General features: G+C 39.3%; 1 protein-coding gene and 1 long non-coding RNA gene across 2 annotated transcripts; both read right to left on the reverse strand.

Annotated features, from left to right (window-relative positions):
* Positions 1-7,465: 7,465 nt before the first annotated feature.
* Positions 7,466-48,526, reverse strand: LOC127432437 (ubiquitin-associated and SH3 domain-containing protein B-like). The gene is made up of 14 exons (XM_051683517.1): positions 47,923-48,526; positions 27,222-27,275; positions 19,457-19,643; positions 18,911-19,109; positions 18,585-18,754; positions 13,711-13,919; positions 13,157-13,301; positions 12,950-13,067; positions 12,677-12,799; positions 12,364-12,456; positions 12,030-12,174; positions 11,635-11,741; positions 10,585-10,694; positions 7,466-10,446 (listed from the first exon to the last, which is right to left on the reverse strand). Exons 1-14 carry the CDS (start codon positions 48,048-48,050, stop codon positions 10,309-10,311), a joined length of 1,926 nt encoding a protein of 641 aa, XP_051539477.1. The 5' UTR covers positions 48,051-48,526; the 3' UTR covers positions 7,466-10,308.
* An 8,888-nt stretch (positions 48,527-57,414) lies between these two features.
* Positions 57,415-59,830, reverse strand: LOC127432508 (uncharacterized). Its single transcript, XR_007895755.1, has 3 exons — positions 59,359-59,830; positions 58,997-59,175; positions 57,415-58,919 (listed from the first exon to the last, which is right to left on the reverse strand). It is a non-coding gene; the product is annotated as an uncharacterized LOC127432508 (long non-coding RNA).
* Between the last annotated feature and the right edge of the window lie 12,259 nt (positions 59,831-72,089).

Below are 72,089 nucleotides of genomic sequence, written 5' to 3' on the forward strand. Positions count from 1 at the left end.
AAATGAAACGTCCTTTTTTCAGGACACTGTGTTTTAAAGATAATTTTGTAAAAATCCAAATAACTTTACTGATCTTTATTGTAAAGGGTTTAAACAATGTTTTCCATGCTTGTTCAATGAACCATAAACAATTAATGAACATGCACCTGTGGAACGGTCATTAAGACACTTAACAGCTAACAGACGCTAGGCAATTAAGGTCACAGTTATAAAAAATTAGAACATTAAAGAGACCTTTCTACTGACTCTAAAATACACCAAAAGAAAGATGCCCAGGGTCCCTGCTCATCTGCGTGAACGTGCCTTAGGCAGAGCAATAAATTGCAATGTCCGTACTGTGAGACGCCAAAGACAGCACTACAGGGAGACAGGAAGGACAGCTGATCATCCTCGTAGTGGCCGACCACATGTAACAACACCTGCACAGGATGGGTACATCCGAATATCACACCTGTGGGACAGGTACAGGATGGCAACAACAACTTCCCGAGTTACACCAGGAATGCACAATCCCTCCATCAGTGCTCAGACTGTCCGCAATAGCCTGAGAGAGGCTGGACTGAGGGCTTGTAGGCCTGTTGTAAGCCAGGTCCTTACCAGACATCACCGGCAACAACATTGCCTATGGGCACAAACCCAACTTCACTGGACCAGACAGGACTGGCAAAAAGTGCTCTTCACTGACGAGTCGCGGTTTTGTCTCACCAGGGGTGATGGTCGGACTCGCGTTTATTGTTGAAGGAATGAGCATTACACCGAGGCCTGTACTCTGGAGCGGGATCGATTTGGAGGTGGAGGGTCCGTCATGGTCTGGGGTGGAGTGTCACAGCATCATCGGACTGAGCTTGTTGTCACTGCAGGCAATCTCAATGCTGTGCGTTACAGGGAAGACATCCTCCTCCCTCATATGGTACGCTTCCTGAAGGCTCATCCTGACATGACCCTCCAGCATGACAATGCCACCGGCCAAACTGCTCGTTCTATGCATGATTTCCTGCAAGACAGGAATGTCAGTGTTCTGCCATGGCCAGCGAAGAGCCTGGATCTCAATCCCATTGAGCATGTCTGGGACCTGTTGGAACGGAGGGTGAGGGCTAGGGCCATTCCCCCCAGAAATGTCCGGGAACTTGCAAGTGCCCTGGTGGAAGAGTGGTGTAACATCTCACAGCAAGAACTGGCAAATCTGGTGCAGTCTATGAGGAGGAGATGCACTGCAGTACTTAATGCAGCTGGTGGCCACACCAGATACTGACTGTTAATTTTGATTTTGACCCCCCCTTTGTTCAGGGACACATTATTCCATTTCTGTTAGTCACATGTCTGTGAAACTTGTTCAGTTTATGTCTTAGTTGTTGAATCTTTTTATGTTCCTACAAATATTTACACGTTAAGTTTGCTGAAAATAAAAGCAGTTGAAAGTGAGAGGACGTTTCTTTTTTTGCTGAGTTTAAATATAATGCTGCTGAAAATAGCTTCCACAGAAGCACAGGCAAAAGAAAAAGGAAAATAGTACCATGGTGGTCTGAAGAGTGTACTAAGGCAATCATGCATTTAAAACACTAAGGAAAAATCTTAGTTTAGAAAATGTATTGGAATATCAGAAATTAAAGCAAGTTGTCGCAAAACAATTAAAACAGGTAAAAGATAATATTGAAGAAAATTTTGTTCAACCATTGGGAAAGAGACCAGTATAAGCAAAGTATGGAACATGCTAAAGAGAAGGGGTGGTAAAGGAAAGTATACACCTATACCAGTAATGACAGAAAATGGATCTGTATATGCAAATGATAAGGACAATGCTAATTTAATTGGAAAGACATTTGCTGAAGTATACACACTGAATAAGGACAGTGAATATAGTAATAAAAGAGAAGAAATATTAAAAAGCTATCCAGATGTTATTATGCCAAGGAAAACATCCGAGGACACATTAGGTGTTGATTTTAGTTTGGATGAACTAAACCTGGCAATTAATGGATGCAAAAATACAGCACCAGGAGAAGACAAAATATACTATATCACATATGCCAACAGAAACACTTACAAATGTAGTAACAGTGTATTTTGATATTGAAAAGGTGTATGACACAGTGTGGAAAGAAGGATTAATAATCAAACTGCAGAAAATGGGGATAAAAGGGAGGATGTTTAATTGGATATTGCAGTTTTTAACTAATAGATCATTCAGGGTAAAGGTGGGCCACGCAGTGTCAGAAACATAATAAAGAGTGTGGAGTACCACAGGTAAGTGTGATTAGTCCAATATTATTTAACATTATGATAAATTAAATTTTTGATGAAATAGGATTAGGAATTGGAGCTGCTTTATATGCTGAAGATGGCACTTTATGGAAAAGAGGAAGAAATGTAGAACACATAACATTAGTGTAGAAGAAGTTCGTATTTGGGTCAAAAGGAGGAAGCGATTCGGCGATTCCAACTCAGGAATGTCACTTTTTATAAACAGAAAATAAACACATTCGCTTAAAGCGCAAAGTTGAAGCTTCAATTCAAACACACAAACAGCTTCTCAGCCAGCCTCTCTCTGCCTTTCGGTGGACTGGGCCATCTTTTATCTACACTGACACTCACTGTGAACAGGGAAATGGTAATTATTCAAAATTCATCTCAGGTGGATGTCCTTACCACTCTCCCACTCCCCAGACAGGCGTTTGACAACGCCCTCACCTCCACATACCCCCACCGCCTGACTCAGGCCAGGGGAACCGTCCGGACTGCCCACAACCCCCCAAACCCCCTTCTGGAGAGGAAGTCCGTGACAGCCATCTGTGCCCCGGTCTGTGGACCACCTCGAACTTAAATGGCTGGAGTGCCAGATACCAATGGGTGATCTGGGTATTGGCATCCTTCATTCGGTGGAGCCATTGGAGCGGGGTGTGGTCCAAACAGAGGGTGAATGCTCATCCCAACAAATAGTAGCGGAGAGTGAGAACGATCCACTTGATGGCCAGACACTCCTTCTCTATGGTTCTGTACTTCGTCTCTCTCATAGAGAGCTTCTGACTAATGTACAGCACTGTGCACTCCTCCCCCTCCACCACTCAGGACAGAACAGCACCCAGCCCCTTGTCCGATGCGTCCATCTGTAAAACAAAAGGGAGAGAGAAATCAGGGGAATGCAGAAGCAGCCTGTCACAAAGTGCAGCTTTTACCTGCATGAAAGCTTGTTGGCACGGCTCCATTCACTGGACCGGGTCTGGTGCTCCCTTTTTAGTGAGATCAGTCAGCAAGCTGGTGATGGTTGAATAGTTAGACACAAATCTACGATAATAGCCAGCCAGCCCCAGGAACTGTCTCACCTCCTTTTTGGTCTTAGGTCTCAGGCAGGCTGCAATTGCTGTGGTCTTATCAATTTGGGGCCGCACCTGCCCATGACCAAAGTGGAAGCCCAGATGCAATACTTTCACCTGTCCAATTGCACACTTCTTAGGGTTTGCTGTGAGTCCCGCCCATCTCAACGACTTCAGGACAGCCCTTAGATGCTGCAGGTGCCGCTACCAATAATAAATATAAATAATGATGTCATCCAGATAGGAAGCATGTAAGCAGTCTGTGGTCTGAGGATTCTGTCCACGAGCCGCTGAAACATAGCCGGAGCCCCGAACAAACCGAAAGGAAGGGTGACAAATTGGTGTAAGCCAAACAGTGTGGAAAATGCAGTTTTTTTCATGGGACATGGGAGTTAAGGGGATCTGCCAATATCCCTTTGTCAAATCCTGTGTCGAATAAAAGCGAGCCGTGCCAAACCAATCAAGCAGTTCATCAATCCGAGGCATTGGGTACGCATCAAATTTAGACACCGCATTGACTTTTCTATAATCCACACAGAACCAGACCGAGCTGTCACTCTCCAGAACCAGCACCACCGAGCTGGCCCAGTCACTGTGGGATTCTTCTGTTACTCCCATATCTAGAATGGCCTTTAATTCTTCCTGAACCACTTTTTTTGTGTTCGGGTAATTGGTAGGGACGACTGCATACCACTACCCCTGGGGTCAATTCAATATGGTGCTCTATGAGATTCGTATGACCGGGAAGAGGTGAGAACATGTCGGAGAACTCTCTTTGCAACCTGGCAACCTCTGTGACTTGTGATGGTGAGAGGTGGTCTCCACAAGTGACTGGGGTGACTCGATCGGTGGCTTTTAAGTTCACCTCCGGTCCAAGCTCCTCCCTCTCCGGAACCACCATCGCCAAAGTCACGGGGACCGCCTCTCTCCATGGTTTTAGGAGATTGAGGTGGTAAATCTGATGTGCTTCACCTCTATCCATTCGTCTAACCTCATAATTGATTACCCCAACTCGCCGTGTGACCTACTTGGCGAGTAATTTAGAGCTCAATGTGGGGAGTAATACAAGGACTTTATCTCCCAGTATAAATTCCCATAGCTGAGTACCCCTTTTATACAGGTATGGAGGTTTGATTACAACCTGAATCCACCAAGGCTTGATATGTATCCCCCCTTAATACTCACAGGTATCCGGTATGCTCCTGCTCGATCGGTGGTGGCCTGTGGCGCGTCGGGGACCCGGACTAATGTCCTCACCTTCCTCATGGGGCATCGGTCCTGGAAATGTCCAGGTTCCCCCCAGCTCCAGCAGACCGGACCAGACTTCAAGCCCACACCCACACCCGTGGCAGCGGATTCACCAGCCTGTGGGGGAGAGCAGAGAGGGTTAGGGTTGACCACAGGACCGGGGGACTGGTTTTGGGGTAGGAATTCCCCATTACCGGGGAGCAGGAACAAGACGAAGGGAAGGAGAGGGGGAGGAGAGAGAGAGAAGGGGAAAGAGAGAGAGAGAGAGGGGAAAAGGACTCGCTGGCCCTTGAATCTGCCGCCATATGGTCCTCAGCCAGCTGGACCGCTGGGTGGTGGCACTGGACCCACTCTGCCTTTCCTATTGGTAGCCAGGTGATGAACTGTTCCAGTACCTTCGGCTTGTGTCACAGAGCTGTTGGGCAAATACAAACGGGCAGCCATGCTCGCCAAGCCTCAGTGAGTGGAAGTGTTGCTGATGTTGTTCTGGGCTGCGTCCAACCCATTGCAGGATGGCTTTCCTCAAGTCCTTGTACACCAGGAGGTTGGCCGCAGGAAGTTTTTGAGCACGAGTTGGGCTTCCTTGGACAACAGCAGCAGTAGGCAGACCGCGCACTGGGTGCTCGGCCACTTCCATGCTTCGGCCGTTTGCTCGAAGAGCTCGATAAAAGCCTCCAGATCATCCTGCAGTCCCATCTTGGGCAGTGTGACGTGAGGCATGGCCATGGGTGGGTCCGAGGTCGTGTCTGAAGACCCCTCCTTGTGTACAAAGCTCCGTAGCACCTGCTGGTCCTCTGCCTGAGTCTGGAACAGCGCCTGGAACTGCTGCTGCTCCTGTTCCAAGCGTAGCTCAAGCACAGCCTGATGTTGGGCTTGGTAGATATCTGGGAGGGTCTCGGCCAGCGGCAAGGACTCCATAATGGCATTTTCTTCCTCCTAATCCTGCGTTTCAGCAGGGGATACTACATACACACCGACATAGAGGGAACTCACATGGTGAGGTTTAGGCATGGGAACTGAACATGCAGCAGCCTGAGCCCACCATTGTTGGAAACCAAAACAAACATAAGAAGAAAGGTAGAAAGATCACCCATGTTGGTTGAAAAAAAAAAAAAAAACAGTATGTGGCGGTATGTGCCTAAGGTGTGGAATACGCCAAAACCCCAAAGAATAAGAAGATTGTACTTTGTTGTGTATTGATTGTGTAACGTTGTTCTTGTTTGTAGTAATCCATCTTAGTCAAGTCTAGTCATGTCAATTTAAGTCTCTTTGTTCTAGTTTGTGTTGGTTATTCACTTTGTAAATACTGCACTTGGTTTCTCACATCATCATCGTCTTCGTTCGTCCCTGTCTTCAGCCTGTCTCTACATTACAGAATACACAACCACCAGAATGTACAGTAACCCAGCAATAGGTCACTGGAGTCGTCCCATTGAAGACTATGTAGTTGATTTTTGTGGACTATGTGAGCATGTGGCTTTCAATGATGTCGCTCTCAAGGACTGTTTTCATGCTGGCTTAAATGACCCTCTATGCTCCATGATGCTTGCAGGCAAAATTCAATGGACTCTGGCTTAGTTCATGGACTATTCCCTGGTGCTGAGTGGTCTTTCACTGTGGGAGTGGCTGATGAGGAACTCAGCACTCCCACAATGGCTTCCACATCAAGAGTCACCTGCCACGGTCCACATGCCAGCATCCATGGTCCACGAGCCAACACCCATGCCTGCCACGGTCCATGAGCCAGCATTCACCCCTGCCACGGTCCACGAGCCTGTGTCCACACCTGCCACGGTTCACGAGCCAGTGTCCACGCCTGCCACGGTCCACGAGCCAGCATTCACGCCTGCCACGGTCCACGAGCCAGCATTCACGCCTGCCACGGTCCACGAGCCAGCGTCCACGCCTGCCACGGTCCACGAGCCAGCGTCCACACCTGCCACGGTCCACGAGCCAGCGTCCACGCCTGCCATGGTCCACGAGCCAGCGTCCACGCCTGCCACGGTCCACGAGCCAGCATCCAAGACTGCCACGGTCCACGAGCCAGCGTCCAAGACTGCCACGGTCCACGAGCCAGCGTCCACATCTGCCATGGTCCACGAGCCAGCGTCCACGCCTGCCACGGTACACAAGCTAGCGTCTACGCCTGCCATGGTCCACCTGAAACATCATCCGTCCCAGAGCCAATGCCTGAAGCCTTGTCTGTACCAGAGCCAGCCGCCTTGACCTCACTGTCTAAGTCCCCAGCCGCCTTGACCTCCGAGCCTCCAGCAGCTCCGCCCCTGAGCCTCTCTTCATTACAGGTCCATACAATGCAAGTGAATGGTGGCCAGAAATTTTAAGCTCCAAAAAGCACATAGAGGTAGGCTAGGCAGCATAAAAGCAATCCATATGACTCCAGTGGTTAAATCCTTATTTTCAGAAAAGATATGATAGATGTGGCTGAGAAACATATCAATATTTTAGTCCTTTTTAACTATAAATCTCCGCCTTATACAAGACTCCCTTCAAAGATCGAGTATGCACTTTGTTGGAAAAAGAGAGCATAAGAGGTGCAAACTGTTTAAAATGCAAAAAGTAAGACAAGGCTAAAGTCCTCACCAAACAGATTTATAAGCTTTTGATTTGCCTAATCAATTAAATAAATACTAAAACAGTACTTCATAAATATTTCAGCAATAAATATTAATATTACAGTAATTATATTACAATCACAAATCAGAAAACTTAGGGTAAATGCTTCTTTGGCTTCTTTTGTTGGAGCAAAATGGAACCTGCACTGAGGGTCAAGTTACCACTGCAGTCAAAATATATATAGCACATATTAGATGATATGCAGTATATGTAACATGATCACTGCAATGTAAAACATGAAAAGAAAAAAAAATGGAAAAAAAACTCGAATGTAGGATAACAAAAGATTTATTTGCAAACATGCTTTACAAACATTAAGCATTAAGTCTTAAAATAAATGTCAACAACCATATTTAAAAGGGTCATTTTTCATGGTGGAATGTCACATATGCTTTTGGAATCTTTTATGAGTGTGCATTAAACTCAAACACAAATTCAAACAGTTTGAGCACTGAACTATAGCTTATGTTTGTGCAGTCATTTCATATACAAACTTTTACTATGAAAAGGTGAAATTGGGGTGATTTTTATGCTGGTAAAATGGCTCAAAACTGAACTTCAATAGCCTTAATTCAGATAACCTGAATAAAAGTAGAAATTAATATTAAAACTAAAAAGGGCAGATTTCAGGGATGACTGAAAAAAAAATAGTAAAAATGCAATGTGTAATTGCAACTCTGTTTTTTTCCTTAATTAATTCATGAATTAATTGCCTCAGTAATTGATTATTAAAGCTTCCAAGTGTTTATAAACTTACACAAACTCATCAGGAAAAAGACAAACCCTTATTGCCAAAACTGAGCATGTTTTAAGAACATTTCTAAGAGCATCAGAAAACAATGATTCATTCGGTTTTTCAAAAAAAAACAAAAAAAAAAAAAGGATCAATGAAGCTCTTTGGCTAAGATTAGAGGTTACCTGACACTTCCTTTTCAAATAGTCAGAAGAAACTAGAGGTTTTATACAATATTTCTTATTTTTACTGGGTAAAACACTGTCTGGTTCAACATTTGTCAAGCTGTATTTGTTCAGTACTCTGTGGTAATACACACTAATACGCCTGATGTGGTTGTGTGATGGGGCAGTTTTGGAAGAACAATAATCTATTCACGGTAGACATGGTGTATGGTAGACAAGGGTAATTTCATTTTTGTAGGAAAGTTGCATTTTCATCTTCTGGCACATGAATAAACACTCAACCATGCCTGCACACAAACACAATCAATGGGAAGCTTAACTTTAATTATGGCTAGTTTAGAATCTTCATAAATCTTCATTAAGTCATCTGTGTTGAGATAAATGTCTTGTTTAAATTCGTGAGTAGGAAGCATTTAGATGCTACAACGGAAGGTTATGTAACTTGTGCTGGAAAACTTACTGAAGTGAGATTTGTTTTAGACTCCTTGGACTCTGAAATGTTTTAATTGTTTCAAGAGTCTTCCCCTGACAGAGATCCTTTAAGCAAGACATACAATAAAATAAAATACAAAATCAACTGCAACTTCATTCATCTGTCACAAACATATCATGACAGATCTGACCTTGTTCCCCCATACTTGGCACAATTGGTCCAGCCTAATGTCCATATTTATGACAGCATAACCTTATAAACTTTATAAGTAAATGCACTAGATCAACACAGTTCGGAAAAAAAAAAATCTCATAAACCTCTTCTGTTTATGCAGTGTATTGCGCACCTCATTGTCATCATTACATGGCAAACCATAGGTGGGCAAAATGATTATGAAGATCAGGCAATACAGATGGCATTTAACAGTAATAGATATGCTTATGTAAGTGCTTAGAGTGGTGAGAAACACTGCATTATATAGTGGTTTATATGGCTATTTGCTATGGCTTGATTTCTCTATTTTAATAACAGGAAATAATAAAAAAGAAACCTGAAGCACCAACATAATATCTTTACAACTATCTTATGAATACATAAATAAATGCACGTCAATTGGCGAAACACGTCAATTGGTTTTACTATGCAACTTATTATATACAGACATGTTATGCATTAATGTACAATTCTTTACATTGTTGAAGCATTCCTGTTTAGTTAGATTTTCAAGTGCTCAGAAAGTAAAGTTTGCCTTACTTGCCTGCAGCAGTACATTCCTTTTTAACAGCTGCACATAACATTATTCAAGCTGCTGTTTGTAAAATAATTCTTAAGAATTTCTAATCATTTGTGGCAATGTCTTTGAAAGTTTGATGATGCCTTACAGGTCTTATCATCTTCCATTTTGCAAAAGCAACCCTACATGCAAAACCTGTCTCCAAATAAGCCCGAACTAACAGTCCTCCCAAAGTATCCTATAGTTGCAAAGTTTTTAACAGTAGCAGCATGATAGCAAGGCACAGGACAAATGTGCTGTCCTCCAAATCCTTTTCTAAACTAATTTAAAGCTGCTTTGTCTGGGTCTGTCTGATTGCCAGATTATTCTCTTGTGCTTTCAGGAGGTTGGTGTTTGGGCTTGAACCAGGTCTGAGGAGATCTTATTTTTGGCGCAAGAGGTTGTGCATGTCTACTTTGTTCACAGTGTAAAAGAGAGAAGTCATGTTCCCCAACAGAGTCTAGTTAAATGGAGTTTACAAAGAGTGCAGAGACCCAACCATGTCCAGCGGCATTCATCTTGGATGTCTTGGATGATGACTTGTCAACTTCGACGCAACTTTGCACACAATTTCCTCCTCAGTGAGTTTATCACCGTGCATGACATCCTGTGTATGACATGTTCTGTGGCTGAAGCGCTCAGATTTTGGTTATGTTTTGGGTGCATTTGGAAGCAAGTGTTAAGCTCAACTCTGAAATAACCTGCTGGAGCATTAAGCTTTGATTTTTCATCCTTGACCATGTATGTAGGCCAGCAAACGGTGTTTGAGCACATTATGGGAGCGTATCACAAATATTACAGCTCTTATATATTAAGACATAGTCTAAGTGTGCTGAGGTGTACTGCAGCAGTGCGAGAACTTGGCTATGAAAGCAAGAGCTTTATATAGTGCTATGGTGCAGGTCTGTGATGATGTGAAAGAGATGTGTGACTGTTAGCATGTCATTGTTGCCTTTGGAGGAAGAGCAATGAAAGTAAAGTTGCAGTGCCTATCAGTCCTGCAGCAGCGCTTCCCTCCAGTTAAAGCTGTGATTGGGTCCATGGGTGAGTGGCAGGATTGGCGGGTCCACAAGTTGCCACACACCTGTCTCACCCATCTCCTCACAGGCACAAAAGCCCAAGTAAGGTATCTGCAAGGGACACAGGCAGAAATGGAGACAGAGAGATGAAGAGAGGGACAAAGAAAGGAAGGGGAGAAAAGAGGGATGATGCATGTCCAAAACAATTCATAGAGACAAAATATTTGGGAAATGCACAAGAGAACTGACCTTTCTGACCACTTGTACAAAGTCTTTAGAGTTCTGTGGAGTGAGTCCCTGTATCTGCCTTGTACATGCCTCCAGAGAGGAAGCATGGGCCACAATCAGCACTGTATTTCCTGTTTGAAGGGCACCACAACAAGGTAAGCTTGAAACTTGCAAAACCCCCTTTATGCAAGTACACATAAACAAGTATCAAAAATTAAATTTTTATTTAAATATATTTTTTATATTTATTATTTATTGGGAATTTATTTTTATTTTCAATTAATTGATTTTCTGGGCCATTTTTACCTTTATGAGAGTATTTCCACAATTTTTGACCAATTAAATTGAATGTTTTCCATGACTTTTCTAATCTTTTGTGATTTCTGGACATTTTTAAAAATAGTTTTGATTCAGATTTGCAAATGAATCACTCAGACTGATTTTTGAACCATTTCAACCAATAAACTGAGAATAACCTACACAAAGAAAGATTTGCTCACAGATCAGACATCATTATGGCTTGCGAGCAAGTTGTACTCTACAAAAACTCTACCCAAGAGCAATATTTCAATGATGAAATATTTTAAAACTGAGCGTAACTAGAATATATATATATATATATATATATATATATATATATATATATATATATATATATATATATATATATTTGCTATCAAAATTTCCATGACTTTTATCCAAGATTTAGTTACTTCCCATGACTTTTACAGGCCTGTAAAACACAATTTTAACTGATACTTCTAGGCTTTCCAGGACTGTGGGAACCCTGATATTTTATGTGTTGTCCATTTAGGTCAAATATTTCAATTGAATCAGTTAACTGAAATCCTCACTATGGTGTCGAAACCTGTAACTAGATAAAACTAAAATAAAATATTGTGAAATGTCAAATATCTAATAAAAAATAAAAAAATTAAAAAAAGGAATTCACTACAGTGGCATTATTCGCATCTGGGGCATTTAAGTCAATTTTGATTGCATTTTTGCCTAGAGCTCTGGTTAATTTCTGACTCTGACACAAACACAATTATACACAAGCTCATGACCTACCCAAATTATTGCACTCTGACAGTATTTCACGTGTCACTTGGAAGCTGCGGCTGATGTATGTTTCATAGGACTCTGACACGGCCAGTTTACTGATGGGTATATGAGGTCTGGATTGGAACAAGACAACTTAGAGGAATTGATTTATTTACTGTAACTAAATAGTGCTGGGAGACATAAAACTTTCATACTATCAGACCTATTCATTTTTGCAATTTCAGAATCCATTTGCCGTGAGAAATAACAAATAATGCAATCCATAAACAACATTACAATAAAAAAGTGAAGCAAAAAAAAAACAAAACAAAAAAAAGAACATAATTTCAATAAAATATATTTAGGGAGCACAATAATTTCATGTAAACTGTATGTTCTCTATGTATCCTGTATATATACACCTGTACGTTGTATCCACACTGAGGTTAGCAGCTGCTAAGTCTGCATGGGGGATCCAGGCAGGTAACGAGGTTCCAGATACCCATTTAGTCCACTCAAACAGACCAGGCTCAACTCGAATCTTAGTCTTCATATCCTGTTGAAGACCTGAAAGACATCGTCCATAATAGTGAATGAGGCATATGTGAAAAAATTGTTTTAGGGTGGAAACTGGCATGGATCCTGTGAAACGATACTGATCACAATCCTTGCCTCATAATACATTCATATCAGCAAAACTTGTGATTCATGAAGGAACCCAAGATAGATGAAGGAGAGATGGTGGTGTTCTTATACCTCTGAGGATATTATAGGCTGTTTGCACGCAGCGCAGAGATGGAGAGCAATACACAAAGTCTATCACTGTATGACTCTCCAGCAGGGCCTCCCCTATAAAACAATTACACACAAACACAAATTAAAACTGATGCCTTGCACAAAAAGCAAATTAAAGGTGAATTTAAAGGTAATTTTGTCTGGTGCTGCTTGTGGCAAAGAAATGACATCCTTCATCTTTAATTGCATTAGTAGAGGTTTAACATATGTAAAATAGAAAGGAATTCATGTAATCTTGTTATTAATGGGTATTTAACAGTGACGAGGGACTGACCAACTAAACGAGCTTGCGTGGATCCAAACACAGTGATAGGGCAGTCCTTATCATAGTCCCTGTACCCCCCAGTCCTCGCTGGGAGACTTGGCGGCATATTGAGGTTAGACCGCACATACCGACCTGCTCAGGACGCAGCAAGCACATACACACGAAAGTTAACACATCCCTAAACTACATGTTAATTTTCAGTTACAAAGATTAAAAACTTTTAGAAATGGAGGTCTATAGAAAACAGAAGAACAAGCAAATCAAAAAGATTTGAACTCAGACCTTTGGGATCAAAGCACTGAGTGATCCAGTGTTTCCCAAAAACTACATCCATTCTCTCACCATGGCGACAAACAAACAAAGTTCTCTTAGGCAATCGAGACTGATTGGGTCGTAGCATCTAAAACAAATGTTTGAATAAGACATTATCCGTTTAAAAAGCTTTTAGACTATGTTAAATCAACAATACAGTCCTCCTCAAGCTTTTACCTGCATAGGCTGGCATATGACACTAAGACTGGTTGGATCCATTGGAATGGAGTCATCACGACCATCAAAGTGAGCATCAAGAAAAAATCCACCCATTGCACCCCTGCTATTGGAAGGGGGCATTCCATTTAGGAAAGAGAAAGACCTGAAAAAAGTTACATGAAATGTAGTAATAGAATGTAGAGAGCTAATAAAGAGGTAAACTTGGCAGTTATTGTCTCAATGGGATAGTTCACCTAAAAATTTTAAATCTGTCAGCATTAACTCTCTCTTATGTTAATCCAAACCAGTTTTAGTTTCATTCCTTCATGTTACACAAAAGATGTTAGTCACCACTGATTTATCATTACATGTTTTTTCCATCCAATGAAAGTGAATTGTGATTGGCTGTCAGTACTTCCTAACATCACCTTTTGTGTTCCTTGGGAAAAAGTCATACAGGTTTGGAACAACATGTTGGCAGAATCTTCATATTTTCATACTATACCTTTAAATTGTTGCATGATGTTACGATAGTATTGGTATCATGAAATACCTCTCGTGATCCAACTTACCCATGAAAGACCCAAGTGTCGCACTCATCTGCCCGATTGACGTAATTTTCTGGCAGTAGTCCAGATAACCCTGTACTCATAGAGGTCCCATAGACCCAGCCCTCACTGGCAGTGGCCTGTTCTATGGACGACATGAAGATGAAATCAGCAGGCACCAGCTCCAGTTCATCATCATTCTGAGGCACATAAGGGTACATCACCCGCAGAGTCTGAAAACAGAGATAGAGAGAGATAAAACAAAGGCCCCTGGGTCAAAAGATCAATATACAATAACTTTGATTTACTTCACTAATATAGTTTCAGCATCACAAAAAAAAAGAATGTGATAGTGGAGATTTATAGTAAAAAAAGGAATCATATCCCTTCTGAAGACATAGATTTAACCACTGGAGTCATGTGGATTACTTTTATGCTTCATTTATTTGCTTTTTGAGCTTCAAAGTTTTGGAACCCATTGACTTGCATTGTGAGGACCAACAGAGCTGAGGAATTCTTTTTAAAACCTTCATTTGTGTTCTGCAGAAGAAAGAAAGTCATACACATCTGGGATGGCATGAAGGTGAGTAAATGATGAGAGAATTTTCATTTTTGGGTGAACTATGCCTTTAACACAAACACTAATAACATCCACAAAATGTTTGTCAAATTTAGGAATAATTAAGGAACTGCTGAAATAATACAGGTGCAGCCGCAGTAGTAGGGATTTTCACTCACAACAGTCTCTAGAGTGTATAGAGAATGGTGCGAAAAACAAAAAACATTCAGCGAGCGGCAGTTCTGTGGCCGAAAATGGCTTGTTAATGACACAGGTCGGAGGAGAATTGCCAGTCTGGTCCAAGCTGACAGGGACGTGACAGTGACCCAAATAACCACAAGTTACAACAGTGCTTTGCAGAAAAGCATTTCTGAACATACAATACATCCAACACTGAGGTGGATGGGCTACAACAGCAGAAGACCCCTCCGGGTACCACTACTGTCAGCTTAGAACAGGAAACTGAGGCTACAGTGGGCACAGGCTCACCAAAACTGGACAGTAGATGATTGGAAAAATGTCAACTGGTCTGATGACTCTCAATTTCTGCTGAGGTACACAGATGCAGTGTTGGGGGTAATGCGATAAAAGTAACGTGTGTTACGTAAGCAGATTACTTTTTCGAGTAATGAGTAAAGTAACGCTTTGCTTTTGTACACCTCTCCTTTCCCCGTATTGCGATAATTCATAAGTAAAAGTGTGCAAACTTCGAGGAGGGGCAAGATGGGCGTTGTAGTTCTAAAGAGTGGGAGGCTTACTAGAGATGTTCAATGAAGTTATAGTATGTGTGAGCATGATGGGCATTGTAGTGTGCTCTTGATGGGTATTGTAGTTCTAGAGAGTATGAGCCATACTTATCAGTGATGGGCAGAGCACAACAAGTCTTCTTTTAGCCCACCCTGAGATTTATGTTTTAAAAATGGCAAAATATTGCTGGTAAAGGAATGTAAGTCTGAACGCTTCAGTGGAATCCCGTTGTACTCATCATTTGCAGCGGTGGATTTTTTTGTGCACTGGAGCTTAAATGAGCAGCCATCATAAACTTTGTCATTGTCATGACAGTCACAGCAAGAGTTAAGAAATGTGTTCTCATAAGGCAGAATTTTGTCAAAAATGTAACATTCTGGTAAGTGCTACTTTGATTCTCGTGATTGATTCATGTAGGCTGCATTTAAAAGTGTGTAAACACACATTTTTGTGGTATAATATAGCACAGACATAAGCCAGAGAAGACTTCCTGTGGCCACGGCATGATTATATTTATACAGATACATACAATGTGGAATGATCACTGACTGTTTGTGCATCCGAATTTCTTTGTTTTAAAGCTGCCCATAACTACTTCTCTAGGATCAGTTTGCATCCGAACTGCTCTGTGTTAAAGCATTTAACATTCAACATTCGGTTGAGTGAAATGCGATTGATTCATGTGTTAATACATACTGCATTAAAAAAAAGTCAGTAAGCGCGTTTAGGCAGAGGGATTATAAGACTAGTCTTCTGATGGCTATGGCATGATAAACAGGGTGAAATACTCGCTCAATTCACTGATTTATGCAGCTGAACTGCTCCTTGATATAGCTCCACGTAACTAGGAGAATGGGATGAGAAAAGCTGACTCTGGATCAGCAGCTGCGAGCAAGGTACTACATGGTTTGTGTACACAGACAAAATATCTTAATTTCTTAAAATATTCTACATTTTTGTTCTATAATAAACAAGTCATTTGATTTGTGAAACAAAGTTTTGAAGACATTTTGGTAGCATTAAAAATGATTCCATTCAAGTTGTATCAACATGTGCATTTGCAGTTGTATGCGATCAACCAGTGGCGTCTGTACGCACCGTGGATCAGCTCAAAACAAGCGTGCACTGAGATGAAGTGAAAAATATTCATTTATTCATCAGACTTATTCCTTGAACATGTTAGGTTGGCATTCTCCACTGAATTTTATTCTGACTTCTGAAAAACATCTCAAGTTGACTCTAGCATTGTCGATGGGCACAGCATATGATGATATATATGATGCAGGTTCGAGTGTTGGACTTTGCTGCTTTAGGTAAGGTAGTGGTTATTCTTCATTATTCATGTTGGCTGCCATGTCGATGGAAAAACAAATCATACATATTCCAGTTATTGAGTCTTTATTATAAATATGGCGAGAAGACCTACTGATTGTAGACTGTCAAAATATCTGTTTGTTTAGTATGTTATTTTGACATGAGTATTGTACAGTAGCTAGCATGAACTGTAATGTCTCTACATATCTCTTGTATTTGTATTGAATGCACAGCAGAAGAGAGATTGGCGGTGTGAAAAAAGTAACGCAAAAGTAACGTAACGCTTTACTTTCCATAAAAAGTAACTTTTTAATTAATTTAGTTACGTTTAAAAGTAACGTTACCCAACACTGCACAGATAGTAGGCCCACTGCAGTATCAGTTTTCTGTTCTTGGCTGACAGAAGTGGAACCTGACGTGGTCTTGCTGCTGTTGTAGCCCATCTGCCTCAGTGATTCATGTTTTTTATGTTCGGATATGCTTTTCTGCATAGCACCGTTGTAACGTGTGGTTATTTGGGTTACTGTCACCTTCCTGTCAGCTTGGACCAGTCTGGCCATTCTCCTCTGACCTGTGTCATTAACGAGCTGTTTTCACCCACAGAACTGCCACTCGCTGGATTTTTTTTTTTTTTTGTTTTTTTTTGCACCATTCTTTATACACTCCAGAGACTGTTGTGCATGAAAATCCCAGGAGATCAGCAGTTATAGAAATACTCAAACCAGCCCGTCTGGCACCAACAACCATGCCATGTTCGAAATCACTGAGATCTAATTTTTTCCCCATTCCGATGGTTGATGTTAATATTAACTGAAGCTCCTGACCCGTATCTGAATGATTTTATGCACTGCACTGCTACAACACGATTGGCTGATTAGATAATCGCATAAATAAGTAGGTGTACAGGTGTTCCTTATAAAGTGGTCAGTGAGTGTGTATTTATATACAGTATATATACATATATATTGATCTAGGCTGTCCACAGATTCTTCCTGTACAGGTTTTGTTGATGTCAAATGAAAAACCTAGGACTAGCTCACAAAAGTAGGTATTTTCAAATAATCTCAAATATTTAACGAACGACTTGATTGACACCAATGGTTCTTAAAGCAAAGTTGTTCAGAATGAGGAGATCTATCATATGATAAGAATAACATGTGTCTGTGTGAAACACTGCAAAATATCCAACCTTTTATATGCTTGTAAAAAGCAATAGCGCATCCTGTCGTTTACACAGACCTCTAGGTCCAAGAGACAAATAGGACCACCACGTTTTGTTCCAATCTGCCTTTTTTAACCTTGTCTAATAGCTGCTGCCTTGATGGCACCCTGGACAAAGACAATGCATGCAAAATTTCAAGTTGATCATGGTTTCATAGTTAGAGCTATTTTTATGTTTGTAACTTTTATAGGCCACCAACAGGCAGAAGCATGCAATTTCTTTCATATATCCTCAAATTGACCCCATACATAAGTGTCCCAAATTTGGTGAAAATGTCTTATTCCATTCAAGAAATATAAACATTTAAAGGGATAGTTAACCCAAAAATGAAAATTCTCTCATCATTTACTCAACCTCATGCCATCTCAGATGTGTATGACTTTCTTCTGCAGAACACAAACGATTTTTAGAAGAAAATCTCAGCTCTGTAGATCCATACAATGCAAGTGAATGGTGATCAGACCTTTGTAGCTCCAAAAATCGCATAAAGGAAACATAAAAATAATCCATATGACTCCAGTGGTTACATTGATATCTTCAGAAGCAATATAATAGGTGTGGGTGAGAAACAGAACAGAACACGGAGGCATTTACAAAGCATGTATGAGGGATCCGTGATCCAAAGCACTAAGGACATTTGAAGTGTTCTTTTTCACATACAAGATGAAATTCTTGTGATGCGCCCTGAAACCAATCAAGAAACTACTGGGACGTGACTGTTTTAGTGTCATTTCTGACAATGCAAGAAACATAAACCTGTTAAACTATGGCTCCAGTCTGCTGTACGCAATTGAAAAGACAAACTGCAACTGAATCTCAGAAAAAAAATATAGACAATGTAATCAGAGATTTATTAATGTGGCTCGTTGGTACTTTTTTTATTTTGCATAGTTGACAATATCTGTTTATTCCAAAGTAATAGGCTTTAAAATTACTACAAGTTTTATTGAGTGTGGAAAAATTATACCCTTGCGCCTCTGTGAATAATTGCTTAAAAAACATTATAACCTTTAAGAAGTTATCAAGAGAAACTGATAATGACATTAATTAGACTACCTCATGATTGGCAAATCGGATGTCCCGTGACAAGAGTACAGCTTGCCAATCACAGCCCAGGGTTATGTCTACGCCTTTGGCAAGTTTCTCTAATGATGCTAGATGATTGGATTGGAAGTGGTAGGCCAGAGTTACATGAAGCTGTTTCTTATGGGGCTCCACATGTACATCTGGAGGGAGAGAAAGAGGGAGGAATGGGAAGGCAGAGGGGAAGAAAGGAACAATAAGGTAAAAAACAAAGTACCATTAGTTAAAAAAGGTGTTCACTGCTCATGTCATCATAATTTATAGCTAGGCAAAACAACAGACAACCTCTCACCACACACCTGCTTTGGAAGCCGCCTCAGTTGCAAAGTCTGTGGCAAAGCTCTTGATCACCTCAGCCACCTTCTCTTCAACAAAGAGGCCAATGAAGTTAGAGGATGAGTAGAACTCCAGGGGTAGGGGGGAAGGAAAACGACCTTTCCACTGGCTTACCACTGTCTGCAGAGCTTCACAGAGGGCATCTACCTTACTGTCTGCACACTAAAATGAGAGAGAAAGAGATACAGTCCTACGGTGAGACTGCCAGGAACACAGAACTTACAGATCAGAGGGCCTGAGACAGTTAGGTCAACACACTGTACAGTATACAGCATGATGACCCATATCTGTCCCTAAAACAGTTTGTAGAGAAACAACTAGCTAACCTAACAATAAGCCCAGAATAGAAATTCAGATCATCCTACAACCTCTGAAATACCCACAAGAATGTTTTATCTGTAAAAAAAAAAATTGTGTTATTTAATACAACAATACTATTTAAAATACTATTAAATCATGCTAATAAAGATGACACATATACAGCTGGTAGTGTTGATAAATGCTCTGACCATGAAGAACTGGCAGAGGGTTATGTGAGGGAAGATGTTGTGGGCTTTGTTCTTGCCACAGGTGATGCGACTCTGTTGCCAGAAGTTGGAGAGCTGGTTCAGGAGTGGGCCGCTGGGTTTCAGGTACAGCACATACTCCCTTGGTAGAGGATCATCCAGGAATGGGTCATCTACATGAGAGAACAACCTGCAGAAAATGGATATCCATTTCATGTTTGATATATTTTGCCAAGATATAATGAATATATGAGGTAATCACTACAACTTATTGTTTGGGTTGGAAATTAATTACAATTGATTGAATTTCGTTCAATAAAATTACATCAAATCTTAGAACCTGTTCTTTTTAAGGAAATAACATATGAATGACACTATACAGAGAAGAGTATGTTGACACCCAAACACCATATCCATATGTGCTTGTTGAGCATTTAATTTCAAAAGGACTGCCATTAATATGGAGTTTATCCTCACTAACAGCCTTCTCTCTTCTGGGAAGGCTTTCCACACGCTTTTGTAACATGGCTGCAGGCTTTTGCCCCCCATTCAGACACAAAAGCATCAGTGAGGTCATACACTTGTTGGGGCCTGGATTGTAGTTGGCACTCAAATTCACCCCTAAGGTGCTTAGTGGGGTTAGAATCTGGGCCTTGTGCAGGTGAGCAGAGGCGTCATGCCCATTCAGACTAATTGGGTACATGCCCCCTTAGATTTTTGAGCATAGAGGGTTTTTAATGGATTTTTTCAACTTCCAAAAATGTATTTGTACCTTCGATAATTAAATTAAATAACTGCATGTAAAAAAATAAAAAATAAATAAAAAGTCTGTGGCAGAAATCTTTTTTCACATGTCTAAATTCTGTCAGTCCAAGTCCAATCGAGTCACATATGTTCCGCTACACACAGCGTACAGTGGCTGCTTTGGAGACCGCACTCACGGGAAAATCGAGCAGCACTAAGAGAAAGCGTGGCGTTATGGTAATAAAATTGAATTAATTGCATCAGCTTCAGTGCAGTTAATTTTTGCCAACTATGTATGATCTCAATGCAATAAGAAAGCATAATGTAATAACTGCACATTATGTACTAATTTAAATTATATAAATGTTCATAATATAATAATTTTTTCAAAACGTAATAAAACTTTGAGTGCATAATGTAATAAAGTTTTTTGCATAATGTAATAGATTTATTATGGGAAATTTAATACATTATAAACTCACTGTAGCAACTCATAATGTAATCAAAGTACATACAGTAATGTCATATCAGCACACAATGTACAGTATAAAAGAAACAATGTTTATAAAATACTAATTTTCTCTCAACAATGACATTAGGAGCACAAAACAATGATATATGATACATTATGAGTTGCTACAAATGGTCAATCAGGTTTTTATAGTTTAATATAGATTATTATGTCTATGTTTTTGTTTAATCTGTCACTGTTCATTTACTTTGGTGCTGACATGCATTTGACAGGTTTTGCACCGTTTTTACACTCTCTTGTCTTCAAGTTTAAAGAAAGCAGCAGCTTATAGGGCTCTTTTTTCGTGAGCGTGCAAAGCACAGCGTTACACGCAACCAAATCAAATCAAATCAAATCAAATCAAATAAAATCACTTTATTGTCACACAGCCATATACACAAGTGCAATGGTGTGTGAAATTCTTGGGTGCAGGTCCGATCAACATAGCAGTCGTGACAGTGATGAGACATATACCAATTTTCAATAACATCAAATTAACACAACGCAATTTAAACATCTGTTATACATAATTAAACTCGACTTAAAACATCATTTTAACACAACACAATTTAAACATCTGTTATACATAATTACACTCAACTTAAAACATCAAATTAACACAACACAATTTAAACATCTGTTATACATAATTACACAACTTAAAACATCAAATTAACACAACACAATTTAAACATCTGTTATACATAATTACACTCAACAATATACAAATAATAACATACACTGTACAGTATACAATATGCTGTTTTTTTTTGTTTTTTTTTGTTTTGTTTTTTACTATATAGATACTATATAGATACACATTATTCAATAAAAATTAAAATATATATGAAAAAAGTATATATATAGAATGTACAGTATTGTACTGTATTGACATTCAGGCTGTCGGTTGATAGTCAGTTGTTAAGAGAGACATAATATAATGACAGTAATATAATTTATGACAGTCCGGTGTGAGATAAAAGAGTAATAAAGTGCAGGGCTGATGTATTTTGATCGTGGGAGATCAAGAGTTCAGAAGTCTGATTGCTTGGGGGAAGAAGCTATCATGGAGTCGGCTGGTGCGGGTCCTGATGCTGCGATACCGCCTACCTGATGGTAGCAGTGAGAACAGCCCATGGCTCGGGTGGCTGGAGTCTCTGATGATCCTCCGAGCTTTTTTCACACACCGCCTTGTATATATTTCCTGGAGGGAGGGAAGCTCACCTCCGATGATGTGTTTGGCAGTTCGCACCACCCTTTGCAGTGCTTTGCGGTTGTGGGCAGTGCTATTGCCGTACCAGGCGGAGATACAGCCAGTCAGGATGCTCTCCACAGTGCAGGTGTAGAACCGTGTGAGGATGTGGCGGTTCATTCCAAACTTCCTCAGCCGTCTCAGGAAGAAAAGGCGCTGATGAGCCTTCTTCACAACGACTTCAGTGTGGACGGACCATGTGAGTTCCTCAGTGATGTGGACACCCAGGAACTTGAAGCTGCTGACTCTCTCCACTGGTGCTCCATTGATGGTGATTGGACTGTGTTCTCTGTCTTTTCTCCTGAAGTCCACCACAAGCTCCTTTGTCTTACTGACGTTGAGGGAGAGGTTGTGCTCCTGACACCAGTGTGTCAGAGTGTGCACCTCCTCTCTGTAGGCTGTTTCATCATTGTCAGTGATCAGACCTACCACCGTCGTGTCATCAGCAAACTTAATGATGGCATTGGAGTTATGTGTTGCCACACAGTCATGTGTGTACAGGGAATACAGTAGTGGGCTGAGAACACAGCCCTGCGGGGCTCCAGTGTTGAGGGTCAGTGATGAGGAGATGTTGCTGCCTATTCTAACCACCTGGCGTCTGCTTGACAGGAAGTCCAGGATCCAGCTGCACAGTGAGCTGTTTAAGCCCAGAGCCCGGAGTTTCTCATCTAGCTTGGAGGGCACTATGGTGTTGAATGCTGAGCTGTAGTCTACAAACAGCATTCTCACATAAGTGTTCTTTTTTTCCAGGTGGGAGAGAGCAGTGTGTATTGTAGATGCAATGGCATCATCAGTGGAGCGGTTGTTGCGGTAAGCAAACTGCAGCGGGTCAAGATTGAGTGGTAATACAGAGCAGATGTAATCTCTGATTAGTCTCTCAAAACATTTGCTGATGATGGGGGTCAGAGCAACAGGACGCCAGTCATTTAAACAAGTTATGTTCGATTGTTTTGGAACAGGCACAATGGTGGATGTTTTAAAGCATGTGGGGACTACAGACAAAGAGAGGGAAAGGTTGAAAATGTCCGTAAAAACACCAGCCAGCTGGTTCGCGCACGCTCTGATGACGCGGCCCGGAATGCCGTCTGGACCCGCGGCTTTGCGGATATTCACCCGTCGGAAGGATCGGGTTACATCCGCTACAGAGACGGAGAGTGAACTAACCTCTGTAGCTTCGGCCGTGAGAGCTCTCTCCGCGAGGGCGGTGTTATTTCCCTCGAAACGAGCATAAAAAGTATTTAGCTCATCCGGTAGAGAGGCAGCGGTGTTCATGGCGGAGTTTTTATTCCCTTTAAAGTCCGTGATGATGTTAATTCCCTGCCACATGCTTCTAGAGTTGGTGGTGTTAAACTGTCCTTCAATCTTACTCCTGTACTGGCGTTTTGCTGTTTTGATAGTTTTTCGGAGGGCATAACTGGCTTGTTTATGCTCCTCCGCGTTCCCGGAATTAAAAGCGGAGGTCCGCACATTAAGTGCCGCGCGAACATCGCTGTTGATCCACGGCTTCTGATTCGGATAGATTCGCACAGTTCTGGTCGGAATCACTTCCTCTACACACGTTCTGATGAAACACATTACGCTATCAGCGTAAAGCTCGATGTCGTCATCAGAGGCGGACCGGAACATCTCCCAGTCCGTGCGATCAAAACAGTCTTGTAGCGTGGAGTCTGATTGGTCCGACCAGCACTGGATCGTTCTGAGGGTGGGTGCTTCCTGTTTCAGTTTCTGCCTGTAAGCGGGCAGAAGCAGAATGGAAGAGTGGTCCGATTTGCCAAATGGTGGGCGGGGGAGGGATTTGTAGCCATCCCGGAACGGAGAGTAGCAATGGTCCAAAACCCGGTCCCCTCGTGTGTTGAAACTAATGTGCTGGTGGTATTTTGGTGCGACTGATTTTAAACTGGCTTTATTAAAGTCCCCGGTCACAATGAACGCGGCCTCAGGGTGCGCGGTTTCCTGCTCACTTATACTCCCATACAGTTCCTTGAGTGCCCGGTCTGTGTCGGCTTGTGGGGGCTTGTTTGCGTGTTTGTAAACAGCGGGTCGGCATTGAGGAATGTGAAGTCCGGTTTACGGTGTGAGATCGCTGAGCCAATGTCCAAAAGTGTTTGTCTGTCGTAGACAATAAGGCAGACAACATCCAAGACAAAAAACATAAGAATTGTAAACAAAACAAACAAACCATTGCTATGTTGTGTCGGAGCTCGCAACGCAGCAGCCATACTCGGCGCCATCTTGAGTCCTGTTGAGTCCTGTTGAGACCACCGCTATGTCTTATTAAATTTTCGATAATTCTAAGTACAATTTTCATTCCAGCGCAAGTGGGCATGGGTGGGAGCGTTTGCGCTATCTGTGGGTGTATGTGTGCAAACTGTGGGTGTACTGTATGGTAATGAAGTGGTCCAAAGCGCAATTTGCTATTTTCCTGAGAAATAGGTCATTGCGCTAAGATGTTTCAAAAACATGTTTGTTTTCAGTGCAACCTCTAAATTCAGTTTCTGCATCTGCAGTTTGGAGATTCTACCAGCAGGTAGTAATAAAGTTCATGTACAAACTCTGAAAATATAGTGGAACATCACGATCAGAGTTGTAGCCATTTAATGAAATTAAAGTTTGAGATTTTTGTTAAACTTTCTATAGGTCATGGTTTATTTTTCAATTTTTTATTCAATTATTATTATATTGATATTTACAACTGTATTTATGCTCTAATTTGTATTGGTATTTTTCCACCTGTTGTCATAGTGATTTTTAAGTCACTGCAAAAGCGGCTGGTATTTAGTGTTTAAACAAATAAATCAAATTTTTCAAAATCAAAATCGACCAGAAGAAGTGAAATGCATGCCGATGCAACCACTGTTAATACTAGCCTTGATTTGTGTGTCAGTAGAAAATTATTTATAATACTTACATTCTCTATAATTTAATGGCACGTAAATCCAAATTCTGACAAGAATCACACTTGCCATGCGTATAAAAGAAAAGTGTCACTGTCAAAGAAATATGCCTGACTAACAGTACAGAGTACAGAGTTAATGCAGAAATGAACATAATTTTCAATTCTTCTAAATCATTGCAGACAGTCCATTTACACTACCAACTTCTTATGAATGTGCTGTTATTGTTTATATCACTGGTGCTTGACAGGAAATAACATATACAGTATAGTAGGACACAGACGGTTCAATAACCGGAGAATATCCTCCGGATTAAATTGCACTTGATACAGCCCTTAAGCGCACTGCACGCATGATTTCACCAAACCCACTTACGCCTATACTTAGCGCATGCTTGCATGAAAATACCAAAACTTCATGGCCATGCCCACTGACTTTGCAAGTATGACTTATGGTATAGCACTGCGCTTAGCACTAGCGCTCTTAAATTAAGGCCCATTTCAGTGAGAATCCTCTCCTTTTCAGTCATTCTAAAAACTTTAAGTGACAAAAGGCGGTTTAACATGGTTCCTCAGTAGCTGCGGGTTCAGTATTTTCAATAGTAGAAAGGCGGTGGATGACTAAACTGATTGAAACAGCAGCGCTTGTGTTCACGAGACATCAGCCACTTTGTTACATGACTGCTTAGGGCACACGCTCTTTAAGATAAAAATATTTTATCTTTTTGCAGCTGCTGCATGTCATTAAGCACTCAGACACGACTTTAATCAGCTGGCTTTTAACTTGTATTTTGTCAGTTCCCTTAAGAACGATCACTCCTATTCCCTACTGTAGTAGTAGTCTACTGTTTGGGATTATCATGGGAAACAAAGACAAGGAGTATTTTATAAATTGCATAATAATACTGGCTAAATTCTTTATCCACAAAGCACCCAATCTGTTTTCAATTGAAATCGGTGCCGCCTCAAAAAGAAAACGGAGTGACTATTTACGCTCTGGTGCAAATAGCATCTGCAACACAGTGCAGCTATTTGCACCAGAATTGTCAGGTGGAACCAGAGAACTATACAACTAACTAGACAATAGGTGTCGCTGCAGTGGTGTGGGGTGTGAATGTGTAGTGTTGTCCTAGCGACACTGGTTCGATTCCGCCTTTTGTCCCACAATTTTTCTACTTTTAATATTTCCTTTAAAACCACTTACAATAATAAATACAAATTAATTTAAAGGTTGATTTCATTGCAGTGATTTGGTCACGGTGAATATCGGGGGAGTGCAGAGAAGGGTCTGTGGGGACTGTCTATCGCTTTCATTCCCTCCTGCGGCTCGGCATCACTTGTGTTTAGATTGCATCGCTGTATTACTATAGTAATATTGTAGTAACTATCTTTTTTGGCAGAAACCATAGTTTTAATGCAATTAACCATGGTGTTACTACAGTAATATGGTGGTAATATTGTAACCATGGTTAATTTCGTGGTCACTATAATTTTAGTACAAAATACCATGGTGAAACTATGGTTACTGTAGTAAAACTTAGGTAATTTTTTTTAGGGTAGGTTAGGGTTAGGTTTAGGGGTAAGGGTTGCTGTAGTGTGATGGTGGGACTCTAAATAAACATGATAAACACACTGCAGTGATGTCCATATCCCTGTAAGTTAGTATTTAAATATGGGTGCAAATAGTATCTGACACTGTTTGCACCAGGGTGAAAATAGTATCTACCATTATTTGCACCAGGGTTTGGGTGCAAATAATATCTGCCACTATTTGCACTGGGGTGTAAATAGCATATACCATTATTTGCACCAGGGCAAAAATAGCATTTGCCAAGAAAAAATAAATAAAATAGGTGCATGCAGGTGAGTGAAGATCTTGCACACCAGATTCAATGAACTATATCTTTATTGACCTTGTTTGGTGCACAGGAACATTCATGAACAAGCTATTTCCAAAAAGTTGGAAGAACATAGTTCTCTAAAATGCTTAAGTATTAAGATTTGTCTTCACTTAAATTAAGGGACCTAGCAAAATCTGTTGATTAGGAGGGGGTGTCCTCATACATTTGGCCATTAAGTGTATATCTGAACACTGGTAGAAATACTCACTGGCCAGAAGAGAGCAGCAGTAAACCATTAAATGTTAAGTACACATTAAGTTAAGATTAAGTAAAAGATTACATGTGAACCTGTCTTATAGTATAATGTTTCTTTTCAGCATGTGTGTGTGGCTATAAAATGTATCATACTCTCAAGTCAAGTGTCTGTAGTTCAAAATGATTCAACTGAAATGAATGGCTGTCAAAAACTACATATGTCACAGAGCATGTATTTATGTATGTGGGTGTGTAGGTATATGCACACTCACCAGTCACAGGCTGCTTGAACATTTCTGCCCCCAGTCGAAACCAGAGCTTTTAGCCTATAACAAACATAAAGGACAGAGAGAGAGAGAGAGAGAGAGAGCGCTCAATTGCTGCACTGGTCACAAAATCAATGGCCTCCTTTCCGGAGGATGTTTATCTGTACATTAGTGCTGAGGAGTTTGCTCAGAGATCTTAATATGAGATCACTGAGATGCTCTTCTTCTGTCTCTGCCTCTATATGTGAAACATATTATTTATCACATACAAAATTGCACGAAGGCTAAACAAACTCGGTGTTAAACCTACATACCACCTCCTTTCCCCATGAGCAATCCTGGAAAAGTTAATTTGCGCTGAATAATCACTTGTTTACTGGCAGTTATGAATATTGAGGAGGCTTCCTTCTTCTCCAGATTAATTAGAACAGGGTGATGTGAGACAAACCCACCAATAAGCACTTGCTACATTACAGTGCTGATATATAAATCTACCTCCCTTCATTTTCAATGTGTCATACATTTATATACACTTTGCTCACATTTGGAACATGTTAAAAACAGGCACACATGTTTAAGGCTTCTAGTACCGAGAAATGTACAAAATATGAAAGTCACTACAAATAAATCTACACAAACACATATGTATGTGCAGACAGACAGACAGACAGATAGACATAAACAGTATACACATATACATACATACATACATACATACATATACATATATATATATATATATATATATATATACACACACACACACATATATACATATACATATATATATATATATATATATATATATATATATGTATATGTATATATGTGTGTGTGTGTGTATATATATATATATATATATATATGTATATGTATGTATGTATGTATGTATGTATGTGTGTATGTATATATATATATATATATATATATATATATATATATATATATATATATATATATATATATATATATACATACATACATACATACATAGGATGGATGGATGGATGTTCATATTATTTTTAATATAGTATGAAATTTTAATATGGTTAAAATAGAACTATATTTATTATATTATAATAAATATAAATGTATTATATTTTTGTTCTGTATGATAAAGAGCAGTAAACACCTCTAAAATGCTTAATACTCCAGTGTATTACCCAAATCTTACTCATTTAGCAGTTGTCAGGGTAAAAGAGTCTGTAGTGGAAAAGTGATTTAATTTGGTCTGTGGTTTGAAAAACTGATGAAAAAGGAAATGTGTGTTATCTCTGTCAGTTCACGAGACACTCGCCACACTCTCCTCCCTCTGTTTCTTTATCTCTCTCTAGCTCTCCTTTATTCTCTTTTTCTAACATATGAAATAAAAGGTGTAATTAAAAGCAATCTGACACATATGGTGCAATAATTTAGGGCCACACACACAGGCTAGCATTAATACACCCTCACACTCAGAGTTAGTGTAAGTATTCATACTCAGTACGGATAATTGCACAAAATCTTCTCACGTGTAGGATGACATTATTTTCTCTGCTCACATCTGTACTGTAAGACTTCACATAATCTAATCTAAGGTCACGCTAAACTCACTATGTTATTTCATGTGTCAGCTGACATCTCAAAGGCTTTTTTCCGAACTGATTAAATTATCTTTTAAATCCATTTAGGGGATTTTTAAAAAAGCTCTAAAAATCATACACTCACACTGACTCTCCGGGGAAATTAGATGTTGTGCACAGTGGATTTGTGAAACCATGCAGTAAAACTGAAATTCAGACTGACATTTGACGAAAGCGACAAAAGCAGAAAAAAAAACCTTGAAGGGATAGTTCAACTAAAAATAAATCTTCAGTTATTATTTACTCACTCTCACATTATTCCAAGCCAGGATGACTTTCTTCCGTGGAATACAAAAGATGTTATGCAGAACACCATTTACTTTATTGAAAAAAGATGCAATACATCTTTTGTGTTCCATGGAGGAAAAGTCATATGAGGGTAAGTAAATCATAACATAACATTGATTAGTGAGTGAACTATCCCTTGAAAGAAAAATAAATGGGGAAAGCACTAAATTTTCTTGGATGACTGTTGATTAGGGATGTGTTGATCAGGTATGAGAAGTCAAAGGAAATACAATTACAATGTCGATTCAATGTAACCACAGACATTTGATGTCATGTTACTTACGAGTTAAAGCTATATGATGCATTAATGCAACAATAAAAATTAATCAGAGCAACATTTCACAACAAGTGAGAAAAACCATGACAAGACATAAGAAAAGAGAAGGTCACACGTCAGAGATGACAGGAATTATGCAGATTGTTCAAAGTACAGGAAACCTCTGGTGATCAAGCGGTCCCCATTTCACGCTTGACAATGTGTCCGTGTATTTAAGCAAACTAAGAATAGGCAAACATTTAAATATATGTTTTTAGCAGATGAACCACAGCAAGCTACGATACAGATTCTAAAGTTTTACATTGTGTGCTGTAAGATTTTGTCTTAATATTTGCATTCTTTGCACAAAAGCAGTTTCCAATACAGTGCCATTTTACACTAAGTATGCAGCCTGAATGCTTTATATTAATATTCTTAGCAGATGCACCAAAGCAATTTACTGTACCAATCAGATATTCTGACATTTTAGATTAAGGACGCAGTATGAATGCTTTATATATATATACTCTTAGCAAATGCACCAAAGCAATTTACGATACAGATCCTCTACCGTTTTACACTAAATGCAGCATGAATGACATATATTTATATTCTTAGAAGATGTACCAAAGTTACAAGATCCTTTACCTTTTTACACTAATTATGCAGTATGAATGCTTTATATTCTTAGAAGTATCACTAAAGCAATTTACATTTCTTTCAGATCCTCTAATACTTTAAACTTAATATGTACTGTATGTAGTATGAATGCCAAATATTCATTCTTAACAGATGTACCAAAGTGACTTACAGATTCTCTACTGTTTCACACCAAGTATGCAGTATGAATGCTTGATCTTCAAAATATGAAATATAACAATAGTATACTGAGTGATTCATTAGTAAAACAACACTCAGAAAGACAACTTAATTAATTGATTGATTAAATTGGGGATACATGAGATTCACTTTAGATCTACAGTATATATACCTTAGTTTAGCATTAGGGAAAAGTCAACAATACAGTTTGTGTGTATGCATTTTTGTGTGGTAATTCAGTTCACAGTCTATGCACAGCGTTCAATTACTCTAAATTTAGTTGGATTCCCAGAGAAATGGTCATCACGCCAACTAACCCCGAGGGCCCAAACAAAGCCACAATGCATACTGGGATGGGGAAGCCCATGATGCACGGCCATATGTCCATGAATGCAGAAACAAATACTGTATATACACAATCAGCCAAAAAATATATAATGAAGATGCAGGCATTTATAGACACAAGAGAAACTCACTTGTGTAGTAGAGCATATGACAATCACCGTAATGTAATCATGTATGTTGTGGCACACTGTGTTTAAAGTATGCATGCCCATGCAATAGCGGACACACCAATTAACAAACAAACTCTAGACATTCACGACATATTCACCATATTGTATACCGGTACTGATAAAATATCCCAATATCAAAAATGTTTAAATGGTACGATATCGTCTTGTTGTTAATTTCGGTACCATATTAAAGTATGCTGCCATTAGCAAAATGTAATGTAATGTGAGAGTTTTAAGATGAAATCAAAGACTATATGAAAATAATTTAAGTAAAAAAGAAAAAAAAAAAAGAAATCTTGATATGGCCAAGTGTGATCATTAAACAGCAGAAGAATGGGCTGCAAGCCACAGAATGAATGAGAGGCTATGCTCTGCTCTGTCATCTCCTTCACACAAACAGGCATTTTCATGCAGTGTGTCCATGTCCAATAGTATCCATCTGCAGAGCCACAGAGTGTTTAGTGTTTAAACGGCTGTGAACTCTGAAATGACCTTTTTCACCGGAGATTTCAGCTCACGAGTAGCAGAACGTTTGATATAACAAACCCTTCAAAAACAGGAAGAACCTCAAAGGACTTTCAAAATACAAGTCCCACTGAAATGAGAGATTTATTTAACTGGATGCGTGAAATTGAAGACATTATGACAGAAAAATATTACTACTGTATAAAAGTGTAATATTCAATGTAGTAGCAATAATACTCATAATAACAATAATATTATATTAAATGGTTATATTATTAGTATTATAATCTGTAGGCAATATCACAAAAGCTGAATACCAGTACTGAATATCAGTATGTTGTGATTCAGACATGGCAGCCTCAGGTAATCAGATTGTTTTCATTTAATGTTTTCATTAATACTGTAAAGCTCTGCTGTGCATCTTTTTTTTAACCAAAAATAATTATTTATAAATTATTATATTTTTATTTGATCAAAGCTGTACAGTATGTATTTGATTAAACACAATTTGATCAAAAATCCAGAAAAATTAAAACAGAAAAGGCATAATTTCTATCTATAAGATTTTATGCAGTTCTTTTTTCAATAATTTTCTGTGTAATTTCATCAAAAATCTGAGGGTTTTTTTATTTGTTGCCTAAGCAGAGTTAGAATCTATACTGAGGTACCAGGGCTGGTATCGTGCCAAAGCCAAAATTTAGGTATCGGAGCAACCCTAGGCCACACACATATTCAGGCTTTTATACATGCATGGTCAAGTTCAGATGGCTGTGTAGACACGCACACTTAAAATTGCTGTTCATGGCAAGTTATTTTAATTTTAAAAATATTATATGTATATAATATATACTCAGCAAAAAAGAAACATCCCTTTTTCAGGACACTGTATTTTAAAGATAATTTTGTAAAAATCCAAATAACGTGTAAAGGGTATAAACAGTGTTTTCCATGCTTGTTCAATGAACCATAAACAATTAATGAATATGCACCTGTGGAATGGTCTTAAGACACTAACAGCTTATAGATGGTAGGCAATTAAGGTAACAGTTATAAAAACTTAGGACACTAAAGAGACCTTTCTACTGACTTTGAAAAACACCAAAAGAAAGATGTCCAGGGTCCCTGCTCATCTGCGTGAATGTGCCTTAGGTATGCTGCATGGAGGCATGAGGACTGCTGATGTGGCCAGGGCAATAAATTTCAATGTCCGTACTGTGAGAAGCCTAAGACAGCACTACAGGGAGACAGGAAGGACAGACAATCGTCCTTGCAGTGGCAGACCACGTGTAACAACACCTGCACAGGATTGGTACATCCGAATATCACACCTGCGGGACAGGTACAGGATGGCAACAACAACTGCCGAGTTACACCAGGAACGCACAATCCCTCCATCAGTGCTCAGACTGTCCACAATAGGCTGAGAGAGGCTGGACAGAGGGCTTGTAGGCCTGTTGTAAGGCAGGTCCTTACCAGACATCACCGGCAACAACGTCACCTATGGGCACAAACCCACCTTCATTGGACCAGACAGGACTGGCAAATATTGCTCTTTACTGACAAGTCGCTGTTTTGTCTCACCAGGGGTGATGGTCGGACTCGTGTTTATCGTCAAAGGAATGAGCATTACACCGAGGCCTGGACGATTTGGAGATGGAGGGTCCGTCATGGTCTGGGGTGGAGTGTCACAGCATCATCGGACTGAGCTTGTTGTCATTGCAGGCAATCTCAACGCTGTACGTTACAGGTAAGTCATCCTCCTCCCTCATGTGGTACCCTTCCTGCAGGCTCATCCTGACATGACAATGCCACCAGCCATACTGCTCGTTCTGTGCATGATTTCCTGCAAGACAGGAATGTCAGTGTTCTGCCATGGCCAGCGAAGTGCCCGGATCTCAATCCCGTTGAGCACGTCTGGGACATGTTGGATCAGAAGGTGAGGGCCATTCCCCCCAGAAATGTCCGGGAACTTGCAAGTGCCTTGGTGGAAGAGTGGGGTAACATCTCACAGCAAGAATGGGCAAATCTGGTGCAGTCCATGAGGAGGAGATGCACTGCAGTACTTAATGCAGCTGGTGGCCACACCAGATACTGACTGTTACTTTTGATTTTGACCCCCTCTTTGTTCAGGAACACATTATTCCATTTCTGTTAGCACATGCCTGTGAAACTTGTTCAGTTTATGTCTTAGTTGTTGAATCTTTTTATGTTCATACAAATATTTACACATGTTAAGTTTGCTGAAATAAAAGCAGTTGAAAATGAGAGGATGTTTCTTTTTTTGCTGAGTTTATATACTGTATGTGTGTGTGTGTGTTGTGTGTGTGTGTGTGTGTGTGTGTGTGTGTGTTTATGAGCTGTATTGTGTTACAGGTCATCTCCTCCTCCCTTCCCCTCTGGTCAGTGCTCCAGGCAGGAACTGAATGATGTATTTTTAACCTGTATTTCCTCTGCAGCATTTAAGAGGGATGAAGAGGCTGGTCCAGAGAGTACATTTGTTTCCATGTGCATGTGTGTGTGGGCTTGGATGACTGAGTATTTATGTACTTAAAAAAAAAAAAAAAGATATACATTTATCTTTATTTTATTCTGTTTGTCGGTTAATAATCTACCCATTTTCCTGAGCCTACCCTTTTCCTGAGAGGTGGAGTTCTAAGTTTGTGATATATGCATAGAAAATAGTGAACAAGTTGGCATATTTCTGCTGTTTTAGTGCATATTTGCACCATCATTCTCACTCCTTTGGCCCAATCTTCAAACTGTATGGGGAAATAGTCACTTCCTGTTTACAGAAGAGTAATTTAGCATGTATCCCCATTCAGTACAGCACACACACACAGAGAGAGAGAGAGAGAGAGAGAGAGAGAGAGAGAGAGAGAGAGAGAGAGAGAAAGAAAAAGAGAGTGAGTGAAAGAAAGAGGGGGGGGGGCAAATGTCTGAGAAGACATTGGAAATCTGGAATTCAAAATCCTGAAAATAAACGAGAAAGTTTTTGGATTTTGAAAAAAAAAATAATAATAATAATAAAAATAACTTCAGGGATGCAAACTACTCAACTTACTCACCTAACTCACCAACTCTCGTTCTCACATTTCATGAGTTTGCATCCCTGAAAAACATTGATGTAGTTCATGCCATGAACTCAGATTTTGTAATAACTTGTAAAGTTCATGCCAGCTTTAGTGCATGCTGTTATTAAAGCAAAATGGGGCATGCCAAATACTAAGAAATGCTTAAATTATTATCCTGATTGTTTGCAATCATTTTTTTTTTTATTATTCAATTAGACTTTTCACCCCTTCTGTACATACAAACTGGTGTTCTCATTGCCAATTATCAGAATTTCATTGAACAATAAGGCCCAATCCACGTCTGAAACACATCTGAAAAGACATTTGTGTGTTTCTTACTACTCATATTTTCACTCCACAAACCAGTTTAGTGTGTGTTTCCCTTTCACTGTCTTTGTCAAAGTATTAACATGACATCATAATTCTTGTTTCTGACTTACTATCTCACACACTCTCTCTCTCTCTCTCTCTCTCTCTCTCTTTCTTTCTTTTTAATTCCCCTCCATCCCACACAGAGAAAATGAGAGATAAGAATAATGAATGCAGTGTGTGATGTCTCTGATTGTTCTGCCATTCACATATCCTCATGCACAATTGTTAGTCTCTGACAATAAGCCCTTCTGAGTCTGTAAGTAACAGGGTTGGCTGGCCATGCAGATCTTTTCACACACATCTCGTGTTCTCTCCCCCACTAGTTAACAGCTTATTATGTTAAAAGTACAGGGAAGACACTCACAGCTTTTGTGCACGTGTTCTCACTTGGTTATGGTGCATGAGACTTGGCAGATGATGACACTGTTTGAGAAGACCAACAGGGCATAAACAGAGACTGAATCAGAAGATGCACCAAGAAAATGGGTTTTCATGCAAAAAAAAACGTCCTGTTACTGTCGTAACTTCCATTCCCTGATGGAGGGAACGAGACGTTGTGTCGATGTAGTGACACTAGGGGTCACTCTTGGGAGCCCCAAACACCTCTGCTTTTTGAAAAAAGGCCAATGGGAATTGGCGAGTGGAATTTGCATGCCACTCCCCCGGACATACGGGTATAAAAGGAGCTGGTATGCAACCACTCATTCAGGTTTTGTGCTGAGGAGCCGAGACAAGGTCACGGCCATTTCAGCGGGTAGTTCAGTGTTGTGGCAAGAGGGACACAAAGTCTCGTTCCCTCCATCACGGAACGGAGGTTACAAAAGTAACCAGGACATTCCCTATCTTTCGCTCACTCGACATTGTGTCGATGTAGTGACACTAGGGGCCCCTATACAAAACGCCACAACTAGCTGAACTGTGTTACGTGGATTGGCGGTGCGAGACGGGCAGACCGCTGTGTGCCTCCTAGCCAGCGCACCAGGCCGTCACGTAACCTCCCCCAATGCTCTTATGAGCATCGAGCGGTCCTTCGGGAACAAGTCGATTGCCCAACTATAGGGACAGGCTAGCCCAGCCGTGGCCTCTTTTCCTCTTTTTTTTCCCCAAAAAGAGTGGAATTTGTTAACCGACTGGGGGCCATAAATGTCTGCGTCGGGGGGGTGTCACTCCCAAGGGGAAGACACCACGGAGACCACACCTCACCCAGAGAAAAGGGGGGGGGGGTATTTTGAGTGGAAATACATCACATGGTCTTACAGAGTCTTGATGGAAGTATGTCATATGGAAAAGTCGCATGGTAGGTCCTACCCAAGGGGGGAGGAGTTTCTACAAACATGGTAACCGGGGGCAGAGGGGCCTCTGCCCAAGGAAGACGCAGTTTACCGACAGGGAAACGATTTAGCGGAAGATATCACATGGGGTCACCTACGGGGAACCAGCACATGTGGAGCACCTACCCCAGTATAGGGCCTAATTAGCACACGTACTGGGCCGGCAGCGAGTTTCTCCGCAAACTCATCTGCCACAGGGCTAAGGAGCAAAGTCATCCAGGGATCACAGCTTGTGAACACGACTGGGAGTCAAAAGCGCACATCTTCACCTCAGGGGAGGGGAAAGGCGCTATGCGCAAGCGGTACACCAGGCCAGCTGTCCCGGAACTTACCTGCTCGTACCTGACAATACACGGGACGAAACCGGCTCAACCCGGAGATTGTAGAACCTTGCAAAAGTGTTGGGTGTTGCCCAGCCCGCTGCTCTGCAGATGTCTGCCAAAGAGGCGCCACTGATCAGGGCCCAGGAGGCCACTACACTCCTTATAGAGTGGGCTCGTAACCCCATGGGGGGCGACACATCCTGAGCATGATATGCCATCACGATGGTGTCAATGACTCAGTGGGCGATCCTCTGTTTGGAGACAGCGCTTCATTTCCGCAGTCCACCAAAGCAGACAAAGAGCTGCACCAGACACAGCAACGCCAAGGCTGGGTCTGCCTCCTCCTGGAGCAGTGCTTGCAGGTTCACCATCTGATCCCTAAAAGAGGTCGTGGGAACCTTGGGCACATAGCCCGTTTGGGGGGGGTGGAGGGTTCCACTCCAGCCCAACACACGGAGCCGCCAGGGCAAGCATGGCTGCCAGCTGCGCGTCAAGCTGTGACTGGGTGACCGCACCTGAAGATGGGAGCCCAGTCGAGTCCTCAGCATCAGACTGGACAGCCCGCTTTTCGATGCTGCAATCGAGAGCTCATCCACTTCGTGAGCGCCGAAACGAGACCACAAACTCACCCTGAGATGAGCCGGCGGTCTCGTCCCAGCGGGGCAAGTGAGCATACTGGGGAATGGGAGGTCCGTGGGGAGTTACTTGCCGGAGTGGCTCCCATTGGGGTCCCCAAATCGCCCCCAGTGCTAACCGACACGGCCTCAAACCCGTAGGTAGAAGGACTGAGGCGGGGAGCCGCTGGGGTGGTTTTTCCCTTTAACGAAGGAAAAACTGCGACCGCAACGTTGCCATGGTCACGCTCTTGCAGTAAGAAAATGACCCATCAACGAACGCTGTCTCTGTCTGGGCAGCGCCCAAGCACGTAAGACCACGATCATGGCCATCGGAAGCGGAGAGGTAACGACCACAACCAGGAAATACACAAACTGAGAGGATCTTTAAAAAGACGCTCTCTGTTAATGCCACTCTTTTAGAAGGGAAAATATACTCTTTCAGTAGGAAGAATATACTAATTTAGCTGCTGAAGCGCCCAGGGGTGTTCTCTGCACTTCACCAGTGCAAGAGGGGGAGAAGCCACTATAATGCACCGAAAATCCAACAGCTTTTCGAGGTGAATGGATCGGCAGAGTAATTCAGCTCGCTGAACACAACCGCTCGGCTCCGAAGAAAAAATCTGAATGAGTGGTTTTCAAAATTACCCTGCAGTGACAGTCATTATTCAATTTCAGGGACAAAAGCATAGTGTCGAGGCTGCGGTTAGTCCCTGCCTCTCCCATCCACTTATCTTGGGTACGAACTGGTCGGCATTTACAACTTCATTGAGGGGATATGTGTGGATGGGTCCTGCAACAAAACGAATCGGTGTGTGGTGTGTGATTCGCTAGTTGGGGAGGCTGTGCAAGGGCCATCTACATCAGCTCCATGTCAAGAGGACTTAAGGGAGGGGGAAGTTTCGGCTTCCCAAACCTTAGAGGATTTCCCGCAGGAGCAGATATGAGACGAGACCCCAATCAAGTGAAAGTGATTGATGGTCAACTCCTCCAGCCAGACATTGCACTCGCATATCCGTATTTTTAAATTATCAAGGATCGGTTGTATCGAGTGACGCAGGACACTCAGACAAAGGAGGATACAACCCAATTATTAATACTGCAGAGCCATCGGGAAATGTTATTCCAGATGGCTCATTATAATTCGATGGCGGGTCACTTAGGGCAGGAAAAGACACTGAACCGTTTAATGGCCCATTTCTATTGGCTGGGCATTCACAGGGATGTTTGCAGGTGGTGTGTGGCATGCCATGAATGGCAGCTAGTGAATCCGCTGGCCACCCCAAGAATGCCATTGTGCCCCCTTCCATTAATCAAGGTCCTCTTCGAAAGAATTGGTATGGACCTTGTTAGGCCATTAGAGCGGACGGTACGCAGACATCGCTTTGTATTGGCTCTGGTGGACTATGCAACGCGATATCCGGAAGCAGTGCCTCTGTGCAACATTTCAGCTCGAAGTGTTGCGGAGGCACTCTTCAGAATTATCTCACGAGTGGGGATTCAGAAAGAAATGATCAGGGCACTACGTTCATGTCTCTTACACTATGCAAACTGTACAAATTATTGGAGATTAAAATCGATTCAGACCAGTGTTTACCACCCCCAAACGGACGGCTTGGTCGAATTATTTAATGAGACCCTAAAGAATATGATTTGTAGGTTCGTGCACGAAGATGCTCGAAATTGGGACAAGTGGCTCAAGCCCCTATTATTTGCAGTACAAGAGGTCCCCCAAGTCTCCAAGGGGTTCTCCCCATTTTAATTATTGTACGGGCATCGACCACACAGCGTGCTCAACGTCCTACGGGAAAATTGGGAGGAGGGACCTTCAAACAGCAAAAACGAAATTCAATACGTTCTTGACCTGAGAGCATAACTCCACACACTGGGGCAATTAACATCTCCAGGCTCAAGAATGTCAAAACCGGCTTTATAATAGGGGTCTCTCCTTCACGAGAGAGCTAGTGATATGTTACATTTAGACATCATCATAATCACACTGCAGCTTCTTCCATTACAGCTCATCCGGAAACATTGAGCTTTATTCTGAGTGTCTATCTCATGTTCTCAGATTCACTGTTTACTTCGGCTCAAATATGATCAGGACAAGGGTTCTTACCAGAGGAGATGTTATAACAGTAAAAACATTTGTTGATGACAAGTTGTTGTCTGTTACATCACAAATAAATGACCAGATTCCTAAAAAGAATGCTTAAAGGGATAGTTCACCCAAAAATTACAATTGTTTATATTGTTTACTCACGCCTGTGTTGTTATAACCCAATATGACTTTCTTTCTTTTTCTTAACACAAAGGGAGAAATTGTGAAAAAACAAAAAACAAAACTGTGCTCAGTGATGTCATACAATGGCAGTTTATGGTGACCACCTCTTCAAGTTTTAAAAGGCCGCAAAAGTATAATTCAGAAGTCTGATACATTTTTCTATCAGACTCATAATTTTTATGAAAACATACGATAAGGTTTGGTGCGAAACAAAACAAAATCTAATCTATTATTTAGTGAAACTGTTGACGGACCATTGCTCTCCTCTGTGCGTTTCTGATACTGCATGAGACCAGTATTTCACGCAGCCCGCAGGTGAAATGGGGCGTTCAAGCGAAAACACATTTTGTTTATCTAAAAACAGGTCTGCCACAGTGATACTAAAGAACAGAACACAACACAAATACAAAATACCACAGTTACAAAAATTATTGGTACTAAAATAAAACTGTGGTAAATTAATATGAACCTCCACAGACACCAAAAAAAGTTAATTAAACAAAACAACAAAAGATTATAAAAGCTCCCATTCCATTAATTGAAGGAAATCACAAATTAATTTGATTTGACAATAATAACAAAAAGTCTAGTAAATATAGTATTTTGATGCAGGGATATTACAATACACATTATGGAAAATAATTTTAACTGCATAATAAAATTAAATGTAAGCTGTCTGAACTGTTTGTTCCTTTGTGTTGTCTTTCTATACATATGTTACATTACCCACGAATTTCAGTACAGATATTTGTATGGTTGTATGTGGGTTCATATTTATTGAGACTATCAGGGGAGGCTGTGTATACATATCTGCATTTGCCACTTGCTCTTTAATATAGTTTCTGTGAACGCCTGCCATGGTATTTCAGATTATGCAAATATGTCTATGCATGTGCCTCGCTTTATTTGAAGTTCTGTGCATGCATGCGTTTTTCCACCCCCACTTCTCTGTGTGTCTCAGCACATATGGGTTCCTTTATGTCCCAGCAGCCACAGCACACTCTAAAGGTCACAAACCACTTCCTGAAATGGGGCACTTCCTCTTAGCGGACAAACTTTGCACTGTGAATTTACAAGGAGCGTAGGAGTACTGTGTGCGTGAGCACTTGAATGCGTGTCTGTTCACAAACAACATTAAGTTCTAACACATATTCAACCTTCTTTAAAGTAAAAATATGATTTTACAGTGCTACTACAAAAACCTCGCCAACAGTGAAAAGTGAGTGTTCGGTGAGCGTGCTTTACTAACGGTGAAGATACAGCATTTCCTAATGATTAATCAACTTAAAGTGAGACTCTTTAAAGTTATCAATACCCAAGTTACTAAGTAACTGTGGCAACACTGGAAAACTTCCAGCAATCTCTGTTGGGCAAGAGTACTGGGGCTGTGATTTCAGCTCTGTTCTCTTTCTCAGGTCAAAATGACTGAAGGTTATAGACTGAGGGCGGCCAAGAACATACAATGGAAGACCATTACACCTTTGACCAGAAGAAAACAACTGTATTGCTCAGTGGTTGCTCTTTTGTAGCTCAGGAGACTTCATGGAGTTCTCAGTTAAGCTGATGTCTTTGATGTTTCTCCTAAAATTCCTTATGAAAAATAAAATTGTTGTATACATACAGCAAGATTTTAGAGATAGACAATTATTATAGATATAGCTCAGATAATTTTGCATTTGAAAACTTGGTGAGAATTATTTGAGTTCAAAATTAAATCTCTGACTTTTGACTGAAGATGGTATTTAAGCAAATCTGAGCCCAGTGCATGACATTGTTGAGCTCTCTTCTGAAACTAGAGACATGTCAGATTACCAGGGTCTTTTTATCAGAGGAAAAATCTGAAGTGCAGGAGACTTCGGCAAATGTTTCCTTTTGACCTTCATTTAATCTCACTGCCGTCTGGGAGAATTAATTGAGATTTTAAAGAGAACTAATTTGTTTTATTTCTTACAAATGAATGAGCACATTATATAAGCCTTATAGCAAGTTTGTACACTTGAAGCCATTTGTTAATCTTTTCTAGATTTAATACTTTTAGCATCGGTGTAAGTGAAATACGAGTCTTCCTGCTCAATGAGGAATATGCCTATTTTTTAATTTTCTACATTGTCTGTGAATTATTAAACATGTTTGACACTGTTCTGTTTAACTGTTATATTACAAAACTCCTGGTTACTGGATATGTCAGCTGGTTGCGAGAACCGTGTGGGACAGAAAGGGTTGACTGGGTTTTGTTGAGTTTAAGCCTAGATACTGCACTATCATGGCCTTCCCACTTCCCATATTTCCTCTGAGAAAACTTCATCATGTGATGGCTCCAGACACACAAAGCAAAGTCTTTGTTGTCATTAAATGTCTTTGAGTCATAGATGTGTTATTATTAAGTATCCGAGAATAGTCAAATACAATTATGTAGCATAATAAAGAGCAGACAACATTGTTGAGTGGCTGTAAACCTTTCTTCAGCACTAGAAACTCTATGCCAGGTAAAATGGATCAATGCAACAAAATCCAAAAATGAGAAAACTCACCCTGCAGGTGAGGGATAACATGAATATGACTACACAAATACATGCACACTAACACAGTTAGGTTTTCATTCACTTCACAACTGATATGGATTTTTCAATGGCCAATTATAATAACTAGAGAGCGTGGTGGCTGATGGCCAATATAATGCCAAAATAAACTATATGTGGCATAGCCTAGGTTAATGCAGTTTCATTAGGCTATAACAAATGAGAGTGCACACATAAACTGAAATTAAACACTTTCTTACACAGTATTTACTTGAAATTGAGTAAAAGCAGAAATTCCTCTTGGCAGACTTTGGAAAGGATACTAATCATCTTAATTTTTAAATTATTATCTTTAATTACTCTTTTTAATATAGCCAGTCTTTATCACAATATCCTTTTTAAGAAACCCTTGAATGACACATTAACTGAACTTTTTCAGCTTCACATTAGTAACACAGTTGTGTTCTTTGAACTGAATATTTCCCACATTAAGACAGACTCACACTCGCCTTTCAAAACTCATGTTTCATACTCCTTTCTCTAGCGGAAAATCTGTGCAACCCCTGCATCAGCAGGCTAAACTGGAAAGAGTCCCTCAGCAGCCGGGATACAGAAACATCAGTGTTTCCACCCCGTGTGAGAGCTTCCCACTCAAACTGACCTCAATACACACTCACACACACACACACACACATACTGTACCGACAGCCTGCTGATAAATATGGTCATCACAATCTGACACGAAAATCTCCAAAAAGAGCAAGGTTTCAGAACTTCTACACTTAAAGTTACAACATACACTGTAAACCCTTAAGTTGTCATTACTGTAAAAATCAAGTTGTCTTAATTATTACTTGAAATATCAAGTTTTGGACTAATAACTCAAATATTTAAGTTCACTGAACTTATTTTTCTTAAAAATCCATAGACTTAAGATTTGAAGTGTTAATAACTCAAACTACTGAGTACAAAATTGAGGATATGGGGAAAACCCACAATCCCTTGCTGCTTGAATTATGTTTCCTTGGTCAGAGAGAACAGAATGGGAAATTTAAATAGTTGTTATTAAGAATTCATAGATGTTTTAGCTCTTTTGTTGTATTAGTTATGCTTTGTTGCAAATAGTTGTTTGGTGTAATGTTACCATTAGGGTGATCTGTGTCTCTTTGGTCAAACTGGACCCTGGTCACACTATCTCAGTTCTCTTTGTGCATGTACAGCTGAAGTGCATATATGCATTTCTGTAAATAATTATTTAATAACTGACCTAGAATAACTGTTGTACATTTTAATTGAATTGATTCATTGAGATGATAACTGATTCAGAATCAGAATGAGCTTTATTGCCAAGTATGCTTACACATACCAAGACAAATTCCTTGTATGTGTTAGCATACTTGGCAATAAAGCTCATTCTGATTCTGATTCTGAATCAGTTATCATCTTTATTTGAGCTGTGCTGTTGTTTGATCTACAATTGAATCAATTCAATTAAAATGTACAACAGTAGAAACAACATTTAAATTCAAATCTGAGTTAAGTCTACTTGCATGTAGTTAATGCAACTTAAATAGTTAAGTTCACTGTACTTGAAAACCAAGTTAATTGAACTTAAATACCAAAGTTTTGGGAGACCCCATTACTCAATGGAATTGAGAGAATGAGTTTACTTAAATCAAATGAGTGCAATGAACTTATTAGGGTTTTCAGTGTACAGTTGAGTCATCAGACACAAAAGTGGCTTCTAGCATTCATGCCGGCAGGTCATCCCCATCTTCCTGGAACTGGGAGGGGACAAGGGGAAACAACAACAACAAAAAACATGGTATATACACACCATAACGGTGATGATACCAACTTAAAATATAGATGATATTTAAAAAGAGAGGGAAAGGCCAACGTGGAGTGGCAGCGGGAGAGAGAGAGGAGAGTGAAAAAAAAAAAATTTACTCGCCGGTTCTCCGATACGCCGTAGCCTGGTCCTCGGCCACTCCTCCACCCTCTAGTGGACGACAGCCGCACCTCCCCGAGCGGATCGGAGGCAGTCCTCCGGCCCCTGGCGGACAGAATATCCCGCCGCAATTTCAGTGGCTGGTAGGGGTCTCCTCCGCCCCTGGCAGCGGCCCTGACCGCTCCAAGCGGTCAGTTAGGAGCCCCTCCTCCCCTCGCGGTCGGCGGCTGTTCCTCCACTCTCAGTCCCCCGGAGGATGGCCGCGGCTGCTCCGTTGGGGTGGATGTAGTGGCGAGGACTCTACTACGACACATCCCTCCTCCTTCCCGGGTTTCAGCACCAGTGTAACACAGTTCAATGGAAAGGAGGAGGCAAGAACCAGCTTAACATTATAAATAATAGTTTAATAATAAACTTAAGCAAAAAGACACAAACATAAACAGGTGTCGGACAGCTGTCCGTAACTCTCTCTGTCACACTGCCGTCTCCGGTCGGCCTTATCCCTCTCGGGCTTAATGAGCCTAATTAGGGGCCAGGTATGTGGAATCACGACCTGGCCTCACCCTCCGCCCTGCCACAGAGACACCAATGAAATCCATTCTTTGATTTGAAAAGCCGATTACACCATCGCATTTTTACTAAGCATAGAATTGCAACAGGTCTTACACTGAAAGAACATCAAACCACTACATGATAATTTAACACTCTACTCAGTGCTATAAAGAAGGTGAGAGGTGAGCATATCTTATTTTATCTCACAGGTTTACATACTGATGGTCTTAACATCCCTATACTCAATTTTATTAGAAGAACTCACATAATTTCACATTAATCACTTGACCAACCGTACAACAAACTGGACACTAGGCACCTTATACCGGCAACATCTCAAGGGTAGAGTCTCTAGTCCATCACAGGTAGTACACGACCAAGAACACACTGCGGTAGTGCCCATTTATAATCACAGTGATTTTGACACTTTAACTGCTCCCCATTGTAGTAGGTCTAAACAAATGAATGAGTAGTGCTCAAACACAAAATAAGCTGTTGTGGTTGGTCAGTCCTCTGAAGTCTGTTCAAAATAAAATTGATTACATGTGGGTTGACAATTAAGCATGAAAGGTGAGAAGGAAAATAAAAAACCTAATAAAACCTGAAAATTATATTTTAAAAGTATATGCTATATATTTATTTTATTATTATTATAACCAATTACCAATATCAAATATAAAAAAAATCTTAGTTTATACATTCTAGTGATAAACAGAAATGCTACAGATGTAAGAATCAACCTAAAATAATATCCTGTTAACATTTAAAACAACACATAATTATCCAAATGTAGGGGAGAACTGGTATGCTATGCTCAATTAATGTAACATCTGTAACAATTTCAGCCTGATCTCATGACATAATTTGATGCAAAATGCACTCCCTGTAGCCATTACTGTATCTGTGTCTGTACACATGCAATTCAATCCTCTACCGCATCCCAAAATAAAAAATGTCAGGGTCGACATGGACATGTTGTGAAAAACATGGTTTGAGCAAGTTAATTAAAAATATCTTTTGTAAGTCATTTTCATTTTAGCATTGCTAATTTATTTACAGTATATCAAACTACATAATTTTAAACAGTTAAATCTCCTTTAAAAGTTACCTTTTTTTGTGTTGTTTTCTGGCCTGATTTGTTAATATAACAAAAAAATCTACAAAGTGCCAAGCTGCTCTCTTTTGCATAAACATAATTATATGAAAACATAAATTCTTGTCTATTCTATTTATTTTCTCCTTCTTCTCCAAAGGACGAAGTTACATAATTCCTTCCCATGTATCCGAACACAATCTATATTATGGTGATCTTTAATATGGTGTTACACATAAAATACTGTCTAACTCCCAGCTAGCAAACCCACTGCCACTTGGTTACATCCAGACATTCTGATGTCATTCAAACATATTTTGAGCAATTCAAGTATGGAAGAATCTGACTGACTGAAATTCCAATATGATAATTTACTATACCACATACTGTAAATGCAAAATGTCAATCACCCAACTGCATATTACCTGATGTCAAATACTTGAGCACAAACTATTCAAAAGTTGTCCAGTGTAGAGGACCTAACCAGAAGGCTAGAAAAGAGTGCATACCACTGCTTCTGATGTCAGCAAATGAAAAATATTTGGCCAAATGTTAAGAATACTCATGTCTAAGGTTTGATGTCCAGTTTAATACACTGACTGCATACATTCAGGCATAAGATTAAATGTCCATAGGCAGCCTTGATCTGCATAAACTCCATCAATCAAGATTGTATTAAACCCGGCACACACAATAAGATTTCTTGCCCCATCACCATTGTTATGCTCTCCTTGGATTAGTATATGTGGAAAGTAACATTTGGATTGTACAATTCCAATCTCATCACAAAAACAAAATAACCGACAATGAGGATTCCACGCAGATTATGGAAACTGCAGGATTAAGCCCAAGATAAAAGTTCCAGAAAAGATGTGAGCGATAGAGAGAAAATAAGAGAGAGAAAGAGTGTGTTTAATAGGTAGAGAAGAACTGTAATTTTGATGAATGAGTATCTAGCTCCTCACTGACAGCAACCCAATGCTGCTGGAGATGCCCTTTTCCAATAGTCTTCCTCAAAGAAAAAAAGTGATGGAAATGTTTAGCATTGGTGATTTTACCATCTAAAACAAAGACACACTCTGCAGTAAATGTGGTTTGTCACAGGGCTCAACAATAACGATGGCCCACTGGCACGGGGCTAGTGTGAGAGAGTTTTGGGCCATACAGAACAGTCACTTGCCCAACTGGGCCAGAGCTGCGTTGCCATTAAAATCAAATATTTCTCAATCTTGTAAAAGTTTTTTTATTGCCTGTACACTTAAAACTTTGGATTTTTTATATATTGAACATTCTTGCAAATTCAGCTGATGTAAACTTGCCACCAAGAAGAAAAAAAATCTAAATTCACTGCAATCAGAAATGTTTGGGCTCAGTTTGTCTCTTTAAAAAATCTTGAAAAAGCTAGTTTATTTATTTATTGAAAGAATACCTCATATTTAATGAAAAATAATAATAAAATAATAATAATATATATATATATATATATATATATATATATATATATATATATATATATATATATATATATATATATGATTTCTGGCACATATATATTCAAATGTGAAAACTTGACCAAACAATCCCTAATAAAAACTTTAATTGAGAGAAAAGCACATTCCTAAAAATATCTTTTTTTTTTTTTTTTTTTTTTTTCAGGGTGGGGTCAAAGTAAAAACCTGATCTACTGAAAAAAACATTTGCTTTGATTTGCTTCAGTGTTTAAAAATAATTGAATTCTCCTAATGGAATATTCCGGGTTCAATACAAGTTAAGCTCAATCGAATGCATAATGTTGATTATCACAACAATTGTTAGTAAGTGATTTTATCACACTAAAATCATGTTTACACGCATATCCTTTATGTCTTGTGGCTATACTTGAAAAACCGTGAGTACTTAAACGTTCAAAAATTGGCCCTCATTTACTTCCATTGTAAGAGCCTCACTGTAACCCAGATTTTTTTTTATTTTTTTAAGAAAAGGATGTGCAAGTCAAAATTTATTTTTGTAATAATAAACATTATACCACAAATGCTGTCGATTGAATTCAACTTGTATTGAACCCAGACTATCCCTTTAAAATATTGTTTTCTTTGGCAAACTGCTGGTGGTGATTAAATATAATTTCGGTGCAGCATAAAGTCCAATGTATGTTTAGGACCCATGCCAGGAAAATCTATGCTATGGCTGTGTCTCAGCTTCGGATGCGCTGACACAGTGCCAAAAGGATGGACAGCGATGATGTGACCTCGCAGCGGTGCCAACCTCACGCGCGGCTCATCCGCTCGAGGAAGCGCTGGTAGCCCAGAAACATGCTGTCGGCTCCAGTGGAGACCATGTATGGCGAGTTTAAGAAAATGACTTGATGAGGTAATGGGAAAAACTTTAAACCCTGCAACCCTTTGACGATTAAACCCATTTCCCACTTCGACATGTTAATCAATAAAACAACAAACAAGACGCCATTACAAAGGCAACTTGCGTTTAAAAATCTGCCATTGTTATAGCCCATGATTAATGAGGGTTTGGCATTTTACATGCGCCCATGTTCTTAACATTTCCAGCTGTAATTGCAGCTGCGTGATGCTCAGTCTAACGGGTCTGTAGCGAGAGATTAAACTCTGGTACTTACGCCCTGGTTTTTGGGAAGCCCATTGACAGCAAAACGTCCAGACTATTTCCATGTTTGACAGTTCCTGGCCGGTTCTGCCGCTGCATCCGTGGAGCGACTTTGGCATATAGGTCGTCTTTTGCTGCCATGGTTCAGCTTTCCATTTGGCTTCAGAACAACGATTTGCTTACTTTTGCCCAAAAGGACGGTCACGGCACACATTTAAAACAACATCAAAACCAAGCGCTACAATCTACATTGAATGATGATTAAAAAATTATCCATTAGTCCCGCAGTAGTACAGACAGAAGTCTTGGCGTACGCGCTACAATGTTTCTAAACAAAATTATTTGAGCTTCCTGCTGGAGCGCTCATAGGCTCATGTCATTACAGATGGAAAAAGGGGTCACCAGTCGGAAGTCAATCTCGATTGCACTACGTATCAGCAACCACTGTGTTCGCTGTCTGCGACGGGAAGAAATGTTGTTTGCCTGGGCCTCTCGCGGCTGAATGTATGTGTAGAAATGTTGAAGCAGGTGCGTCGCGAGCGTAATCTGTAGATACTTGTTACATCGGTTCCTCCTCGAGATGACTTATTTATGAATGGCGCTTGACTGATGGTGGAAGCAGCCTATCAGCAGACAGCACTCGCTTGGCCCCACAGTTTTGAAAAGTGACGTAGAGCATATCTGCGCTTGTAACACAGAGCCGTTCAGTTAGTCTGGAAGGCCGGACTATGGCGGGAGTTCATGTGGTGGGAACTCCGTGCCAAAACCAAGCGTCTGATCGACCGACCGCCTAGCCGAAAGTCTTGTGCTTTGAGCGTCTTACACTGGGTGACACACATGACGACCTGACATGAGGTCAACGTCTTGAAATTAGCTTGTTTTTAACTAAATAAGAGTCCAAGCTGTTGTTTAAAGGCTATAAATGGAGAATACAGGCACTAGATGTAGATATTGTATTCCAAAAACAATACTCAACCATTTTTTCCTGCATTCTGCTGTACTTCCCTCAATAAGCAGTCAGAGGAAGGTGTTGTAGGCTATTCTAAATCATTCTGAGTGATGACCTGATAGCTATAAAAAAAAAACAATAAAAAAAGCTACCACCTGTCTATCATGACTTTCTCTGATAATTTTGAAAGAAACTTACATACCACATTCCATGACAAGGTTCTAAAGTTCTGTTTTCATTTTTCAAAGGCAACGTGTGTGTGTGTGTGTGTGTGTGTGTGTGTGTGTGTGTGTGTGTGTGTGTTTGTGAGTCTGTGTTTGTGCTTGAGAGTGTGTGTGTGTTACTAAAATAGAGCAAACATACTGTACATACATGCATACCTACATACAAAGTCTTAATTCATGTCTTTCTATTTTTTCATATTATTTTATTATTCATACATAAATCATTTTAATATAATAATTTTTTACTCATTTTTAATATTGTTATTTGTCAAATTGTTTAATTATATGTTGTTTGAGCTATATTGTCTCCAGTTAGAAATAAAGAATTTCAATTTCAAGGTCTTCAGTGTCATGGGACGATGTTGTGAAGAAGTAATTGTCCATTGACTTCGCATGGTATAGTAACACTTGTTGAATTAGTGCTGGTCAGACTGAGCACTGAGAAAGACGCAATTAAGATTATTCAATCAACTCTACTCATTTTTGCCATCACTTCATCTCCTGCCTTCTTCTGTATTCCCCCTGCTGACTCTTGGGCTGGTAGGAGAGTGAAGTAACATAACAAGCTGTTGATGTTGACTGGTTTTGGATATCAGACAGAACTCTGATATATGGTTATCTTCTGACAGAGAGAGGTCTTGTGTACACTGGATCTAACATGCATTTTCACTGCCTCATGTTTTCATATTCTAAGCATATCACTGAATACTGTACACGGCATCACATCTCTGTCTATAGGCTACATACATTGGCGGTGGGTGAACGAATTGCAGAATAAGGTTACATAAAATAAAATCAAGTAAATAAATAAATAACATTTAAAATACAAATACATTTTTCCCATCTGAATCCATTAATTTCAAGATTTTCAAATTGCAGGTTCTGCCTACTGTACAATGTTCACACTCCATACAAAACACTCCAAATGAATAAATTGTTGATTATTGTTATTTGCACAGACACCAGTATTCACATTGATAATTATACATCTCAAATTGATGCCTATCAATCCATCATTCTTTATATATCACGAAATACGCGTGCGCATGACGTCATCGTTTTCACAAATTCGCGTTTTTGTACGTTTACACGGAGACGATAACGGCATCGTTTTCAAAAACTGGCACTTTGAAACCTGTTTTCAAAAGTTTGCGTTTTCAGGCCCCAAAACGCTGTTGTCTTGTAAACGAACAGCCAAAACGCATAAAAAGTTTTCAGATTTTAGTTGAAAACGTTGTCGTGTAAACCGCCCCTCAGATACATCTTGGATGGCCTGAGGGTGAGTAAATTATCAGCAAACTTTAATTTGTGGGTGAGCTATTCCTTTAATTGAAATAATTATAATGTAATACCTTTGAGTGTCCAGAAGATGGCGTCAATTTGTTCATTTGAAGAATAATACTGAAACAGAGAACTAACCTTGAAAAGTGAGCCTTTGTTGGTGAAACAAGATACTTCCAGGGTTGGGGAGTAACGGAATACATGTAACAGGATTACGTATTTAAAATACAAAATATTAGTAACTGTATTCCACTACAGTGGTAATTAGAATAAAGTTACATTCAAAAAGTATTTTGATTACTGAAGAGATTACATTGCATTTTATTGTCATTTGTTTCATTTAATATTTAGTCCTTTCAGATGGAAAAATATATACATATAAATGATGCGATCCAAAGTGCATTTGAACAGCGGTGAAACACTTTCTTATGATGTGTTACATTCATACCAGCAGACAGAGAAGTAAGTTTGGAGCAGAAGAAATAGAAATAAACCTTGTGTAAATTGTCATGTTTATGCTAAGCTAAAATGCTATTTCTAGCCATTTTACATGCACATGTTACCAGGCATGACCATAATTAATTTTTTTCTAGTAAGACCATTGATATTAGGGCAAAAATCGTATTCTTGATAATAATTTTTTTATTGTTTTCCTTAAAACAAAATCAATTTGATTGATCTTGCTTTAGAAACAACACTGCATAAGACAATTAGGTTTTTCAGAGAATGTATTTTGACATACTGTGCTGGCAGTTTTTTGAAAAAAATCTACCAGTGCTGAAGAAGTAATCCAAAGTATTTAGAATACGTTACTGACCTTGAGTAATCTAACGGAATACATTACAAATTACATTTAACAGCATGTATTCTGTAATCTGTAGTGGAATACATTTCAAATGTAACCCTTCCTACCCTGGATACTTATACATCTTTTTTTGTGTAATCCCAAAATATAAAAGAGTAAACAGTGTTTGGAATGCTTTAAACTGTTTATTATATACCTGTTTTAGAATATAAAAATATATACTTAGAATAGAAAAGTTTAACATAAATGTAACCAATGATGGAAACATGTAGTAAACATAAATATACAACAGACAATAGGGGAATGTATGAATATGTTTTATAGACAAAACTTCGGAGGCTCGAAAGAAAGAGATCCAGGAGAAGGAAAGGTTGTCTGGCCAATAAACTGTGAAAGAGGGCTCTAAAGGCTCTCTTAAAGCTGCACATGACATCATCTGGAGATTCTCTAGATTTCCTGGAAGAGGGGTAAAGAGTAGGGCTGTGCCAATACAATCAAATGTCAATATATCATGATACATTTTCTCATACATTTCTCATTGTATCGATCCCACTATCAATATTTTTATTCAATTTTTTTTGTGTATTTATATCATGTCCAACAGTTCTATAAAGATGAAGCAGATTGTCTAAATAAGAGTGGCGTTCCTCATTTCTTTTATTTATGAGCAAATATGGACATTATAACTGAAATATACCCAAATTAATTGGAATTTAATCAAGAGCTTGTGAATCATAACTGAATTTAATCATGGTATTGTGATGTATCGTGATATATCGAATCGTGACATACGTATGTACGGTGATACGTAACATGAGGTGCCTGGCGATACCCAGCCCTAATAAAGAGACTGAATATATAAAGAATGATGGATTGATAGGCATCAATTTGAGATGTATAATTATCAATATGAATACTGGTGTCTGTGCAAATAACAATAATCTCTTATTACTCAAGGTCAGTAATGTATTCTAAATACTTTGGATTACTTCTTCAGCACTGGTAGATTTTTTTCAAAAAACTGCCAGCACAGTATGTCAAAATACATTCTCTGAAAAACCTAATTGTCTTATGCAGTGTTGTTTCTAAAGCAAGATCAATCAAATTGATTTTGTTTTAAGGAAAACAATAAAAAAATTATTATCAAGAATACGATTTTTGCCCTAATATCAATGGTCTTACTAGAAAAAAATTAATTATGGTCATGCCTGGTAACATGTGCATGTAAAATGGCTAGAAATAGCATTTTAGCTTAGCATAAACATGACAATTTACACAAGGTTTATTTCTATTTCTTCTGCTCCAAACTTACTTCTCTGTCTGCTGGTATGAATGTAACACATCATAAGAAAGTGTTTCACCGCTGTTCAAATGCACTTTGGATCGCATCATTTATATGTATATATTTTTCCATCTGAAAGGACTAAATATTAAATGAAACAAATGACAATAAAATGCAAAGTAATCTCTTCAGTAATCAAAATACTTTTTGAATGTAACTTTATTCTAATTACCACTGTAGTGGAATACAGTTACTAATATTTTGTATTTTAAATACGTAATCCTGTTACATGTATTCCGTTACTCCCCAACCCTGGAAGTATCTTGTTTCACCAACAAAGGCTCACTTTTCAAGGTTAGTTCTCTGTTTCAGTATTATTCTTCAAATGAACAAATTGACGCCATCTTCTGGACACTCAAAGGTATTACATTATAATTATTTCAATTAAAGGAATAGCTTACCCACAAATTAAAGCTTGCTGATAATTTACTCACCCTCAGGCCATCCAAGATGTATCTGAGGGGCGGTTTACACGACAACGTTTTCAACTAAAAACTGAAAACTTTTTATGCGTTTTGGCTGTTCGTTTACAAGACAACAGCGTTTTGGGGCCTGAAAACGCAAACTTTTGAAAACAGGTTTCAAAGTGCCAGTTTTTGAAAACGATGCCGTTATCGTCTCCGTGTAAACGTACAAAAACGCGAATTTGTGAAAACGATGACGTCATGCGCACGCGTATTTCGTGATATATAAAGAATGATGGATTGATAGGCATCAATTTGAGATGTATAATTATCAATGTGAATACTGGTGTCTGTGCAAATAACAATAATCAACAATTTATTCATTTGGAGTGTTTTGTATGGAGTGTGAACATTGTACAGTAGGCAGAACCTGCAATTTTGAGATAGGGTTATAGTTGTTGAGATCGGAGTAAAGGCTGGACCATAGCATGTTTAAAGCAGGATGGAACAATACATTTCTGTAAGGAGCCGTTAATAATAGAGAGCACAGTAGGCGAAACAGAATCCAGTACGACCTTGAGCAACTTTGTAGGAATGACGTTGAGAGAACAGGTGGTTGATTTCATGCTGGAAATAATGTCCAACAACTCAGAGTGCATTATAAAGTGAAAATTAGAAAAGCAGGATGGACTAGTATTTGAATATTGGAAATTCTGGGGTAACTTAGAAGAAATCTGCAATTTAATGCCAGTGATTTTATTTATAAAGAAACTACAAAACTTCTCACATGACTCTAAACTTGGATCTGGACCAGCTGCACTAGTAGGATTTAACACAGAATTTAAAGTAGAAAACAGAATCTTAGGGCAGTTAGAATTTTTTTAGATGAAATTGGAGAGATAATTTGTCCTTTGCAAAGAAACAGCTTCCTGGAATTGAGACAGAGTATTTTGCAGAAGTTGATATGAAATTTGTAATTTATCCCTTTTCAATTTTCTTTCTTTCCTTAAAGCTCGAACGTCACTGTTCACAACAGAGCTCAGAACACGAGGTGCACCCGATCCGCCATTTTCCCGGAACTCACAGGAGGATCAATAGTTGTTTGTTGGTTACCAGTTGGTATTTTTGCTTTTAATGATTATTCTATGGGTGGACACCTAATTTATTTCCTCAGTTGCCCAACATTAATTCAAAGGCTATTTAAACAGTTGTGTGTGCACAAACACAGACTCAAAATTAATGTATTTCATTTATTTTGACAGAGAACAGAGAAACAAATGCAACAATAAAAGAAATGAAGACACATGACCACAGGATTTCAATTAAATTACAAGCCTAAATGACTTCTGTGCTCATATTAAACTCTACTTAGAGCAGTGTGGAGCTGGACGTGGTCATGTGTCTGTCACTGGGGAGAGAGGAAGCGGTATGGGCCATCACCTGGTGATTAATGATAGGTAACCTGTGTATCGTTACAGTGACGATGCCGAGAACACCAATGAGGGAGAGTCCCAGTCACACAGACCTGCCAGATCATGAAGCTAAACGCTGCAAAGCTGTTAACCTTAATTATTTACAAGTTTATGTTGTCTCTTATGACTAAAGCTATAATAGATGCCTTGCTGTGAAGCTGGACTGTCAAAGACTGTTTGTTAGACTGGGAACAAACCCATTAAAGCTTGATTTACCTGGACTGCCACCTCGCTTCCTGCTTCCTTATTGTTGAATCTTCTACATAAAAATGGTTAATGACTTCATTACAATATAATCTTCAGACCTACATATTGTTTTCAATAAATAATTATGTTAAATGATAGCAAAAATTTCAAATGAATCGGTTGGCAAAAAAAAAAAAATGTGTATATATAATATTCATTTATATCATGTATACATTTATTTTAACAAATAGCAATATCGGGGGGCCTGTGTAGCTCAGCAAGTATTGACGCTGACTACCACCCCTGGAGTCGCGATTTCGAATCCAGGGTGTGCTGAGTGACTCCAGCCAGGTCTCCTAAGCAACCAAATTGGTCCCGTTGCTAGGGAGGGTAGAGTCACATGGGGTAAACTCCTCGTGGTCGCGATTAGTGGTTCTCACTCTCAATGGGGCACATGGTAAGTTGTGCGTGGATCGCAGAGAGTTGCATGAGCCTCCACATGCTGTGAGTCTCCGCGGTGTCATGCACAACAAGCCACGTGATAAGATGCGCGGACTGACTGTCTCAGAAGCAGAGGCAACTGAGACTTGTCCTCCGCCACCCGGATTGAGGTGAGTAACCGCGCCACCACGAGGACCTACTAAGTAGTGGGAATTGGGCATTCCAAATTGGGAGAAAAGGGGATAAAAAATAAATAAAAACAAATAGCATTATTCTGGACACTTCCGTTATAAATATTTGGCATAATGTTAGCGGACATTTCAGGTGATTAAAGCTGCCAGATAATCACAGATGCAAAAATATTAACAGAACTTCAGCTAGAAGGTAATTATTTTAACCAATCTGATGTGGTTGTTGAACTTTGAATGATACTGTAGCAATTATTAAACTGCTACAACACAAATCTGTCATAAAAATGGCATTTTCATGTGTTGCAACTGGATTTTTTTTTTTTTTTTTTTGGATCACATTGGAGAACGTAAAAAATTGGAATTGGAAGGTGAAGTGGTAATTATATTACGGACCTATGACATTGCAGTTATGTTGCAAATAAGTCACAGAATTACCCAAATATTATGAATACATTATGTAACTGGACCATTCTGGGTAAACTTGGGACATTAGGAGGACGTGAAGATGATGTTGTGAATTGGTAATTTAATGGTAATGAAATTATGGGTCCATGACGTTGCAGTTACTTTGACAGTAATAGAATTACCTAAACATTACAAATATATTACGTAACTAGGCCATTCTGGGTAAGCTTGCAACATTAGGAGGACTTAAAGATGATGTTGTGAATTGGTCATATAATGGTAAGGAAATTACGAGCCTGTGACGTTGCAGTTACGTTGCCTATTAGTAAATCATGAAATTACCAAAAAAGGACGAATAAATTACATAACTGGTATGTCGTGTTAGCAGGGATATAATTAGTTAAGAATTACATTATTGTACAATTGTATAATGTAGAGCCTTTATTGTCCAGAAGATGATGTCAATGTATTCGCTTTGATATCCTGAAAAGTTTCTGAACTGCTTCAAACTGTTTATGAAAACTTTAATATACAGTACTGTGTAAAATTTTAGGCATTTCTGGGAAATGCTGTAAAGTGTGGTGTTTTCAAAAATAATGTAATAAATAGCTTTTATTTATCAGTTAACTTCATACAAAGTGCAGTAAACATAAAAAAGCTAAATCAAAATTTGGTGGGACCATCCTTTGCCTTCAAAACCATACAAATTCTCCTAGGTACACTTGCACAAAGTTTCTCAACAGTGTTGGCAAGTAGGCTGTTCCAAGATTAATGAACAACTTGACACAGTTCTTCTATGGATTTAGGTTGCCTTGATTGCTTCATTCTCTTCATATGATCCCAGATTTATTGTATGGTTTATTGTTTTTATTCTATTCAATTCTATGTGCTAAAGATGTTAAAATCTAAAATGGATATTTCCTACTGACACACTAAAGCAAAAGATAGAAAATAACCATCTTAATACAAATGTTTTTGTGAACCATCTAATGTGCCTGAGACTTTTGCACAGTACTGTAAATGTAAACAATGATTGAAACATGTTTATTATTGGGAAGAAAACAGAAAATGGGGGTATATATGAATGTTTTACAGACTAAACTTTGGAAGCTCAGAAGAGATCCAGGAGAAAGAAAGGTTGTCTGGCCAAGAAACTGTGAAAGAAGGCTCTAAAAGGCTCTCTTAAAGCTGCACATGACATCATCTGGAGATTCTCTAGATTTCCTGGAAAGAGGGATACAGAGACTGACTATATAAAGAATGATGGATTGATGGGCATCAATTTGAGATGTATAATTATTAATATGAATATGTCTGTGCAAATAACAATAATCAACAATTTATTCATTTGGAGTGTTTTGTATGGAGTGTGAACATTGTACAGTAGGCAGAACCTGCAATTTGAAAATCTTGAAATTAATGAATGTATGGATTCAGATGGGAAATTCTTATTTGCATTTTAAATGTTATCTATTTATTTCTTTACTTAATTTTATTTACGTACCCTTATCCTGCAATTAATTCACCCACTGCTTATGTATGTAGCCTATAGACAGAGATGTGATGCTGTGTACAGTATTCAATGATATGCTTAGAATATGAAAACGTGAGGCAGTGAAAATGCATTTTAGAGTCAGTGTTCACAAGACTTCTCTCTCCATCAGAAGATATCCATATATCAGAGTTCTGTCTGATATCCAAAACCAGTCAACATCAACAGCTTGTTATGTTACTTCACTCTCCTACCAGCCCAAGAGTCAGCAGGGGGAATACAGAAGAAGGCAGGAGACAAAGTGATGGCAAAAATGAGTAGAGTTTATTGAATAAACTTAATTGCATCTTTCTCAGTGCTCAGTCTGACCAGCACTAATTCAACAAGTGTTACTATACCATGCGAAGTCAATGGACAATTACTTCTTCACAACATCGTCCCATGACACAGAAGACCTTGAAATTGAAACTCTTTATCTCTAACTTGTGAGACAATATAGCACACAACATAAAATTAAGGAATTTGACAAATAACAATATTAAAAATGAGTAAAAAATGTTTATATAAAATTGATATATGTATGAATAATAAAATAATATAAAAAAAATAGAAAGAAATGAATTAAGAAAGTATGTACACTATATTTGCTCTCTTTAAGCAACTCACAAGCACACACAGACTCATAAACACACGTTGCCTTTGAAAAATGAAAACAGAGTTTTAGAACCTTGTCATGGAATGTGGTATGTAAGTTTCTTTCAAAATTATCAGAGAAAGTCATGACAGACAGGTGGTAGCTTTTTTTTATATAGCTATCAGGTCATCACTCAGAATGACTTAGAATAGCCTACAACACCTTCCTCTGACTGCTTATTGAGGGAAGTACAGCAGGATGCAGGAAAAAAATGGTTGAGTATTGTTTTAGGAATACAGTATCTACATCTAGTGCCTGTATTGTACATTTGTTGTCTTTAAACAACAGCTTGGACCCTTACCTAGTTAAAAACAAGCTAATTTCAAGACGTTGACGTCACGTCACGTGGGTCACCCGGCATGTAAGACACTTACACGTTCGGTTATGCGTTCGATCGGTCGGTCGGTCGGACGCTTAATTTTGGCACGGAAGCGTTCGACCGACCGACTGAACGCCTAATAGAACGTTTTGTACTTTGAGCGTCTTACATGGCGGGTGACCCACGTGAAGTGACGTCAACGTCAGTTAACGGGAATGGGAAAATAATGGGAAATAACAACAAGGAATGAGTTCTCTTTTGAGATTCAAGGTAAAAACTGTACAACTGTACAAACCCTAAAAAACATTTTTGTGAGTTACCTTCTATTTCAATCAACCAGTCTCTCCAGTAGCATAGCATAGCTGCTTTCCTCTCTGCGCCGGCTACTCCCAACTATGGACAGCACAGGCTGAAATAGATTAATCAAGTCCTCTGCATTTAGTTGCTGTGTGTTTTCCACAAGCAAGGGTTTAAATTGTGCTGGATGGGCTTTGATGGCCTCAGCCAGTCCGAGTGTTCCCAGACCTTCCATGAATCTGTACAGTGAAACATAACCCATAAAGACAAAACCTATGTATTAGCACTCACTTTGCATTATAAATCATTAGGGAAAATACAATGTTTGTTATCACTGTTGAAATCCCATTTGTACACGTCCCTCTTCATACTGCTGGATAGAGTGTGTTACTAAGCTGTCCCTCTCCTCCATGGAGGTAATGTGGTGCATTGTCCCCAGGACTGTGAGGGTCTCAGAAGCCTGAAGATTGGCCTCTCTTGCTTTAACAATTGTCTCTGCATTCTTTATCTAAGTTTTCAAAATAACAACAACTGTAAGTGACAATATATACCTATACAAAGTATTTGTAATCAAAATGCCCTTACTTTTTGCAGTCTTTCTCAGACATCTTGGTCTCCAATATCTGTGAGACTAGCAGGGCCTGTGGGTTTTCCAGAAATCCAGTTAAATAGCCTGTCTGAGAAGAAATGGAGAGCAACCCCTCCGTGAATTAGGCACACTGAAGTCATCTTCGCTACAAGACTGTAGAGCCCTGTATGCAGTGCTGTAACACAGAGAGAGAAAAAACATTAGTCTTTCATCTAACACATAGTCTATACATGGATCCATAATAACTTTTTAGTAGGTGGATAACATACCAATAAGTCCAAAGTAATAATTTGTTTATGGTTATACAATGTATTAAATAATTTAGCATGTTGGATCAGTGAGTGCTATAAATGCATACCATTTACATCTAATGACAAATGTTTCTGGTTGTCAGGTCCTTGAAATATTGTGCACCTTCTAATGTCTATTAGCAAGAGATGTAAAAATTCATGCATTGGTCCACCATCAAGGAGCTCCCTCTCCTTGACCATCATCATCCATAAAGATAACACTGATTTTCTTCTGAGGGTCAAACCTTGCATGGCCAAAGGCACGCAGCAGAGCACAATTCACTACGTCAGATTTGCCGACGTTGATCATGTTGGTGGTCAGCATTGTTTCAAAGTCACACTAGGACACAAGTGTTTGAAGAAGATGTGAGTCTTCTACCCTGTAACAAAGTTCAGGTCAAATTTAAGCATTTTTTTTTTTTTAACTTCTAAGTAGGGTGACCAGATTTTGAAAGTCTCAAACGGGACACTTGGAGGATATTGCAATATATATACAGACACAAGCACTGTGTTATATGTACAGTTGAATGCAATATGACATCATATAGTTTGTGTAAATGTATGTTATTTTATTATGTATTGTTAGATTTCTTTTATATATACACTACCAGTCAAAAATTTTGAAACACTTGACTGAAATGTTTCTCATGATCTTAATCTTTTGATCTGAAAGCGTATGCTTAAATGTTTGAAAATCATTTTGTAGACAAAAATATAATTGTGCCACCATATTAATTTTTTTCATTATAAAACTATAATGTAATTAAAAAAAAAAAAAGTTTTTGAAATTGATGACTTGGACCAAATAATAAAGAAAAGCAGCCAATAAGTGCCCAACATAGATGGGAACTCCTTCAATACTGTTTAAAAAGCATCCCAGGGTGATACCTCAAGAAGTTGGTTGAGAAAATGTCAAGAGTACATGTCTGCAAATTCTAGGCAAAGGGTGACTACTTTGAAGATGCTAAAATATAACACAGTTTTGATTTATTTTGGATTTTGTTTAGTCACAACATAATTCCCATAGTTCCATTTATGTTATTCCATAGTTTTGATGACTTTACTATTATTCTAAAATGTGGGGAAAAAATTATAATATATAAGAATGAGTAAGTGTTTCAAAACTTTTGACCGGTAGTGTGTGTGTGTATATATATATATATATATATATATATATATATATATATAGTGTAAGATCATGAACCACATTGCAGGATTTGTTTGAATGTACAAATTCCATGTAACCTATTCTATCCATATGATGCCATGTATTAACAAAATTACTATTCAGTGCTTGAAATTTCTTGTCAGCTACACATTTTCACAAAATTTGCATAACTGGAACCTTTAGTTTAAAAAAAAGTTTAAAATACAATTCCATAATTCTACATATAAGTGCTTGTCGTGTGTAAAAATAAAGTGCGTCTGTGTCTGTCAGCTGAATGTGACCTGCAATCTCTGATTTACCTCTGTGGCCATGGGAAAGTGAACATTTACAACTAGACAAATAAAGTTTGTATACAAACTTTGAGGTTGGCTTGAAAGAGCCTGGTCTGAAAGTTTCAAAAGTTTTAAAAGCTTATTCAGTCAGGCAGGCAGACAGACAGCCAGATAGATTGATATATAAAAAACAAGACAAATAGAAAGAAACAGATGGAGACAGATAGAAATATAGATTTGATAGAGCAGCCTAAAGCACCGAAGGCCTTGTGAGGGTTTGTACCCATTTGAATTTTGACAGTTCTTTTTTTTTTTTATTGTTTGCCCACAGAATCAAATAACATTAACAGTATCACGTCATATAGCCATGTTAATGCTATATGTACAAAACCTTAAAAATAGGAAGTAAAAATGAATTTAAATTTCATTTTAAATTTAATTTGAAATTAAAGGAAATTAAAAAACAGTCCTGTATGTACATCAAGAGAGCTCTTTTATGTATTCCCAAAGGGGAGACCATATCAGCCAGAATTTGTCAGATTTTTGATGTTTATCATAAGTGAGCTTTTCAAGTGGCAACCATGTAGCAATCTGTGATATCCACATTTTGAAAGATGGAGCCTGTGATGCAGACCAAAGTAACAAAATGCATTTTTTAGCTAAATATACCAGGACAATAAATAACTGTATTGCATCCTTTTTAAACAAACTGTTCACATTAAGATTCAATAAATACAAAGCTGGGGTCATATCAAAGTTTAGTTCAAGAAGATCTTTCATTACCCTATGTATTTTCTTCCAATATGGCAAAATTTTGTCACATTACCAAAAACAATGAATGAATGTACCTTTATCCTTTTTGCACTTGAAACACAGGCCTGTGACATTGATAAACATCTTCTTAATACGCATCGGTGTAAGATATATCCTATTAAAAATTTAAAGTTAAGCTCATGGATCCCAAGAGAAGTACATTTCGGGTACATATTATCACATACAATAGCCCAGTCATTCTCTTCAATGGTTTGACCAATATCCTTCTCCCAAACACCCTTCAGTCCCGGCAAGGCAGAAGTGCAATTACTAGACAAGATGTCATATGCCCTTGATATTAATCCCTTTAAACAAATTGGATTCAGTATAAGGTCTTCAATCTCTGTTGTTTCGGTTCTCAACTCTTCTTTGTCTATCTTTGGTTTTAAAAAATGCCGCAATTGAAGATATTTGTAAAAATTGGACTTTGGAACTTTATATTGCTCTACAATCTGCTGGAAAGACTTTAGGGTGCCCTTTGAAAATAAACAAGACATTTGAGAGACTCCTAGTTTCAGCCATGTTGAAAGACCAATCTTCTGCAACGTTAAAGGCAAATCAGGGTTAAAAGAATGTGGGGAAGACAAGGAAAGAGAGGCAGAAATTCCTAAGTATGTCTTAACATCCCTCCAGGTTCGAAGAGTGTTTGATATGGTAAAATGTTCCGAAACCTTTTTTAGCTTTGTATAGTTCTTAACAAATGGCAAATATCTAATTGGTAATGGGGCGCAAGCTGTTTCTTCCATCTTATACCAAACAGAATTTGTCCTCTCACTACACCAACTGATCATATTTTTTATCTGGGCTGCCCAATAATAAAACTGAAAATTTGGCAGAGCTATCCCACCCTTATCTTTTGGCTTCATTAATTTGGAAAATTTGATACGTGGCCTTTTATTATTCCAGATAAACTTTAAGAGGTGTTTATTGAGATCTTTGAAAAATGAATTTGCTAAATAACTAGGTATGGACTGGAATAAATATAAAAGCTTGGGAAGTACATTCATTTTTATAACATTTATTCTCCCTAGAAATGAGATCGGGAGTAAGCACCATGTTTTCAAGTTAAGCTTGATTTTCTCTATAAGAGGAATATAATTATTGTTTATAAGATAATTAAGTGAAGCTGTGACAAAAATGCCTAGATATCTGAAGCCATTTTCTGATAATTGGAAAGGGGAAATTAATTTTAAATGTTCTAAAGAAGAGACGTTTAAAAGTAATGCAATGGATTTGGAAAGATTTATTTAATAACCAGAAAAACTACTGTAATAAGAAATACATTCCAGTAATACTGAATAGATTGCTCTGGTTTAGACATAAATATAAGTACATCATCAGCGTAAAGTGATGCTCGATGATCTTCTCCTCCCACTACAATGCTGTGGAAATTTCTGCTCTGTCTAATGAGTTCTGCTAAGGGTTCAATGACTAGAGCGAAAAGCAAAGGTGAGAGAGGGCAACCTTGCCTTGTGCCTCTCCCTATGCAGAACGGAGTCGAAGTGAGACCATTCGCAATTACTGTTGCCTTAGGATCAGAATAAAGCAACTGAATCCACCTAATAAAATTATTCCCTAGGTTAAATTTTAAAGAGTTAAAGAGTTGCAAACAAAAAGTCCCACTCGACTCTGTCAAAAGCTTTTTCAGCATCAAGGGAGAGAACAAGTGCAGGGTGCCCTTCACTTTGAAAAAAATTAATAACATTTAAAAGTCGGCGTATATTATCTGTGCCATAACGCGATTTCACAAACCCTGTTTGGTCCGGCTTAACTAACTTCAGTAGTATGTTCTCTAACCTACATGCCAGAACTTTTGCCAGTATTTTAGTGTCTGTATTAAGTAGACTTATTGGTCTGTATGATGCACAATCTTGTGGGTCTTTATTTTTCTTAAGTATTATGCAGATATTTGCTATTTTCCATGTTTCAGGTATTGCGCCTTGATCTAAAATAGCTTGTAAAGCTGGCAAAAAATGTTAGAAAGCTCGGGCCAAAATGATTTATAAAATTCCGGGGGGAAACCGTCGGGTCCTGGTGACTTGTTGGATGACATTGATTGTATTGCAGCCAGGACCTCTTCTGAAGTTATAGGCGAATTAAGGTAATCTCTGTCTTCATCCAAAATAGCTGGAAGAGAAATATTATTGAAAAAAGTTTGAAATTCTAATTGTGAGGCACTGTTTTGTGAACAATAGAGCTATTCATAGTAGGACTGAAATGCGTCATTTATAAGTACAGGATTGTATGTAGTGACACCATTTGGCATCTTTAGAGACTTAATTGCTCGTTCAGATTGTTTTTTTTTTAAATCTGATATGCTAACAGTCCGGATTTGTTTGCATGCTCATAATAATTCTGTTTGGAGAGAAACAGTAGTTTTTTAATATGATTAGTGTGACCAAGATTGAGTTTGGCCCTAGCATGGCATAAAGCAGACCAGTTAATTTGAGTGGGGGTTGTACTATGCAGATGTTCTAGTCTTTTAACCTCCTTTTCTAAAGCTTGCCGTTTAGATATAAGGGCTTTCTTGTGTGCAGCAGTATAAGAAATAATATATCCACGTATTGTAGCCTTAGCTGCATCCCACATTACTGCAGGGCAAACAGGTGAGTTTTTATTACCTGAAAAATAATTTTGTATTGAGTCCCTTACAACGTTGCAAAATTTTGGGTCCAACAGCAAAGAAGAATTCAGTTTCCATATATTACTTCTTGTTAGTGGGATTTCTAATGTAATATCTATTTGAACCGGAGCATGATCTGAAATGACAATTGAACCAATCTGACTAAAAGATGCAAGATTGAAACAAGTATTTGGAATAAAGATATAATCAATTCTTGAATAGGAACCATGGGGGTTGGAGTAAAATGTATAGTCTCTAGTGACAGGGTTCATTTCTCTCCAATTTTTTGAGAACCAAAGAGGATTTAGGATTGACTAGAGTACCTGACGAATATTTGTCTAGTCTTTCATCCATCACACAATTGAAGTCTCCAGCACAGATTCCTAGACCTTTACAGTGTTCATTAAATAACAAAATCATTTTGGACATGAATTTGGGAGAGTCTTCGTTAGGTGCGTAAACATTCAACATTGTAATATGCTGGCCAAATATAAGGCCTGAGACCAAAATAAATCTACCCTCAGGATCTCTAACTTGGTTTTCAAAAATAAATGGCAAGTGTTTGTTAATTAAAATAATCGTATCTCTTTTCCTAGGGTTAGCTATGCATGAAGAGTAATACACTTGACCCACCCAATCTCGATTCAATTTCAGATGCTCACAATCCGATAGATGAGTTTCTTTAAGCATGGCAACTGTAACTTTTTCCTTTTTTAAAAAAGTCAGTATTTTTTTCCTTTTTATCACATGCCCTAATCCTTTAACGTTCCATGTCATAAGTCTAGTCGAGTTCTGCATTACAACGAAGTGTAAAAAGATAAAAGACTGTTAATGTAATTTTCAACAAAAAGATAAAACAACAAAAATATCTGATGGGCAAATTTTTAACCTAAAAAAACAGGTAACAAAAAAACAACTCCCTCTCCCCCACCCCAGGCTCTGTCCCCAACTGACAGGGCCAACTAAATCCCCCTAAGCCTAGGTCTCTGTACCCCATTGGACTCAGGTAAAAAAAGTTATACCTGCTACCAACATAAGGTTCAGGATCATACCTATTTAGAGAGACGCTACGTTAATCCGCTCCAGTAAAATAGACATTATCTCGGAGTACTCATACAGGAAAAAATGACGGAAAATATAAAAAGTCCGTTATATGAACTAACAGTCACATCTGCCATTCCGAACAGATTAGAAACAAATAAATGGCATGTGAGAACTCAGGAAAATTAAAGTCACTACACCTCCGAGTATGGTAAAGATAAGAGAATAAGTAAGAATCCCTTTATCACTTTTCTTGCAAAGTCTCTATGAACTCCTCCACCGCGGTCGGAGTGCTGAACGTGCGAAGCTCCAAATCATGAAGACAACGCAACTTGACCGGGTACACGAATCCACGGAACATTTTGCGATCGACTAGAATCTTCTTCACAGCGTCGAATTCCCTCCGTTTCCTCATCACATCCACTGAAAGATCTTGAAAGAAGCGTACCTGCTTGCCCTCGTGAGTAATTTGCCGTTTTTCAGTGCTGCCTGTAGAATGCGTTCTCTGTCCGTGTAGCGCAGAAATCTGACCAGTACGCTTCGTGGTGGGTCATTGACTCCTGGAGCAGGTCCGAGTGATCTGTGCACTCTCTCAATCTCAAGCCTGAGATCAAAAGAGAGGTCGAGCCATTTCGGTATCATTTCCCTCAGGAACTGGGGGAGCGGAGTAGAGCCCTCAGCTTTTTCGGGTAAACCGACGATTCGCAGGTTCTTACGTCTTCTTCGATTTTCTAAGTCATCCACTTTAGCTTGAATCTGAGCCATTGTTTTCGTCAAAGCAGAGAGTTCACCCTCGCGGGCTTGCAGAGTGTCCTCTGTGGTAGAGATTCTGTTTTCAGCTTCCAATAAGCGGGATTCACTCGAAGACACTCTTTGTGACAAGCTGGATACAGTCTCATGAACTGCAGAAACTGAGGTCGATATAGCATCGAGACGACTTTTGATAGTGTCAAAACGACCATCGATATTCCCCAATCGGTTACTAAGCGCTCGTATTTCGTTCAAAACTGGGTCCGTTTGTTCCGTTGAAGTCGAAGACGTTTGTTTCTTCTTTTTCTGTGACCGCGAGGTTGCGAAAAGTCCTTTGGATCTTGAGTCTCGGACATGTTAGTCGTATGTTAAGCTTTTAATTAGGAGATTCTTTAACTTAAATCGAGGAGGGTAGCAATTTATTAAACAATCAGGAGCGGAGCTACAATTTAGGTGGCCATCTTCTTCAGCGTCCGCGAGCGTTTACAGTTTTAATAGTCTTGGCTCATCCGAACATTCTGTCAATGTAAGTCAATGGGATTTTTCCAGTTTTTGATCGCATGTAGTTTGAAAACCATAAGTCCGATCAGTTAGAAAAAATATAGAACACTATTCGACATTAGATATACAATAATTTCACATGGCATCTGCTCTTATATTTGTCAGTTGCAAATATTTTTGATAGACATACTGACATACAAACTTACTCTTCCAACATATCCAAAGACTCTGTTGAGGGACTAGATGACACATAAACAATGTTTCTAGGTGGAGATGGTGACCTTGGCGGGGACCTCATGGCACCATGGGAGAGTCGGACATGTGAACGGCGAGCTCTGTGCACTTTGCTAGTTTTAATAATATTTATGTCAGAAATCGGTGAGATTCAGATGCTGACGAAGGTTGTTGCAGACTTGGAGGATCTTGTTGTAATATGTTGATCGATCACTTCCACGGAGGCAAAATTCTCTGAGTTGGTTACAAGATTGTTGGACGTCGAAAGACAGATCGATTATCTGGAGTCATCGGAAAGGGAATTAGCAGCTAACCCGCTAGCAACTAAGACAGACGGAAAAATTGGGGGATTTGTAGAATCATAGTCGGCGAAACAACGTCCGAATTGTTGGAATTCCTGAGCATGAGGAAGGCCAAGATATGGTAAAATTCCTAGACGAGCTCTTTCTGAGTCTGCTCGGCATAACAGGCTATAAGCTGGAAATCGAGTGAGCTCACAGGGTCCCGGCTCAGAGATCCACGGAGAGAGACACGCCACGATCAATTCTGGCCAAATTTCTGAGATCATCCGATAAAGATCTTGTGTTACGCGAGGTGAGGAGTAAAGGAAGGCTTTCTTGGAAGAAACACAGCATTTTCTTGTTCCCAGACTTTGCGAATTCGACAAGAGTGAAACGTGATCAATTTAGGGAATGCAAGAATTTCTTACATCAACGGAAGGTCGCTTTTGCACTGATGTTTCCGGCCAAACTGAGAATAGATACTAAGGATGGACATAGAAAATTTGCATGTCCCCAGCAAGCACTGACCTTCATAAAGTCAATGGAGTGAGTAATCAATTTGGTGATTTTCATGTAGCCGCCTAGTGGACCTGTCTCACTGAACATACACTCGACTGTTGTGGATGAATCTGGTCGTTCATGGTGCATATGCCTCCTATTGTCTGGAGTTTGTTTTGTGGAATATTTCTTGCAGGATATTGGAGTGATTAGTGCATGTGTTGCACTCATATAACAACAGAATGGACAGGCTCACTGAACATTCCTTTGATTGCCCAAGGAAATGAACGGCCCCACCCTTTTTTTAGTGCCGGTTCCGCTAGTGGCTGGAGTTGGTTTTGTGGAGGAACACACCTTCAGGGCAGTCTACATTTTTTTTGTGTTTTTTCTGCTTATTGGCTGGAGTTTGTTTTATAGAATATTTTCCGTTTGTAATTCTGTCTCACAAAATGTGTATAGCACCAGACTTGAGCAATCCGGCGGCAAAGTTGTCACGGGGGCTTTCGTAGGCATACATGGACTGTTTGAGTTTAAAAGGATGGACGCCAGTTGGCACTGTAATGTACGGGGTTAATGCATACGTTTTTCTTTTTTCTGTTTGTTTGGTTCTGGGTGAAGTTTGGGATTTGATTGTTGCTCTAATGTTGGAATGTGGTCGTTATAATTTTAATTTTTGTTATACAATCTATTTTTTCTAAATATGTCAAAATGTCAAATGTTAATATGAGTGGATAGTCTCTCTCCACGTGGAATGTGAATGGGTTTGGGCACCACATAAAAAGAAGGAAGGTTATTTCTTTTCTTAAACGTCAGAAATATGATATAGTGTTTCTTCAAGAAACACATCTTTCCTCGCAGGAAGCTGAAAAATTTGGGAAGATATGGGGTGGTCGTGTTTTCTTTAGTGCTGGCTCATGTAAGAGCAGGGGAGTCATTGCATTGATAAGTAAACATCTAGAATTCAAATATCTCAAACAGACTAAAGATAAATTAGGAAGAGTCATTATTGTTTTAGCAGAAATTCAGGGGCAAAGTCTTATTTTGGCTAATATTTACGCACCTAATGCTGATGATCAGGGCTATTTTATAGATCTTGAAGGGATATTGCAAGCCGCTGGCACCCCTCATGATATAATATTGGGAGGAGACTTTAATCTTTTGATGGACTCAGTCCTTGATCATAATGAAGCAAAAGTGTGTAAGCCCCCTAGAGCAACAGTGACGCTTTACAGGATGTGTAAAAATCTTGGTCTTTCAGATATTTGGAGACATTTGAACCCATCTGGGAGGAACTGTACATTCTTTTCATCAGTCCATAAGATTTATTCTAGAATAGATTATGTTGTTTGAAAGTATATCTTTTTATTATTTTTTTGTTTTATTTAGTTATTTATTTTTTATGTTCTAATTGTTGGTGGCCACTGTAGTGCGTGTTTGTGTCGGGTGGGGGGTATGGGGGAATTTTTGGGGGAGGGGTTTAATGTATATAATTGATTCCGTATTTTATGTTATGTTTGTATGATTTATGTATGGAATCAATAAAAACTGTTAATAGCAACAACAACAAAATGTAGCAGGGAGACAAAACAATGTTAAGCATGAGACAAGGCAAAGACACATATGGCATAGCAAAGTTAGAATTAGAAAGACACTAGACAATTAAAGTTTAAGCAAGTATACATATAAAACAAATCTGAAGATACCAAGTTCTACAAATATGTATTGTATTTAGAGAAATTTTGAAGTGGTGTATCAAACAAACCCTTGCTCTTTCAACTGAAAGTTTTTTCATCTTGCTCTTTCCGTAATGCTCACCATTCTGCCAAAGCCTGTAAAAATTATTAGACATTAAAGAATGTGTAATTAAAAAAATAAAAAATAAATGTAGCAAATGTAGCAATCCACCAACATTTACACAAAAAATTCAAATTCATACATACAGTGTCTAAGATTTGTGCTTGATATGCCTCATAACAGAAAGGTTCAATATTCATTTACAACATGAAACATCTCAAAAACTTGGACAGAGATAGTGTCAGTGTTTGTAATGAAATAAGTGTACACTCATGTTTTCAGCAATATGTCTCTTTCAGCTGTGGACAGGCCAGAGGGAACCTTAAAAAGACAGAAAAGCAATAATACAGTGCATACAAACATTCATTTTACATTCAGTTCAAGTAACATTACAATTACAAAAATCACAATCTAGGATTTTTTTACTCACTGTTTCATAGGGTTCCTGTTGAGTTGTTGACTGTAAATAAGATACAATAAAAGGATAATTAATGAAATTACAGCTCAAGCTTATTGTGTGTAATTTGTTATTTTAAAATACTTTCTCCCAGCTAAATATACAGAGACAGCTATATATACTGTACAACTGTTTGTTTGAGCAGCCCATCCAGACAACTGGCTCAGTCAGTGGCATGAGTTTTGGGCAAGACTTTCTGATTGTTAAACCAATAGAATACAGAATAATGACTTCTACTTTGAATGCATATTTGTTTTTACTGTTTTAATTAATTTAATTTTAAGACACCCGAAACATTCAGCCTCACTATTACAGAACGCTTTTAAAGGAAACCTGAGCAGTTCACGTGAAGGTTTGGATTGTACCACCGCTTTTGTTTTCAACTTAATTTAAATATTGCTCAGGGAAGAGATCTGATCTGTTCCCTTGTGACTCAGTACACTTGACATTGTGTTTATTAATGCATATGGGGAGTGCCTTCTTACACAACTTAGTTGAAACCTCTCTATAATAACAGCAATATTCTAATATTGGCTATGGTGTTTGAGCCCCGCCTGTTTTGGTGTGAAACTGTCTATAAAAACAGGTGCACAAACACCATTTCCTCAGAAATTCTTCCTTCAAGAAGCCCTCTACCTTCGCCTTCGATATACACGAGTCAGCGGGCAGAATCTTCACGGGAAGACTTTCCGCTCCCCTGCAGTGCTCCGGCGAACATCACACCGCCTCGCTGGTGAACAGGCCTCAGCATCCTGATTCCCTGCAGTTCTTCGGCAGGGTTTGTGTATCCTTACAAAGCAATTGTATATTGTGTATTATGTGTGATATAAATATAAATATATATTTATTTATATTTCTTAAAGGGTCACTTATGTGTTCACGGCTTTTTATAGATGTCGTTCCATAAGTGTTCCTTGTGCGAGAGACACATCCCGCCGTCAGATCAACATGAGAGCTGCATTCACTGTCTGGGCCGTGCCCACGCAGAGACAGTTCTCATGGAGACGGACTGTCCTCACTTTGAGGACATGAGTCTCAAGACGCTTCTCTCGTGAATCCCCCTCGTTCTGAGGGACGGTTCAGCCTCACGTACCCTCCCACCAGCCTCTTCTGTGATACCCGAGGATTCACATGAGGAGGCACGGTGGGGCCGCGAGGACGAGCAGGATGATTTTGAGGTGGTCCTCATTGGTGGCACACACCCCGCGAGCCCCTCAATCTCTACGAAGCGCATGTTTTCCGATACGCTATGAGCGAGATATGGTAAACGAACCAAATTGCCCTCTGTCCCATTACATGGACGTGTGGTGAGCCCTAACGGGTATTTCAGAATGGGTGCAAAAAACGATCGAACATGGTTATACGATCTAATTTGCACGCCGGCCACCCTGTTTCAATGGTGTTCTGTCTTCCACGGTTTCACCTGAAGACACACCAGTGTTACGAGCCGAAATACACAATCTCATCGTAAAAAACACTATAGAGATTGTGCCAAATTGTCTAGCACAAAAAAGGGTTTTACAGCAGTTATTTTCTTGTTCCAAAGAAAGACGGCAGACTTCGGCCAATCCTGGATATGAGACATTTAAACCATGCACTCACAAAGCGCCCATTCAAAATGATCACTCAGAAATGGATCTTATCGCATGTACGCCCACACGATTGGTTTGTGTCGATAGATCTGAAGGATTCGTACTTTCATATCCAAATTGTACGACATCACAGGTGTATTTGAGATTCGTGTTTGTGGGAACAGCATATCAATCAAAGTCCTGCCCTTCAGACTGTCTCCTCGCACATTCACAAAGTGCATCGATGCGGTTCTTGCCCCTCTGAGATTGAGAGGCATGCGCATCTTGAACTACCTCAACGATTGGCTATTACTGGCGCAATCAGAGGCTCAGCACAGAGACTTACTGTTTCAGCATCTAAACAGCTTGGGCCTCAATGTGAACTGGGCAATGAGCATGCTCTCCCCCAGCCAAAATAATCTCCTTTTTGGGAGTCTGCCTCGATGACACGAGCAGGCACGCACACCTCACGAGCGAGCGTGTTCAGGCCATTCTACAGTGTCTGTCTCAGTTCAAACTGGGGAGAACACTTCCACTGAAGCCGTTTCAGAAATTTGGGATTGATGGCGGCAGCATCCATTAGGTCTCTTACACATGAGACCTCTTCAGTGCTGGCTGAAGTGCCGTGTGCCACTACGTGCTTGGCACCAAGGGCGCATGCGCATCACTATATCCCGCTGCGGTATCCACCTTTTTCCTGACTACTCCATGGGCGGTGCCACTGCAGCGAGAGACTTCCTCTCGGATGCTCCGCACTTCCGCTTTGTTGTTGTTATCAGCTAGACTAACATTACTA

This window comes from Myxocyprinus asiaticus, chromosome 4 (assembly GCF_019703515.2).
Source record: "Myxocyprinus asiaticus isolate MX2 ecotype Aquarium Trade chromosome 4, UBuf_Myxa_2, whole genome shotgun sequence".
Taxonomy (NCBI): Eukaryota; Metazoa; Chordata; class Actinopteri; order Cypriniformes; family Catostomidae; genus Myxocyprinus; species Myxocyprinus asiaticus.

What these genes read in the sequence shown, in the direction of transcription:
- LOC127432437 (XM_051683517.1), bottom strand. Translation starts at nt 48,050, where the DNA reads ATGGCAGCAAAAGACGACCTATATGCCAAAGTCGCTCCACGGATGCAG. An exon ending in CACGCAAGCTCGTTTAGTTG is followed by an intron (nt 12,457 to 12,676) that starts GTCAGTCCCTCG and finishes ATTGTTTTATAG; the next exon opens with GGGAGGCCCTGCTGGAGAGT. An exon ending in GTCAGAGTGCAATAATTTGG is followed by an intron (nt 10,695 to 11,634) that starts GTAGGTCATGAG and finishes CCCTTCAAACAG; the next exon opens with GAAATACAGTGCTGATTGTG.